Source organism: Musca vetustissima, unplaced genomic scaffold (genome assembly GCF_032173495.1).
Source record: "Musca vetustissima isolate MV318-11 ecotype Yass unplaced genomic scaffold, APGP_CSIRO_Mvet_v1 utg7804, whole genome shotgun sequence".
Lineage (NCBI taxonomy): Eukaryota > Metazoa > Arthropoda > Insecta > Diptera > Muscidae > Musca > Musca vetustissima.
In genome coordinates, this window is record NW_026887929.1 from 214,867 (window position 1) to 286,955 (window position 72,089).

General features: G+C 32.5%; 1 protein-coding gene across 1 annotated transcript; it reads right to left on the bottom strand.

Moving 5' to 3' along the window:
- Nucleotides 1-26,122: 26,122 nt before the first annotated feature.
- Nucleotides 26,123-50,597, bottom strand: LOC133335739 (calmodulin). The gene is made up of 4 exons (XM_061544040.1): nucleotides 50,271-50,597; nucleotides 38,734-38,908; nucleotides 30,840-31,082; nucleotides 26,123-26,357 (listed from the first exon to the last, which is right to left on the bottom strand). Exons 1-4 carry the CDS (start codon nucleotides 50,271-50,273, stop codon nucleotides 26,329-26,331), a joined length of 450 nt encoding a protein of 149 aa, XP_061400024.1. The 5' UTR covers nucleotides 50,274-50,597; the 3' UTR covers nucleotides 26,123-26,328.
- Between the last annotated feature and the right edge of the window lie 21,492 nt (nucleotides 50,598-72,089).

Here is a 72,089-nt window from a genome sequence, read left to right on the forward strand (position 1 = left end):
TTATATATTGAATTTCGATCTGTGATTTCGACTATATAGACCTTATATACAGATTTCGCTTGTTCGGAAACTTATAGTGAAATTTGGCAAGGAATATTTTTTCATTAACACCTCTGCCCTAAAATAAAGACCGGTGGGAGATTTTGGCACTGCATTGATATTACCTCCAAATGTACTAGAGAGCGTAAATGTGCGCTGTAACCACCCTGTAATTGTTAGCAAAGGCATGAACCACCGTAGTAATGCTGATGAAGTAAATCGTTGAGTGCTAGCGCAGACACGAACTATACATTAGAATATCGAAAATGTGAACTGCGCAACCTAGATGCAATTATTCGAACTAATGTATTTGTTTCTTTACTCGTTCCCATATTTGCCCTACTAGAACTGTAAACGCTACAGAATTATAGTTTTTTAAATAAAAAACGTAGAGTTAATTTCTTTTCTATGGAAAAATTATTAGACTCTTCGGTCGGAGTTTTTTTATAAATAAAATTATTAGATGCATAAGCCAAAATATGAACTACATGTAATTTGTGGTAAAGATCCTTTTTAATCTCTGAATCTGAAATATATTTCATGGGATCTCAACGATGAGGTGGACGATATAAATATGACAACATTTGAAGAGAGTTAGTAGGGAAACAAAAGAATAATGTAAATCGTAATTTCCTTTAAATTTAATATATTAATTTCGATACACTCTTATATTATTTTCATATAGAATTTTGAAATCTCCTCCATCAGATACGTGATCTTTATGGTTGATCTTTATGGCTCTTAAATTCCTTTTATTCTTTAGATTTTAATATTGTTAATTTTCATTAATTTTATTTATTGTATAGTATTCATATTAATCCACCCTAACTTTCAACTTATATATATATATATATATAAACACATCACCATATCTTAAATCACCAACGATCCTCTTGATTAATTGATAAAACAGACTAAAATCTCTTACAAAAAATAAAATAATTATCTCTAAACATATTTTTATGTCATTTTATGCCACACGAAGAGAGTGAAGAGAAGAAAAATACAAGACAAATAAATACTTGAGAAAAAATCAACAAGTTTTTTTCTTTGCTGTTTTCTTGGCGCTTGATTGGCTAGTTTATTTTTTTTGTTTGTTTGTCATCTAAATTACGATGTGTAAATAGCGGAACGTGAGCGGGTCGTTCCCACAGCCAAACATTTGAAGGTGGTGTATTTTAGTTTGTTGTTGTAGTCAATGTATTGTTTTGGCCTGGCAAATTTGTATGGATATTTTGGCATACAAACTAACCGTAAGGTATTAGACAATGGTTGTGCGAATTGTCGGGGTGATTTATGGTTTTTGTTGATTTCATTAGACTTAATGTCACATAACAATGTGCACACAGACAAACACAAACAAAAGAAATTATTTAACAGCAGCAAGAAAGTGTTAAGAATTTTATAATAGAAAATAATTTTTTAATTGTTGTTTCTTATCTAGAAGAAGAAATTAATGGACAATGGTGGGGATTTTCAAAGAAACAAAAAAATGGGACGAAAATAATTCTTTTATTTAAATAAATTTATTGTTCCAAGAGAGGAGATGCTCAAATCGCACCAGAGACCTAGTCACTATTCCCCTACGTTTTCGTTATTTTGTGAATTTTAGCTCATTTTCCTCAACAAAGTAGCTGTAATTTGGCATTTCAGAGGCCATTTTTGCACACACTTTTCCATAAAGGTCTAAAGGTCTGTTTGGCCATATTAAAGTCCCAACCCTTCTTCGGTATTTTGAATGTTTTAGCCACATTTTTTTTCCAACGAAGTTCCTGTAATATACCCTCAACATATTCAGAAAAAAATAAAAGTTCTCTCATTTTTTCTATAGAAAAAAATTCGAGCTGAGGAGGAGTTTCCAATTTGTCAGAAATCAGCACTAGGAAAATCAATAAAAAAGGCAGTTAGGAGTTACTAGATGTCATATCGTTCCACTTTACCGTAGTGTAGACATTCACAAAATGTGATAAATGTGCCACGCAGTAACCACCCTGTGATCGTTAGCGATGACACGAACCAAACCCCCGAACTATATAGAACAGTAATGTCAATACAATAAATGTTGATAATTGATAGCACAGATACGAACCATACACTGAAATTTCGATAAACTATCATATGATTTGTGCCATCTATATGCAGATATCCGATTGTTTTTGACGAGTTCACATATTTACCCTACTAGAACCGCAGAAGTAATATATTTTTTAATAAGAAAACGTAGATACATTTTTTTCTAGTAAAAAACTACCTGACCTTTTGATCAAGGGGGTTAGTCTTTCTGTGCACAAAAAAAAAATACTTGACCTTTTGGTCAAGGGGGGTTTTTATAAATAAATTTATTAGGGATATAATTCAGTCTTTCTTTTCTTTTTTGTAAACAATTTTAAAGCCTCGTATCTCTGGCTTCCCGTTGGGTCTTTTTTTTAGAAAAAAATTCTCAAGTTTTAGTGTCTCAAAATTTATTTTATTAAAACACAAGGGCGTCGGAATGTTTTTCTGTGGAAAAAGGTAGAGACTCAAGGGTCTCGGGATGTTTTTCTAAGAAAAAAGATCAAAACTCCCGGGTATCTAATTGTTTTCTATAAAAGAAGGTGAGACCCAAGGATCTTGGAGTTTTTTATAATAATTGTTCGTTGCTAGCACATACACGATCCGTACATAGTAATATCGATAAGGTATAAAGTGAAATGCGCCATCTACATGTGAATATCCGAACTATTGCGAGTTCCCATATTTACCCTACTAGAACTGTAGAAACTACAGAGTCAACGATTTTGTTTATTTTTAATAAGAAAACGTATATGCCGACTTTTTCTAGTGGGACAACTAACTGACCCTCCCGTCTAGGGTTTTTTCATGAAAATCATATTATTAGAGACGAACAACATTCTTTCTGTGAAAAGAAATATTAAATCAGATTTTTCAGATTTTTATAAACAAATTTACAGGCTATTTGGTCAGTATTTTAGAGTGAGAAAATAATCTGTGCCACTCAGTTGGGACTTTCTATTTTTAGAAACAAATTCTCAGATCTTCAATTGAGTGATTTTGCAGTCATGTATTCAAGATTTAAGTATATACTTAATCTATAGAGCCTCGGAATGTTTTTATATGGAAAAATGTAGAGTCTCAATGGTCTCAGATTTTTTTCTGTAGAAAAAATATAAACTCAAGGTTCTTAGAATTAGTAGAGACTGAAGGGTCTTAGAATTTGTTCCTATAAAAAAATAAAGACCCCAAGCTTCTATGAATATGGTTCTAATGGCAAAAGTAGAGAACCCAAACGGGTTTTTTTCTATAACAATAAGTAAACACCCAAGGGTCTCTGAATTTTTTTTTCTACTGAAAAACAGTATAGATTCAGAATTTTTCTATAGAAAAATAGTAGAGACACACGACTCACGGATTTTTTTCAATAGGAAATTTTTTCTCTAGAAACACAGTAGAGGCCAAGTTTATCGGATTTTTTTCCTATAGAAAAAGAGCAGAGATCCAAGGGTATTGGAATTTTTTCTATAGAAAAAAAGTAGCGACCCAAAGGTCTCGGAATTTTGTCTTAGAAAAAAATTCTAAAGAGAAATAATAGAGACCTAAGGGTCTAGGAATTTCTTCCTGTAGAATAAAAGTCTCGGTCTCGGAATTTTTTTCAGTAGAAAAAAAGTAGAGACTTAATGGTCCCGGAATTTTTTTATAGAAAATGTAGAGACCTAAGGGTCTCGGAATTGTTTTCTATAGAAAAAAGTATAGACACAAGGGGCACTATTTTTTCAAAACAAAGTGGGGGTCTCAGTATGTTCCTCGGAATTTTTGTATAAAAAAGTTTGAGAATTTTTTCTCAGAAAAAATTTAAAATAAAATGGAATTTGTTTTACCAGTAAATTGATTTGTTTTTCTTTCAATTTCCTATTTTATCAACATCAGCCCACTGTGCTCTTTTGTCTTACTAAACAAGAGATCTAACAAATTGCCGATAGCTCTATTGAACTGCAATATCAACACATTGTAAACATTTGTCATTGTTTATTGTGTGTGCGTCTGGGTCTCCTCTCCCCACTCTCCCGATGAGTGAGAGTATGATAACAATAGTAACAGTAGTTCTAGTTTTTGTTTGTTTGCTAGTTGTTGCTTTTTTTTTGTGATGAGAAGAACTGTTTTTCTTGTTGTCAAAAGAGCTGTAAATGGGCGCCGGCAATGTTTGGTGTGGTGTTTGTGTGTTTGATTGTTCTACAACACACAAATCAGAGTGTTGATGAGACACAAAGAGTAACATTTGCGAAAAAAAAAACAATAACAAACACAAAGAGAACTTAATTTTGATTTGTTTTAATGAGTGAATGCCCAAGATTTTTTTGTTTTTATTTTAAATATATTTGTTGCATTTTTATTTGGGTGTGTTTATTTTTGTTTTCTATTTTATTGTTGCTGTTGTTGTTGTTGCTATATTTGTTTTGCCTAGACAATTCTGACGACAAAGCCCTTGACCTTGGATGTGCAACAACATTTGGACCATAGCATTTTAAGACATCAAGCCATGTGCCTGACTGCTTGCCTGCCTTGGCCATACGTGAACATTTTAACGTTAGTTTGGTGTATGTGTGTGTGCGTGAATAGAATAATAACAAAGTGTTTAAAAATAGATTTTGAACAGATGACGATGATGCGTTCGGAATTTGTTTTTTTTTTCTTTTTATTTTTACATAGAAAAGTGTTGCTTTACTTTCATATCCTTATTGGACACAAACAAAAAATGGGGGGAAAACTACGAAACCTCAGGTGCACCTCCTTTTGTGGAAATCTTTTTTTTTTTATTTTCATGCCATGTGAGGGAGTGGGTGTGTGTGTTTGTGGTGAGTGTATGCGTGTGTGTATATATACACAAAAAATAAAAACAAAACACAAGTTCACCGGTTTAGAACAGCTGTTATTCATTTGAATTTTTTATTCGTTTTTTTTCGTTTTTCACTTCACACCCCCTTTCCCACGAGGCCTCACTTTTCATACATACAGAGTAGTAGTAATTCATGTAGTTTTACGTTTTATAACCGTTCGTTCGGAGGGCAACAAATAGTTGTCGTGAAAACGCGTGTTGTGATTTTTCTTTTTTTTTTTTGCTGAATTAACAATTTGTTTTGATAGACACTTAATTTATGACTCTTTTTTTTTTTTGCTTTAAATTATTTATATGTTTTTTATTTATATTTTTTATGGCAAAATAGGCTATTAACCGCTTTTCGTCGTAAATATATATATATATATATATATACTTTTTTTATGTACATACATACATACAAATAAATATATTTTTTTATTATTTCTTTTTTGTTTTTGCTTTTTTATTTAATTTAATGTCAATGTTTTCTACTGTTCGTTCGGTCGATCGATCGCGCGTTATATCTTATTTTTGTCTGCGGTTTGTACATGTAGACCTCTAAAATTTAACTGAACCGATTTGTATTTCGAGATTTTCTATGACTATCGTGAGAAAACATTTCTAAAGAGAAATTCGGAAGACCACAAAAGAAAATTTTTGTCAACCGCATTGAAAAATGACAAATTTGTTGTTGTTATTATTTTCATCGTACTGATCAGAGATGGAACAATTTGGAGGTTGGGTACTTTTTTTTGTAAGACAATTAAATATTGCCAAATTTTTACATTTAAAATTTTAATAAAAAATAGTATGTAATTCACAAAGTAAATACAGCTAATTCTTTGTATAGAAAAAGTGAAAATTAATACATCAACTTAATTCAACAATTTTTTTTGAAATACCCAATTCACCAAAGTTTGTTAGTATAAAACTTTAATGAAAAAAATTATTTCATTGAAAATATTAGACACAATTCAGCGTTGTTTTTACAGAAAAAAACTTTATTTAACGAAGTTCCTTAGTAAGAAAATTCAATTCAGCAAAGGTTCTTCGCCAATTCAGCGATTTGTTTCTATATTAAAACTGAATTCAGTCATGTTTTTGTTTAAGAAATGTAATTCAGTTAAGTTTTCCTTTATAAATATACAGTTTCAAAATATTTTTGGTTTCTTGTGACGTATATGTGGAAAAATAATTTTTATTCAATATCGTTCATACGCCATGACGTACTTCACATTGTGAAGAAATTGCTTGGTACTCATTATAAAATAGTAATGCCTCTCTCATATTTTATTTTTCTTCGACTACTCTACTCCAGAAAAATACTCCATACAAAAAGTTATAAATTTCGAATTAAAAAAAATAATGCTGGATCTCAGTATCTGTGTACGTCATAATATAAAAAATGTCCTCTCTTTCTCTTAATTAACCTCAATCCCATTTATTTATAAAATGACAACATCCCATCCCTGTTGAGGACACACTTAAAAGCAAGCAAAAAACACAACAAACCAAACCAATTAGTTGACGAAAGTGAATTGAACTCTTTTCTTTTTTGCTGTCTCAATGAATATCAATTGCAAAGCAACTCTGCTCTCAATACAATCGAAAGAATAAAGAGTTACCTTCTCTTTTATTTTGTTTCGCACTTGACCCTAATTAAGAGTTTGTTTACTTTTGAGCAGCGACACTCGGTTGTTGTTGTTAATCATCACATGGCGGCAATTATCTGTGTGTGTGCTTCTCGCACAGTCACAATCTCGTTTGCTCTTTCTCTCTCACTCTTCATTGCACAAACCCACAATCCTTTTTTAGCGTAACTAAATATAGCATTTAATGATGTTGTAGTCATCTCAAGTGAGTGAGTGGGTGTAGCGGTGAATGTGTGTACATGTGTATGTGTGTGTCATGTTGTAGCAGGAATGAAACCGTATCACTGTTGTTTTTGTGAGGTTTATTTTTTTTCTCCTTTTTACCTCAATTCAGCTCCCATTGTTTAAAGCTTCGTTTAGAGAGATAGTTGTATGGGGTGCACGGTATGCATATTGGTTTATTTTAAATGCATCTATGTATGTTAACATGTGTGTGAGAGTGTGGGTATGTATATGCGTGTGTGTGAACACGTAATTGTAGCTATCACACACACAATGTTTTTTCAATTCGTTGAACAGACTAACAACGTTACCACCTGGTTGCTGATTTCTACCAGCCACATCCTTTTTTCTGGTTGCTGCTGTGGAATGAAATTTAGCGAATAGAGAATATGGTGACTTAGCCGGGGAACCAAAATAAGTAGGGGTGCAAAGTACAGTGGCCCAAAGGTAAAATATAAATCATTTTTTAGGGCGAAAAATAATAAAATAACCATTTTATTTTGTTAAAGGATTTAGGAAGTTTTTTTTTCAAATTCAGCAAAATTGTAATATGTGAAATACCAATTCAGCAAAGATTTTTTCTTCTGAAAACATCAAGTTTGCAAAGTCTATGGGAATTCAGCAAAGGTTTTTTTTTTGAAAACCTCAGTTCAGCAAAGTTTTTCCAAAATGAAATCACTTCGTTCATCTATAGTAAAACTAAATTCACCTACTTGTAAATGAAAATCTCTTAGCTAAGTTTTTCTTTATATGATCCCAATTCAGCAATATTTTCAATAGAACAATTTAAATTCTTTGACATTTGTACATTCTTTTCTTTTGGTAGTCTATGCCGTATGAGCGATGTTATTTCAATCTTTTAATTATGTATACGACACACAAGTCCCGAAACGGGTGATAACTTCATACAAGTTTGATTAAATTTAAATAACATTTGTTTTAATGGATTTTTTCTTTCTTCTTCGGCAAACAAAACCCCAAAATGACAGCTATTGCAAATGACAACATGAGAAGTATCTGGCAAACAAACAGCAACAATAGCATTGATCCACAAACACACACACACAGACCAACATTAGACGACAACAGATTGTATGACAAACATGTCATTTATCGTTTATTGTTTTTGCATGTAGAGCACTCTTATACACACACAGATATACATATGAGTGTGTGAGTGGTGTATTTGCAGTATTTGTTAAATATAATAAAATAACGATTCCATTTCCACGATTTTCACACACAGCCGCACACACACGACCACGTTATTATTTGCAAATAAAATTGGTGGCAATTGCTGTTACATGGAAGGCAACTAAGTGGAATGCATCCGCAACATACCACACGCTGAATGCCACACGCTCACATATGGTTACCATTTTTGAAAACAACATGGCCCCCGAAAAAAACTACATTTTGCAAATATTGTTTTTAAGTGTTTTTGTTGTTGTTGGAGAATATTTGCACACACACACACACATTTAAACGCGGAGACAGGAAATATGTGAACATGCCAGCAGACTAACACCATTGCACATTGTTGCTGTTGGAAGCCGCTGTTTTTCATGTTCGTACTTCTCTAATGGCTTTACAACATATTTGTGTGCGTATGTGTGTGTGTGCTACATATGACACTTGTTTTGCACAGAAACACAAACATATTAGGCGATAGCAAGGAGGGATAAAGAATTTTAAAATATTTAAATAAAAATCTTGCTGAATACAATTTTGATTATGAGGAAAAAATGTAGCTGAACAGAGTTTATCTGTTGCAGAACTTTGCTGAATTAAGAAAATTGTTGCTTAATTGACATTTTTCTATAGAAAAAATATAGCTGAATGGCGTTTTTCTGTAAAAGAACGAATTTTACTGATTAGAGACTTTATACCGAAAAGCTTTGCTGAATTAAAAATTTCTATAGAAAACGATGCTGAATTGGGTTTTTATATAGAAAAACTTTGCTGAATTGAGTTTTATATGGAAAAACATAGCTGAATAAAATTTTTCTTATAAGAAAATTATCTGAATCCTGTTCCTCTATTGCAAAGAACAAGGAAAAACTTAGCTGAATTGAATTTTCTTACGAAAAACATAGCTGAATTGTCTTTAACTATAAAAAAATGTACTTAATTGTGTGTTCTCTATAAAAAACCTTGCTTTATTATTATTATTGAAAAACATCCTGCTGAATTGTATTTTCCTGTAAAAAACATTACTTTATTGAGATTTTCTATAGAAAAAAATTATCTGTTTTTTCACAAGAAATTATCGTAAATGATTTTGATATGGTAAAACACAGCTGAATTGATTTTTTTTTTTTTGGACAAATCGTAGCTGAATTTTATTTTGATAACCCTTGCTAAGAAAACATTAGCTGAATTGAATTTTATATGGCGGAACATAGCAGAATTCAGTTTTTCTGAAGAAAACGTAGCTGAATTGTTTGATATGGAGAAAAATATTGAATAAATGTTTTTTTAAGGAAAAAACTTTGCTGAATTCTATTTTGTATCTGAATTGTATTATTCTACTGAAAAACAATTGCTAAATTGTGTTTCATATGAAGAAACATAACTAAATACAATTGTTTTCAGAAAAAAAAAAAACGTAGCTGAATTGTATTATTCTATTGAAAAATTTCGATTAACTGTATTTTTTAATGAAAAAAGTAGCTGAATTGTATTGCTGAATTGTGTTATTCAATGTAAAAATTGTGTTGTTCGATTAAAAACCATGCTGAATCTGTTTTTTGTAAGAAAACATTAGCTTTTTGAGTTTTATATGGCGAAACATAGATGAATTGATTTTTCCTTAAGAAAAAACGTAGCTGTGTTTTTATAAAGTAATAAAAACACCTTGCTGAATTGTGTTTTTCAATAAATTAATTAGCTGAATTGTAATATTCTGAAAATTTTGAACAAAATCTTTATATGGGAAAAATAAGTTTTTCTGAAGAAAAAAACGTAGCTGAATTGTATTGTTCTATTGAAGTCGATAAATGGAGTTTTGTGTTTTATATGAAGACACATAACTAAATTAAATTTATTCTTGTGAAAAAACGTAGCTGAATTGTATTATACGTACAAAAAATTCTTCTAAAATTGTGTTTTTTATAAAAATATTTTGAAGAATGAAATTTTTCTATGGAACACATTTCCCGGATTCGATTTTTTTATAGAAAACTTTTGCTGAATGTCGATTTTCTCAGCTGAATTCACTTGAAAACATTTGCTGAATAATCTGTCACCATTAACACCTTGAAAAATAATGTTCTCCTTCCCCCAAAATGGAAATAATTAAAAGAAAAACAAAAGACAATGTCATGTTTGCCACACCAAGCCATGCATACAGCCGACGACTTTGTCTATTTAAAAACCATAAAAACTTCCGCAACCAAAAAAAAGAAAAATATTAAAAACCACCGTATAGAGGACATATGGACACATATCCGCATCCTAGCCAAGATGCCGCTGTGTTAAATGTTGGCTTCGTTACAGCCAAACAGTTTTGTCTACACAAAAGAAAGCGAGTCGACATTCGTTCTCATTTGCTTGACAGTTTTTTGGCACTCGCATAAAAAGTGTTTTTTTTTATGATAAACCCTAAACGGAATGATGAACTTGAAGAGGATTGGTAAATGTGAGTGAGTGTGTGTGTGAGTAAATTACGCCAATGATGATTTTTCACAATGTGGTTGTGATTGCTGCTTGTTTCTTTAATATTGCAAACACACACTCAGCCAGAGAGATATTCTTGATGATGAAGAAGAAATAAATTAAAGTGTTGGAGATTGGCAGAGAGAGAAGTTGAGAAAGAGAGAGGTGTTTTACTCATATGATGACTTCAAAAGTACTGCAATGCGTATACGTTATATTTATTCAACGGCAAATGCCGCTGTCTGTCGGTCGGCTACGTCTACAATCAACGATAGTAATCAAACGCCAATCATAAGTGGCACCATAAGCACGCACATTCATGCCTAGTGGCCATATCAAAATGTAATAAATCACCCATAAGGAAATTACAAACAAATATGCATACTTACATACAGACACACACACACATAACATAGATGTGTGGAAATTGTGTGATTCCGCAACTAACCTTTTTTATTGCCATTCGACCCTGCAGTCTTGCCGGCAACAGTTGTTGGAGTTTTCGAAGACTTCGATTGTGGCGGCTGCAGCGATGACATGGGTATGGCCAAACAATTGCCACCCAGCTCAACATCTTGGGCATCGAACAGCGGACACGGGGCATAGGCCACTTTCATACCCCGGCCCGGTGAGGGGCTGACACGAGCATAACGCCCCGGCGGATTAAGGCTCACGCGATCACTCATTTGTTACACTTAACTTAATTGCTTACACTAAACGTTTTCGTATCGCGACACACACACGCACGCACAGACATACATACAGGTATGTTCGAGTACATGGATAAATACTTGTAACACTAAATGCCGGACAACTTAACAGCGGCCGGACGATTAACAGATTGATTCGTAGGTTTGTTTGTTCGATTTTTCGGGGTTTTGGTTTAAGGCAATTGAAGTTACACACACACACCCTTACCACCCAACTAATTGAGGTTAATTGACATTCACTTCGTGTGGTTTTTTACTTCCACTTTTCTTTTTTCTCTGACCTGCCAATCACCACACACATCAAATGCTTGGGATGCAGGACAGTGGCATTTTTTCGGACTCAAGTTGCTATTTCAATTATTCATTGGGATGTTCATAACTTGCCATTTTCCATTTTCATTTCTTTTTTGTTGGATTTTTCTTTGTTTTTTTCTTCTTTTTACGGTTTCACTTCACTTCACCACTTGATTCGGTAAACAAGCTTTGAAGGGTAATGGCGGTAAACCTTCTTTTAAATTGATTTCTTTGTGGTTTCATTTCGTCTACCGTTTTCTACATTGAGAGGGAGGGTGGGGGAGGTTATTCATCTTTATTTTAATTTCGCATTAAAGAAAACAAAAACAGCAACAACAACCATAGCTGCTGAGGAGCTATTTTTGGATTCTTTAGAATTACCATAAAAATATATACACACACAAGCACAAACATATATATGAATATATTATCAGAAATAAGCCATTGAACATGAACTAGGTTCGGTAAGGTCGGAGGTCCTTCTTCTCCCACCAGAAAAATATCACAAAAGTTTCTATGGAAACCTTTTGAAGTTTTGCTTAATAATAGTTACTTTATACATCTTTTCAATAGAAACTTAGCTGAATAAGTATTTTTTAGTAGAAAAAACTTTGCTGAATGTATAGGATATTTATTCTTTATTAACGATTGTTTTATAGAAGTTAAAGAAATTGATATTTCCGTTAGGGAAAACTGTGGAAAATTTGTTCATTTGACGAATCATGATTGATACGCTATGAAAATTTTGCTGAATTAATTTTGTAATGGGATCATTTAGCTGAATAGACATTTTCTATTGAGCTGAATTTGCATTTTCAGTAGGAAAAGCTTTGCTGAATTGAATTTTTGTGCAGAAATAGTTAGCTGAATTGGGATTTGCTGTAGAAAAAATATTTTTCAGTAGAGAAAGCCAAGAACATAAACATTTTCAATAGACAAAATTTGCTGAATTGACTTTATATGTAAGAAAAATTTGCTGAATATCCATTTTCCATAAAAAATTTAACTGAATTGACATCTTAAGTAGAAAAATAATAGTTTAATTAAATATTTTAAAAAAAAGTTAGCTGAATTCCATTTTCTCCAGAAAAAGCGAACTGAATTGGCATTTTCTGTAGCAAAACATTTAATTTTTGTGCAAAATGTGTTAGCTGAATTGGGGGTTTTCTGTAAAAAAATTGCTGAATTGATTTTTTCTTTGCTGAATTGATTATTTCTTTGCTGAATTGACTTTATACGTAAAAAACTTCATTAAAAAAAAGTTGAATTAAGTATATTCAAAAATTTTATTTGAATTGAATATTCCACAGAAAATTTGAACTTATTTTTATGCCGAATGGTAGAATTAATTGCCAAATTTAATTTATATATAAATTAATTTTTTTCAAAAAGGGACATAGCTGAATTGATTTTTTAACAGAAATAATGGACTCAATTGACATTTTATGTACCATTTTTTATGTACCTTTTTATGTGCCAAAACATTCGCTGAATTTAATTTTTTGCAGCTGAATTAACATTTTATGTAGAAAAAATGCTGAATCATTTATTTCTATGGCAGCTGAATCGAGTTTTTGCTATAAAAAAAGTTTGCTGAATTGACATTATGTACAAAAGAAAATATTTGAGTTGACTTTTTCCAAAAACAATGTTTGCCAAATTTACTTCTACAACATAAAATATAAGCTGAATTGGCATTTTATAGACAAATATGCTGAATTAATTTGTATGTACAAAAAGCTGATAATTTTATGCTATAGAATAAACTTGCTGAATTACCTTTAGAAAAATATTACAATTTTGAATTTTCATACAAATGTTTGCTGAATTGATTTTCTCCACAGAAGTCGGAAGTTTTTGTAGAAGTATGTTGCTGAATTGATTTTTTATATAAGAAGTTAGCTGAATTAGCACTTTCTGGGAAAAAAGTTTAGCAGAATGGAATTAGAAAAGTTAGCTGAATTGAAAAGATGAGTGGATTCGGTAATTCCTGCTTGCTGAATTGGGTTTTTATATATCTAAAGTAAGCTGAATTTACGTTTATGTAAAAATTCCCTTTTAATGAAAAAAAAATGTTAGCTGAATTGATTGATTTTATGTAGAAAATATTAGGCGAAATGGTTTTTTACAGATTATCTTTTCTAAATTGACTTATTCAATACAAAATCAATTTGCTGAATTACTTTTAATACAAAATTAGCTGAATTGACTATTACATTGAATCACCATTAAAAGTTTTCTGAATTGTAATATCTATGGATTATTTTAAAAGAAAAGATTAGCTGAATTGATGTTTTTCTATATAAATCGAAATGCTGGTATAATTATTTCTATAGAAAATCTGTTGAATTTTCTCATAGACAATTCATTCATAAAATTATTCTTTATTCAGTACGCCTTTAAAACCTCAAATTGTCTATAATCAAGCCTTTCTACTTTAGCTCATTTGTAAAATTCTCATATAAAATACACCATATCCCTCCCTCTGCTCTAAATGATGACTAACTGTCAAAATACTCATCAAAAGACTGACAAATTAAAAAGTGACATCTTAAAAAAAATACATGTACCTTCATACGATCTTATCTTGGTATCATAAATAAATCGAACACTATCACATCTAAAAGATATAACGGTATTTTGACAAAATCCCCCGTTTGTAGTTGGACAAGAGAACGAAAAAAAACAGCCAAAGACTTTTCCACTGCCCCAGAAAAATAAATATTTTTTCAATTAAATAATAGTTACTTGCCATATATTTCATTGGGTTTGAATTTTGTTGGACGCTTGGGTTTAGGTTTGCAATGACAAAAACAACAACAGCAGAACATTTTGATTTAAAAATTGAAAATTAAAACAATTTGAAAGAACTGTTTAAATAATTTTTCACTGCGCGAACTAAAAGACAAGGCACGATCAACTGATTGTGAAGATCGGTGTAAAGCGATGGAGTGAAAACACAGCCAGAGTTGCATTGGCTTATGTCAGCTGGTTCAGAGATGGGAGTTTTTAATTGATTTTCCATTGACGATTGGTTAAATTGAAAATGAAAGGGAAGTTATGGGTTATGGGGTTTTAATAATATTCTCAATATACATTGTCAATTTATTGAACTTTATTAAATAAATGAAGTATTTATTTTCCTGAATCCAATTATTTAAAATTAAATTATATATTATTTCTTTTTCAAAAATAAATAAATAAATAAAAAGTGCAACAAACAAGTCAAACAAATACCCTAAACAGAGGTGGAAAAGCCACACATGTGGCCATCTTTAAGAACTCCATCTTCTGCAGCTGGCTTCAGCCAATGAAATGAAAATAAAAACCAGAGAACCTCCAGTAAAAACAGCATAGACCGAAGAATAGGCTATGAAAAATATAGAAGAACACAACAAACACCATAACAAAAATAACCTCAGACAATATTAATAAAAATGAAAATAACAACAACAAAAACAACATTAAGATAGGTTGAGAGTGAATAGCTTGGTGTTGTGAATGGCTTGGTGTTGGTTGGTAGGTAGGTTGTTTGGATAGCGGAAATGTAACAGAGGAAAAAAACATCACAAGGACATGTTCGTCAATAATATGTGATGTTTGTGTGTGTGTGTGCGGTACGCGGCTTAGGTTTGAGTTTTTTTTCCTGTGCTTCGCACACAATCACATATATACTATAAAATGAATGGCATATCTTTCAAAACATTATAGACAGCTCTATTAAACATGACGTTTCCAAATAAAATGATCAAAAACCATATTCGGTTTTAAGTTCGGAAATTAAAGGTCTCTTAAACTCCTTCTCAGCTTATCAGCTAATTAAATACATAATATATTCCATTAATAATATCCAGCACAAAATATGCAAGGATGTGTGTGTTTATCTGTATGAGAATACCTAGTATTCAATGGCTTATTCCATCCAGTCTATTTTAACCCCATTAATTGTTGACATTTTCATGCTGGCTGCTTGCTTGCGTACCATTTTGAATTCTTCTTTTTCGCATTGGGTGAACACTTTCACTTTTAGATGAAAAAAAAACACTTCGTTATTTTTTCTCCAGTACCACCATTGTTGACTTTTTCCCCCGACAAAAGACACAGATTCTACTCCATTTTTTTTCTTTCTTTGTATTCTTGTTAACGTGGTCTTGCTGCTAGCTTTATTATTATTTTTCTTCGTATTTTTTATTTATTTTTTTCCACATTTCCACATAGGAGCCAGCCAGTGAGACAGCTAAAACCCGTCGTCATATACTCTACATCACATCTACTTGAAATCTGTTTTTCTATTTGTTTTGTTGTTATTGTTGCTGTTATGTTGTGGCACGTTCACTTCAAGCACGCACACATTACCCGGCTGTCCGACACGTAACGAACTTTTTCGTTCAAAATCCAGCCTACAACTGAAACAAAATATTATAGGCGGCTTTTTTTGGTGCTATGAGGAAGCTGATTGTTTTGTTTTGTTAGGATATATTTTGCGCTCTCTCGACGACTTCACAACTTCAGGTAGATGAGTGGGAAAATAACAAAACAACAACAAGTGAAAGCTTTGAAAGCTTCAGGGGGTTGCCATTAATGATTTCAAAAATATAAATATAAGGGACTTACTTATAGAACAGCTAAAGGGCATTATTTCAAAAGATCCAAAGGTCTAAGAGAAGGACTAAAGTTCTTCGGAAAAGGACTGAAGTTATTCATCCTCAAAGAAAAGCTTAAGGGTCCTTCTTCAGAGAAGGTCTGAAGGTGTTCTTTATTTAAGATCTGAAGATATTCTTCATAGAAAATATTGTAGGTATTATTCTTCATAGGAGCCCTTACACGCCATTTACTTTACATATTTTTGCCATATGAACTAGAATAAAGAAAATCGGTGAAGATCTTCCTTACTTTCCAACTTGGTTTGTGGAAAAAATAGGCGATTTTCCAAAAAATATTCTTTCAAAGATCCGCCATTTTGTTAGTTTTTGAGCGAAGTCAATAATCCTAGTTCATACTAGAGCCAGACATGTACTATGTCTAACACCCTTGGAATTTCCGGATTCCGATGTTCCACTGAGGGGTTATCATGTCCGCCATCAAAAATAAGGACTTTTCTTTAATCACCAAAAACAACAACCAAATGTTGTAAATTATTTTTCTTCTCTTTTAAATCGTTAATTATATGTGTGTAAAGATAGACCCCTTAACATGCATTGGTATTCATTTACCAGGCCAATAAAACTCTTGAAAATTTAAAATCGGGAATGGGGGAGGTCACCTTAAGGCATTATTCTTTATAGAGGATTTGAAGGTATAGCCATTCCGAAAAGAGTCGAAGATCTTTTTCATATCAAAGCTGAAGATTTTCTTCATAGTGGAGCAGAAAATATTATTCATAGCGAGTCCGACCAAATTCTGATATTGCCCATTTTTGCTTGTACGAAATATATTAAACTGGCAACACTTAAAATATCGTAGTAAATTAAAAGCAACAGCTTCAATAAAAATGTGTAAAAGCTTGCAATTTATTGTTTACAAGGCTTTACAAATCTATCACGGGTCCAGAAGCTATAACGGTTATGAACAACAAAAATATATTTCCTAAAAGTAGAACTAAAAAGCTTTATATAGATGTCGCTGCCAACCAGTGATGCCGTATATATTTTATATATATTTGAGAATTAAGGACCCCAACAATTATATTAAACGGCATTAACATTCAAATGTTTTGCGGTTTGATATATGTAAAGGAATTGACAATTTAAATCTATTGGATTTCACAAATCCGGTACAATGTAAACGTACTATTAGAATCACACATTAATTTTTATAAAACAAATGTTAAACGACATGTACATTAGAGACGGTTTAACTTTATTTTATGAAGATATATTTGATATTTATGCAATGGACAATTTAAATCCACTGTGTTTAAAAAAAAATCCAGTACAGTGTAAATGTACTATTAATGTAATTATTTTATTTTTAATTTTTCATTGGATTATTAATTTCATTGAATATTAATTAAAATCCAGGAGCAGAACCTTTATAAATATTTAACATACATATCGATTTTCCAAATTATAATAGTTAACTTCCAAAAAGATTGCAATTAGGATTCCCCTTTTTAAAAATTTAACGACTCTTATTTTTATATTCCCAAAAAATACTCTCTCTCTCTTCTTAAGAATGCTCTCTTTATTTTTTTATGTGATTTATTTTCATATTTTTCATGTTTATTTTAGTGTTTATTATTATAATTATTACTCAATTTTAAATGCTTCATTAAAAAAACGACATGTCAACAATAGCGTTGGTAATACCATTATAGACAAACGAATGGTATTGCCATGCCAAAGCATTGGTATTACACCCAATGCGAATAGCCATTTAAGTAGTTGGCAACACTTAATTCATGGGGAGTGTGGTAGCACTGACAGTTAAAACAATTTCATTGTACGCTATCAGGGAAGAAAATAAATTAAATAACAAATTAATGGCAAAATAAATTTAATTAGAAAAATAATATAAAAAATCAAATACAATACTTGGAGAGAATGTGAAACAATGAGCACAAAATGTAATTTAATAAAAAATATTAGTCAACAATTTAAATAGCTTTTTAAACATTCACATAATGCTAATTTCTAGTCATATAACATAAATTTATATTTGTATTACCAATATGTAATAAAACTTAAGAATTCCCGCGAACCATTGATGCAAAATTTTTTACAATCGGCTAAGTTTTCGCTGAGTTATTTGCATTTGATTTCATCGAAGTTGGACTGACTACATACTGATTGTGTTTGACCTAAAAGTATGCTATAATTTTCTTTACAAACCAGCCAGTGTGAAGGAAGAAAATTTGCCGTTTTTAAAAAAATGCATTTTTATGTAGTTTTTTTTATTTTCAGGTAACAGGCGAACAGAACCGAACAGTTGGGTGTATTTCGGAACATGGTTGAATTCAAATGTAAATAACTCAGCGACTGCTTAATCGATTTACATAAATTTTGCACGAATGGTTCGAGGGAATTCTAAAGTTTTATTCCACCTTTACAGTACAGCTATAAAAACTATGTTATTATCAACATTTTACTGAAAGTTATATCATGCGAACGGACTATCCAATTTGAACTAAACTTTGCACAATCTAATATTTTTGCAAAGGGTCAAAATTTTAAATTTTTATAAATTAAATGGTCATCGTATTATTTTTATCAATCTTAGATTAAGTCTGAATATGGGACGCATCAGTACTTCTTCGGGTACCTCTCCCACAAAGTGTAATAATTTTAGATTTTTATTAATTACAATATTAATGAAATGTCCGATTTAACCCAAACTATGCACTTCGTCGTATTTTTACCAACATTAAATTAAGTTAGAATATGGGACCCATCGGTCCATTCCTTCTGGTACCTCTCCCGCGAAGGGGCAAGTACCATTCATCTCCAAAATTACCTTTTTTGACGGAATATTTGAACGAAATTGCCTGTTTCTAACCTCGACCATAATTTTTAAGATAGGTGCATGTTTTTTATTACAATTCCGCTCATTTTTTGAGTCCAAAGGTCATTTTTCACCAAAGTGACAATAACAGTCCTTTCGGTTTATGAAGAACTGCAATCAATGTGTTTAGCTTTTTATTACCTCTTTGAAAGATTTCTTTTTTACTTTACTTTTAACTCCCACCATTGGAAACCCATCCCTTTTCAAATAATAACAAGATTTTTGGTTGTTGTTTTTTTAATTATTTAAATTTTATTTATTTATTTATTTTGTTGTTGTTATATTTCCTTTGGGTTTTCATGTGTTTCATTTTTAAATAGAATAGAGACATGTTTGTTGGTTTTGTTGTTGTTATTATTATTCATATATATTAAATTATTTATTTCATTTTAAATTGATTATACAAATTAACATGGAAAATCAAATTAGTTTTATTATTTATTGTTCTTTATTTCAATTACATATTTCAAATTAATAATTTTTATTTCATTGTTTTCGTTTAAGGAGAGAAAGAGTGGAAAATGAGTAGGATCAGTTGTTGAGTCAATTATATTTAAATTACACATCAATAATAATAAAATGTGGATAATTAAGGTTTATAAAGATGGAAGGTTTTGGGAACTCAGAGATCACAAAGAGCTTCAATTGCGGTCATCTTCCAGTTGACAAATATTTATGGTAATTTATCTAAATAGGTCTAACATGTATCTTCCACTTGAGATTTATTTCCTTATAATTCAAGTGGAAGACACTTTAGATGCGCTTGGAAATCTTTTTTCAGCTCGGTTTATGGATCAACAGTTCTGTCAAAGTCATGTCAAATAACTTTGATATCCCCAAATACCTTCCATCCTTTCTAAATTTATTTAAGGGGTTGTTTCAAAAAATGTCGTAATAATTTTCAATTTGTTTGTAGTTTGATTTTTTGATTCCATTTAAAATATAAATATTAGTTGTTGTTTTAATTTTTATATAATTGATAAATTATATTAAATTTTTATATGTTTTTGTTGTTGTTATTTTCGTAAAGCTTTGTTTTTTATATAAATAATGTTATTTATTTTTTTGTTTGTTGTTGTCTTAAATCTATAAAAAATAAGTATATTTTTTCGTTTTCGGTTTTTTTTATATAAATTACGATAAGGAAGAAGAGACGAAAACATGTGGCTGCCTCATTACAATCAATCAATGAAATTTTTTTAATTTTCTTTCACAGTTTCTATATATAATTAACACGATTATATAAGTTATTTAGAGATGAGGGGTAAAAAACATAATAGAAATGGGTCATTAAATAAGATCACTTAATATTATTGGGACTTACAGCGTTCAAAAAAATATATTTTTTGCCTTGCTCAACAGTCTTTCAATTTGATGCAGACACTGCAAGGTTTAAGTATTTTAGCCTAGAAAATTTAATAATACCAATGATCTTAGATGATGACCTACAAACTCCTATATTGGTTTTCCTCCATTGTTTATGTATGTATATATTTTTATTTATTTTATTTTGTTTCTTATTTTTTCTTGTAAAGTTAAGTTCATTTGGTTGCCATTTTTCATTGTGGGATATTAAAAGTTAGAAAAAATGTATTTTGAAAGATGGAAGGTCAATGTATAAACATCATAAACATGCCACCAAAAAAGGGCCTTGGATCCTAAGCATAGGACCCAAGATTTTTTCCGAAATTCTCTTTTTCTTTCCGAGACATGTTGAAAATGTTCTGAAAGTGATTTCGTAGTTCTTTTCAATTTTACTCCATAACGGAAATTATGATGCCTACCATTAACCTTCACACCTCTAAAAGTTAATAATAAATATAAAATATCGATAGTTTTTATTTGGAGTGTGGGGAAAAACTGAACAGAAGAGTTTAGGTTAATTTGTTTTCGTTTTAATTCTAGTTTCCATTTTTGTTGTTTGTGAAATCTAATTTAGTTTTACAACATCAATTTGTTTGTGCATTTTTTGGTATTATAATTTAAAAATAATTTTAATAGTTTATAATTTATATTGTATTATATTTCTTCAATTTATATATAGGAAGAGTAAATATCATTTGTTCGCAGCATTATACAGACATTTTTTGTTGTTCTTGTTATTAACAGCAAATAAATACCCTCAGGCAAATGTTTGGTTCTTAAAATTTAGATACAGTTAACAAAAGAGTAGTTATTGGGATTAATAATTAAATATAAATATTAGCGAATCACATATAACATTAAACAATTATAAATTCTCCATAGAGAATACATTTTTTTTCACAACTCAGAATGAAATTTTAATCTATTAATTTCATATGTGATCGGCAAATATCTTTACAAATTGGACAAAAAACAATATTTGACATATACATTTACCAGCTATAACTTTTATAAGTTAAACAATGATCCATTTTATACAATCTGGCATACATATGAGTTGTTTTCCATATTAAGAGTTATATTCTGATTATAAACATTTCTTGAGACATTACACCATTTTAAAGTCTACAAAAGACATCTTTTTGTGTCATTTTTCTTCAAGCAATGCCATCCTCTCTTACATTCATTCTTAGCTTACGTTTCTTTAAGTCTACAAAGAAAAAAGAAAATAAATTAATAAAATTATAAAATATTTGAATAAAATACGACAAATACAAACCACTCAATAGCAGTCAGCCCCAAATGTTTTTCCAGATTTATTTGTTGTTACTTGCAATATTCGTCTATAGTCCGATTACATTTTTCTAAATAAATAAAAACAAATACAGACCTAAAAATAGATGACTCAAACATCTAGACCAAGATCTCCAATTTAACCGATGTGTCCCTGCATAATAGGAATTATTTTTCCATGGTTAAATGATTTGTTAATAAACGAGAATTTGAAATTGCATACAATTTTAAAACCTTGAATATATTAAGAGTCCCTTAAACACATTGGTCAAAATCCCCAAATTAGAAATTTATCCGAAGAACTCCTGCATGTTAGGGATATTTCATAGATTTTTTTAAATATTTTTTTTTTCAAGCTATATATAAAGCGTATATTTTTAAAATAATTTTTCAAGCCCTATAAAAGGTTCGTGGATCTTTTAAATATTTTTTTCTAGACCTATATAAGGCTTGGATTTTTAAATTCATTAATATTTCCATTCTTATAATTCAAGATTCGATTTTTTTTATATTCTATGACTATTCCGATCCTGTATTTGTTAAAATATGTTTAGAAACTAATTTCAGGCTTGGTGATGACTTGTGACTTTTCTAGCGCTGAATGTTCAGATCATCGTCAAGTAGCGTCCCATAAATCCTATAAGCAAAAGCCATTAAAAACAGCTGTTCTTGTAAGGATGTCTAGGTCAAGGTCCTTGCAAAAATAACCCTTTAAAAAGGTACATTTTCCATTATCATTTTCTCCATTTCTGTGAGGTGATTAAAGATCTTCTAGTCCATAAAAATAGTCGATGACAACGAGAACAGGGGCATTTGAAACAATAAGCCGAATAATGTGAAGCTATCCTCCAGAAAAGCCGTAAGGCCTTCCCAGTAAAACCTCAAGTCACTCGCAAAGGAAACTTCTAAACATCCTTTTAACAGGCATAAGATGTACCGGCTTCGAAAAGCCCAAGCGATTCTGAAAATCAATCCAAGATGTTCGTGGAGAACCTGCTGCTACCTTTTCGGTAAAACCGTATAAACCACTCGTAAAGGAAACCTTCAAAAATATAGTTACTAAATTCTTAATCTTGGAAAATAAACATCGATGAATTACAGACTCTTCTATGAAGTAGATTTGTGACATGTAATTTTACTAAATTCATAATGTCAATACCAATAGTACCACCACCTTTTGAACCGTTACAGTAGTATCTGATAAGCATATACATAGATCTATTTATGTCCATCCAATTTTATCCATTAATACATTACCTCTTCGCGGAAACAAATTACCATAAATATTGGTCGAGTCAAATGTTCAAATATATATCAGGCAGATCTCAAATTAATTTTCTTAGTTGGAAACATATTTAATAGTTGTTCCGCAGAATAAACAACAAACAAAAACCTCCCTCACTGCCAACATTTTTTTAACAATTTTTTGACAACATATAATCCCAAAGATTTGGAATTTTTGTCAATTACAATGTTTTCCTCCTGTGAAGAAGATTCCTTACAAAATTTAGAAAAAAATATATATTTTTTAATTTCTTTATAGTTTTCATTTATTTATTCATTTATTTTAGTATTTATAGTAAAGCCAATTCAATTAATATTTTTTTCTTTTCATGACAATATATAAATACAACATTAATTTTAAAAAATGTGTGTCATATTTTGTTTATTTTTTATAAAGCTTAGTTATTCGAAAAAAATATGTAATACAAAAATTCTTCTTTTGGAAAAGAAAACAATTTTTGAGTGAGGGAGGTGGTGTTTGTTGTTGTGGAGAGAGTTTCTTTATGCCTTATGTAGTTGTTGTGAAATTACGACCTACGGAAGTAAATGATATGACTGACCATTTACCACAAAAAATTGAAATAATTTTTTTTTCTTAAATTGGAAAAATTCGCTTTAGCTAATAGAATGAAAAAACCTTTGTTATATTTCTTACCCATTTTTTCTTCTTTTATTCATATATATAGAAGTTTCATGTGATATATGCATATTTTTTTTTTTTTTGTTTTCTCATTAAACAAAAAGTTGTAGAAAAAAAGAAGTCACAGAAAAAAATTGTTTTTTTTTGTTTGTTTATTTAAATCTTCAAATACTCGCACAAACTTATTTCAAAACCGAGCTAATTGTCTAAGGTTAATTAGGCGTGTTACTTTGCGCACACAACAACACGCCCATACATACAACCGCCAATAAACATTGTTCGTGTATTGGGTGTATCGTTCATCATCAAATTAACATTAGTCACATTAGCATCGTTGGAAAAAAAGCAACATCCATCATTCATTTTTTCATTTCAATTATTATTAAATATTTTGTTGTTGTTTTTGTTCTTGTTTGTTTGTTATATATATTTGATGTTTTTATATATATATTATATAATTGTTGTTGTTGTTCTTTGTTGAAACATGATTATAAGCAAAGAATTAAGAGATAGAGAGAAGAAAAGCCTATGGGGAAAATTGTACAAAAAGGAGTATGGCGAGAACGACTGAAGGAATATTGAGAAAGGTGGAGGAGAAGGAGTGGGGTGGTCTATTCTAGTGTGTATTTGGTTACATACCACACCAACACCGTTTATATTTGTTCTGACATCTCCCACAATATTTCCAAAGTTACACTAACCAACACCGTGCCGCCGCCCCGCTCTCCCTCCTGTGCCATATACTTTTGTAAAGTTTTTTTACAATTCCAAGAGACCCTTAATCCTGTACTTTTTTCCTGGCTTTTCGGGAGATAGAGAATTACAAATTTGCAATTGGAGGGGGGAGGTGGGGGGAAGTAAATGCCCCCACACCTCTCTCCTGCTTAAACTCCACACAAATTTGTATTTCACTTTTGCTAAGGGAATATTAAATTAAATCCTTTCTGCCCTCCCGCCCCCTTAAGCTTCTTTTACTTTTTTTCCTAATTCCATCATCTATTTCTAGCTTATAAACAGTCATGTTTGCTGTTGTTTTGGATTCTTTTGTCTGCCTTAAATTTGTGGTTGTTCTTGTTGTTTTAAGAGTTTTGCTTAAGAAAGTGTGAGTGATAAAGAAGAGCGTTTTTTTCTTTTCATTTTTTGTTGTTGTTGTTTAAGTTTTAAAGTTCCATTTGTTTTAAAGTTTAAAAATTAAATTGTTTTTCGGTTGTTAAGTATCTGAATTCAAAATATGTTTTAAGTGTGTGTGTGTGGTTTTTTATATTTATTTTCTTCTTTTTGTTTAACTAACTTACTATCAACAGGGACTGCAAGTGTGTGTGTAAATGTTGTTGTTGTGTGTACGTGAAAAATTTCTTAAGGGAAAACTAACTAAAACTTAATGCCATATATAAACACAGAGACATCCATCTCTATACGCCAAGCCACCATGGATGACACCACCAACACAACACCTACGCCGCTAGGCAGCCAACCTAGAATGGGAAAACTTTTGCCAACCCCTAGGGCCATCAGCCAGGGCATATTTGAAGTATTGATCAAGTTCAAGCATTTTTTTGTTCATTCTTAATACTCTTGGCATCCTTTTCTTTATTATTTCCCTTCTCCATTCCTTCCCAACAAGTTTTAGTTAATTCTTCTTCTTTTCGTTTTTTGTGGTTGTGATTTTTTTCTTGAAGAAATCTTTTTTTTAAGTGGCTGACTGCTTTGCTGGTATATTTAAATCTGTTTTTTTTTCTTTTTGTTGTTGTTGTTTTTTTACCTTAAAATTATCATTTGTTTTTATTTAAAAACTACAACTTCTTTTCTTTGTTAACCAATAATTGTATAGAAAAAGGTCTTTTTTGTTGTTGGTTTCATGTTTTTTTTTTCTTTTTTTTCAAGGGTATAGAGAAACAGGGGATGAGGCGGCACAGCAAGTATAGCGGGCCGTTTTGGAAAAAAGGCAATAAAATTAATAGTAATTATAAGTAGTAATTAATTAATTAATAGTTAATCATATTTATAATAATTTGTAATAATAAAAAAGTTTATATTTTCAATAGCTATTCTTCTTCTTATTTTCTGTTGTTGTTTGTTAAGTTCCCTTCTTCATCATTATGCTGCCTTTCTACTATATTTGTTATTTCCCAAATCCTGTATCTAAAAAAACAAAAACTTGAATGGGTTTTTGTTGTTGTTGTTGTTTGTCCTTCTGCTGTTACTGTTTTGGAATTTTTTTTTTACTTCTCTGTTTTCAAAATGAGCCTTAAATATTCTGCTGTAGAGTACTGTTTGTGTTGTTGTTGTTGGTTGTAATATATTTTCGCTTCGTATTTTCTTGGTTTTGCATAAATTGTTTTCTTCTCTGTTTGTATGTTTGTTGTTGTTGTTTTGGTTTAATAATATTAAAGTTTGATTTTGTTTTTTTTTTGTTTTGTTTTATTATATTATAATATATTTCTGTTTTTTAATTATATTTATATTTAAATGTTGTTGTTGTTGTTTCTCCTTAAATTTTTTGTTTTCATTCAGAAATTTTCAAGTTGATTTTCATCATTTTTTTGTTTATTTTTTTTTAAATATTTTTTATTATTATTTTAAGTTGTTGTTGTTGAGGGGTGTTATAGTAAAATTTAATTTAATTTATTTTTTTAAGATTTGTTTTATAGTTGTTGTTTATATATATATTTTCATTTTGTTGTTGTTGTTTTATATCCATAGCAATAGCGATGGCGCGGTGTTGGGGCGCACAGCAGCTACAGTCTTCGTCAACATCTTAAAAACATAGAAAAGCTTAAAAAGAAGTAATTTAGCTGCTCACTTCGATGTCATCATAGTCACGAATTCTGCAAAAATAAAGAAGAAGAAACATTAGAATTTGAAATCCACAAAAATAATGCAAACAAATGATCAATAATTTAAAATAAATAAAACATCAATCCTTTTGTTTTCCTAACACCAACCAACCAAGCTCATCCTCCTCTCCTCTACCTCTTTCCCCAATTTTCTTTTCTATGTCAATAAAATGTGATTTTATTGAATCAACAGCAGCACCACAAAAATCACGAGACAATTAGATCAATACAAAGATTGGAGATGAGTATGAGAGAGGGGGCGGTGGTGGATAGTTCTTAAAACTGTGTCGTAGTTGTAAAAATAATTTTTTTTTTGCACGAAAACCCACAAATCAAAGAATATGCCGGCACAGTCAACAACAACTACAACACATTTTATTGTTCATTGTTTTCAAAAATAGATTTTTGATTCAATCACAATCATGTAAAACAAATAATCAGGGAGGGGGATATCTCAACAATAGGAAGAAGATAAAAGGAATTGAATAAAATTCGAGCGGAACCAAAACAAGATCAACAGTAACATAGGTCAGAAGAACTATTTGTCACATTAACTACTAATTTGAAATAAGTTTCCTTCTCTCTTTCTCGATTATTTCGAATCATTAGGAGGAGATGAAATAATTTGAAAACTTTCTTCTAATCGTAAAAGGATCATAAATTAGGAATTAGAAAGTTGTTAGGAAATCCACTTTGAGGGAAACCTAAAAGCAAATGGAAAATATTTTAAAAAAATATGTTCCATAGGGAGAACTAGGGAACTATACAAGCAGGAAGTTTGTAGTGCTAAAAAGTATTTAATATCTTTCTGATGAAATTATACTTCTACAGTCGAATTCACATATAACAACAGCCAAGGGATCGGCGAAATTGGTCGCCTTCAAAAATATTATATAAAGATCAGATCTTTTTCTGGAAATTTTGGATATCGTCATTATAACAGATATGTCTTTCATTATTGTCTCGTCATGAACGGTTTTGTCATTATTTCCCCCTTCTTCTAATTCAATCACCTCCCTGTTTTGGGATGCACACACAAAATTATGCCCAAATCGATTTGTAATAAACTCGAATGAATGAATTTGCATTTGGTAGATATTATATTTTGTGGGCAAACCTCTCTGCCTGCCTGGCCAGCCAACCGATCAACCTCCTGCATTCATGTCTGTCTACTAGTACACTACAACGCTCTGACCAATTGTCAATTATTAAATTTAAACAGTTTATAAAAAATTAGCTGTGAGAAAAATACGCTATCATCATTTAAACTATGATATTTCCCCATTCAATCAACCCTCCCTCCTCTCGTCACCACTTTTGCAAAAACATATGAGCGACCAAAGCTGCCGAACAACAAAGACAAGAAAAAGATGGGTGAGGGCAGGCAGGCAATGATTCTGGCCTCACGCCAATAGTTGGCGGAATCAAATTATACAAATATCTATTAGGTAGGTAGAATTTTGGTGGGCAGTAGTAGTAGAGCAATCAAGTCAGTCAGCCAGCCAGTCACAATATCAATGGTAGTATGTTGGGCCGAAGTCATTATAATTTACACACAATACCACACACACATAAAATATGTTTATAAATATAACCAAATCATGAACTAGAAGTAAAATATTAGGAAAAACAAAAATTGTTGTGAACAAAATGTAAACAAAAGTGGTCAAAAGAAGATTGCATTTCTTTCCCGCCTTCCTTCAAATGAAAAAAAAAAAAAACAAATATTATTGAAATAAAAAAATACACAGAAACCCCCTTAATAATCATATGCCTGGTATATGATAATACAAGAGACGGAACAAGAGGCATTGGATTTATTTGGAAAAGCCGGTTGAATATTGAAGCAAGCTGTGTTTCTTTCCAATTTCGGTGACCACGTCCGTACAACTTTTGTACCGAAATCGGAACGAATTCAGCATTAGAATCGGCAATTTTTTTCAGAGATTCGGATAGAATTCGGAAAAATGTTTGCTGGGAAGGTAGATAAAAAGGAATACAACTTTTTCCACATTCAAACTTGTTGCTTCTTGGCTTAGTTACTTGGCGACACATATTCGTATTTATATCATACATTATGGACTTTCTATCATAAGATATTAAAATTATTGTTATCTTAAAAAAAGTTAAATTAAGTTAATTAAAAAAATCGGATTTAAAAAATTGTACTGACGTCACATCAAAAGAACCCATATTTTTTTATCTAAAAAAAGAAAATTAAATACCCATCGCCATTTATGATTACTTTTAAAGCTATTTTCGTTGTTGTTTTTGTTTGTTCTACTTTCTTTTATCTCATTTGGAAGAAGAAGAAACAAATTTGTGAAGTCAAATTAAAAAAAAAAACAACATATTTGCTTTATAAAAGGTGTTTGCATTTTAATGTGTTCTTTTTTATCTAAATGTGGTGGTGATTTCACACCTTTCGACACACACACACGGAGTACAGAGTACACAGCAGTACGTACACACCACACACAAAATTAAATAAACAAACCGACCGACCGACCGCTCAAAACCTTGATCCAAAGGAATTTCTTTTGTTATTCTAAAATATATATTTATTTTTTGCGTTTATTTCGTTCGTATACCCAAATAAAAAAAAATAATGTAAATATAGAACGAAATATGGAATAAAATTAAAAAAGAAGTAATTAAAAGTGGTGACAAAGATTGTGAAAATAAATGAATACCAGGGGGTTTAATTTCTGGGCCCTTTTAATTTGTTTTCTATTCCAATTATTTTTAGTGGCCTTCTGAGTTGTTTGTATTTTGAATTACAAACATATTTCTTTTTTTGTTTGTAAATATTATTTCTTTTCATTTGTAATAATAAGAAGCTACTACTATCATCATTATCCCATCATATTGTTCTGTGTCTCCTTCATTCCTCATCCCAAAACATTGTGTGCTTCCCTTATAATCGCATGAAATAATTGCAATTAAATGCAATATTTGCATAAATAATGAACTAAATAAAAACAAATGATTAATAATTTAATATTGTTTTCAAGAGTAGCAAAACCGGATGAGGAAAAGGAGATGGTGGTGTACACCACACCACCTCTTCTATACTCACAATTTATGAGATGATCAAGTGAATGACAGTCATTATATTCTCTAGCAAATGAATATTTATGCTCTTTCATTTTTTTGTCTGATTCTCTGATAACTTGTGTGTGTGTGGCGGCGGTGGGGCACTATGGTACCGCCGCGCTACTAGTCACTCACTCATGCCGCCACCGCCACCACACCACCATGAATGTGGTGTTGTGCCCCCAATTTTAGCAGGTGTTTGCATTCAATGCTTAAAAATAGCTCATGTGCGGTGTTTTATTTTTTTCTTCTATCTGCTAATTCCTCGTCTCTTAGCCGTCCGTCCGTCTGTCGCTATGTGAATAAAGCGCTATGTGTTTGGATATCTGTTGGTATGATTGTTTGTTTTTGTTGGTGTTGTTGTTGTTGGTAGTAAAACAAAAACAAATATCAAGACATTTTTAACATACCCCAAGAATGAGGAAAATTAGCTAAAATATAAAAAAAGTAGTGGACCAACCAACAGAAGAAAATCCAATTCAATATTTAAATGTGTTCACATGTTTTTGCGTGACCAAAGAACATGAGAGCACACACAAATAATATTAGGTGTACAAGGAAAGGCAATGATAGTAATTGTAATTGAAATTTTGTGTAAAATAGAAAAAAAAAGAAACAAATTTAAAAAGGGGACAACAACGAAATATTTTTTTTTATCAAAATATTTCACATAAATCTGGGCATAGGACTGTGTTTTATTTAATGAACGATTTTCCAGTCCATGAAGATATAAAGAACATCTAGAGAGGAAAACAGTCAAATGGTCCACAGGACTGAGTTTTTCTGAAACTTTTTTCTGAGTCCTGACATTTTGTTGTCAAAAACCTCAATCTTTTTATTTCCGAATTTAATAACAGTTGGACCTTAGATGTCAATAATGACTGCATTTATGCCACAATTTGGCATGACCAAAACCATTGTAAATGTTATAGATGTTATAAAATTTCCCATAACAAGGCGGGGAAAAAATATGTAAATTGTCATAGAATTAAAACAAAAGTAATTTCACGCCAAAAATTATCGTATTAGAAATACAGCACCGCGAAGTAAATTCTACACAAAATAATATTACAGCAAAATAAAAAAGTGATCTAATCAATATGACTAATCACAAGTATTTCAATGTAAAGCTGGCTGGCAGGCAAACAAAATGCAGTGCACACACACACAGTGTTTCAAAACCACATTTAAATGACTAATATCACTTGTGATTAGTATTAGCAACACGTAAAAAAATATTATTCTCTCTTTATGGTGGTGTTTGTTGTGGTATTGTTGTTTTTGCTATTTGGCACATGACAATTAACACCCCCACTTGAAATGAAAACAAAATTAAAAATTTATTTTAATACAGTGAACTAATTTGTTTACACCTACCTTCGTAATTGACTTGACCATCACCATCGATATCAGCTTCTCGAATCATCTCATCGACTTCTTCGTCTGTTAACTTTTCACCCAAATTTGTCATGACATGACGCAATTCAGCCGCTGAAATGAAGCCGTTACCGTCTTTATCGAATACTCTGAAGGCTTCTCGGATTTCTTCTTCACTATCGGTGTCCTTCATTTTACGGGCCATCATTGTCAAGAATTCAGGGAAATCAATTGTGCCGTTGCCTGGAAAAAACAAATACAAATAATTAGAAAAAAATCAATTAGAAAAACTCATACATAAACAAATTAGAGTCATGTTTACTTTTTTTTCGCGGAGGAGGTTCACAAACAAATCAATTAAATTTTTGAAAAAAAAATCCGTTTTTATTCAAATTGTTGTTATTTAATTTCAAAAAAAAACTTTCCTTCCTTCCGTAAAATTTATGATTATGAAATGGACAATATTCTGGGTGTGTTCATGGACGATTTTTGGGGGCAGAGTATTGCAAATTTTGAACGATACACATTTCCATTTCACTTCCTCTTTTTGGTTGTTTTTTGCAAATATAAGGAGCAGCATATTTGTTGTTGGAATATAACAACAAATCCCATCATCGAGCCAAACCTTTGTTTTACATATCAACTTCCGCCGTTGCTGATTCCATCAATTTGCAATTTTGCAAATCTAATTTACATGACATCCCATGAAGATAAGACAAATTGTGCCGTACCCACCAGCAGTTCTTATGGAAATTGATGGAAAATTAAACAAAAAAAAAAAAAAATATTCTGATGCGCTCCAGAACAAATGGTAATTGGTGTTTCGAATTTGATTTACCTGAATTCACTGTTTTTTAAGAAAATCAAAAAAAATCTAAATTCTCTGAGGGATTTTTCCAAGAAGGGATAGCCCCTTCCCTTAGATGGAATTTTTTCTCTAAAAAAACCGGAAATGCAATGGAAAAATCTGTGTTCAGTCACAGATACAAATTTTTCTCTAGGAAAAAAATCGAAGGGAGAAATCTGACTTCAGTAACTGAGACAAAAGTAATTCTTAGGGGCTAAGGTTTCTTTTCGATAAATAATCAACGTTTAGGGCCTTAGAACAGAGGTTGGGCAATTTTGTAACCCAGTGACTGCTAATTTATGTCTAAAAACTATTATTGGACAGACGTTATTTTTCTATTACAAAATCAATCGTCATATATGAACACTGGAATTTTTAGAGGCGGATCTAAATATTCCTTTGTTAGAGATTTTTTCTACGGTAAAACTTTTGTCCTCAGAGGACAGATTGATTTTTTTTGAAATCAGTCAGTTGATTTGGGGATTTCCGTAGATTTTTTAGACAGTACTCGTAGTGGTAGTGATATTTATAAATAAAAATTGTCATCAGGATCCATCATAAATAATGGATTTTGCATTGTTTCTCTAGTAAAAGAATAAAAATTGTATAGAAATCTGTCCTATAGTAAATAAAAATACTCTAATTCGATTATATATATAGAAAAATAAAATGTGGATTTGAGATAATTAATTTGAAATTAAGCAGACAGGCATACCGGCAGAACTGATAAAAGCATAACATAATTTTCAACATTTTATTTGATATTTGACAGCTCACACGCACACACAGACAGTGAATTCTTTTCTGCAAAAAATTCACGAGTTTCCTTCTATTTCTCTTCTATAGAGATTAGGCATAATTTATCATGTTCTTTAGAATTAGTTTAATTTATTTAGGCAACTCTTTGCCCCAACCCCATGCTTCCACATGATTTTGCAAAAAAAAAAAAAAAAATTAAATTAACATGTTTTCGTTGTTGTTATTATTAATACAACAACAAAAAATCAGAAAGTAACAATGAGAAATGGGTGGGCGTAGGAAAGAGCAAGGGTGTGGGGGAACGCCATGCCGAAAACAGAAGAAATGTTTTTTAAATATGTATCATTGGTTTTAATGGGGGGTCTGTGGGTCGTCTTAATGTGGCGGAATCGGTTTTTTGCCGGCGTTTCATTTGGGAGGCTTGTGGTGGGTGGCAACGTGCAGAAAAATAGTAATGATGGAAATTAATCGTCTATTAAGTTTGTTGTTAAGATACGCTCTTTTGTGCCAAAATATCTACCCCGAGCTACAACAACAACAAAATAATACATGCTGGGTTTTGATAATGATATTTGCTTTATACAATTTTTTGTCTATCTGTGTCTGCATGGCTGAGTGACTTGCTTCTTCTTCGGGATAGCCAGTCATTGTTTTGTGTGGGAGGAGAAGGCTGTGATTTTTTTTCTAGAATTGTTGATACTTTTTTTATTTATAGTAATATTATTATCCCTCTTTTTTTATAAGAAATAATTGTGAAAAAAATAAGAAAAAAAGCGTTAGAAAAATATCCTTGAAGGAAAATTTGTGTTTCTAATGAGACATTTTAATTTTAGAATGATTAACTCGAACAAACCTTGGGATTTTGGTGTACCATTTACCCCAAATCGGACGAAAATATATATTGAAGCCATATGTAAATCTGAACCGATTACCATAAAACATAAAACTTAACACACTTCATTCTAGGCTTAATTTAGAACGCTGTGCAAAATTTCGTGTCAATCGAACAAACGTTGGGTATTTGAGCCACTGATTTAGATGAAATCGTTCGAAAATATATATGGGAGGTATATCTAAATCTGAGCCGATTTGAAAAAAGCCTTAATACACATCACTCTGGACTCAATTCAGAACGCTCTGCAAATTTTCATCTCAATCGAACAAACTTTGGGTATTTGTTCCACCCATATTTAGATGAAATCGTTCGAAAATATAGATGGGACCTCAGAAGGTGTCTTTATATTTATTCTCAGAAGTAACTATGGGTCTACATGGTTTCCTTTTGCATGTTACAAACAAATGCACAGAGACATAATACCCTGCTGTACCAAAGAGTGGTGGTGGTGAAGGGTAAAAATATTATTTTAAGACAATTTTAAAATTATCTCTATATCAAATGGTATTTCCTATTGGTTTAACACAAACGACCTACACGTATAACCTCTGCCACCCACCTCATCATTATTGATCCTCACTCACCATAATTGACCCACACACCAGCTACACCTCCACAAAAACCCCATCCATGTTTTTTTTTTTTATTTCCAATCTGTTTTGTTTTTATTTTTCATTTCAATTTTTTTCCTGTTTTTTTGTTCTTCATTAATGAATATTTAACGTATTATATTTTTTTATTTGCAAATATTTATAAAGACATATTTATACATATAAAGAGAGTGAGGGAATTTACTATTACTGGTAGTACCAACAACAACAACAACAACAACAACAACAATATGTGTTCATAATAAAAATAAAAACACAAAATTTATAACCAAAATGAAAGTGTTGACAGTGGCAACGGCACATTGGTTTTGCCAATTGTCTTTGGGGCTTGACTGACTGCTGCTCTTGAACAATATTTTTATTCGAATATTGAATACAATCAGAAGTGAAAGTATTGAAGGGAAGAGTAGTCGTCAAACACAGACTGACGACAGACATTCTCGAAAAATGAAAACAAAATAATTTGGTATGATTTTTTTTAGTATTCAGCAGACATAAAATATGGTTGGCGGGCAATGCAAAATCGACTGGAAAGCCATAACGCTTAAGGTGAGGGAAAGGGGTTGAAAGAGCAACAAAATACAAACCTACATGTCTTGTGTGTAGGTATGCCTGTACGGCCAAAAAATATAACACAACCAGCCATGCCATCATATCCCATACTTTTTAAATTTTAATGACTTTTTTGTTGAGTAAAATATTTGAAATATTTATTTCCCCTCCCTCAATTCACCTCCTTACCCTACTCATCACAATGTTTGAATTCTGTAGTGTGTTTGCGAGAGTGGTATTCTGTTGTTGGCGGGTTTTCTGCTGCCATTGTTATTTGTCTATTAAGTGTTAAATATCAATTAGTTGGAATTTCCCCCGATATTAAAAAAGAGAAGACGAAAAGTGAAAACACATGATGCACATCAGGCGATCCATATAGCAAGCCAGTCAGTCAGACACATTTTCATTGACTTTGTTTCAATTTTTATGGCAAATTTATTTGTGTCTTTTTGTGTCCTTCAACCTCTATTTGGGACTTTTATTGGTGGCCAACTACACTTTGAAGCTGTAAATATAGAGGAAAAGACTATTCAAAAACTTTTTTGCAATTTTTATAAAAAAGGATATTAAATTAATGAAAACCCTGTCAACACATAACCTATAGATTCTAATGTATGTAACTAGGACCGGTCCCATATTGGAGCTTGGCTTGCAATACGATTATAATTCAAAATGCTGGATTTTAGAAAAATCGAATGCCTTAACTTACATCTGAAATTTACAAATTCTGTGTGGTGGCCATAGTAACTATCATGGAGGAATTAACCACCACACACTATGCTCCCACCACATGTACTGAATGATTAATGACTCTTTATTGTTCCGCCGCACGGCCTACATTTCAAAAAGTACATAAATGACGTTTGTACACGCTTTTACTTCCATTTAACAAAAATAAAAAAAAATGTTTTTAAAATATATGTTTTTCCTCATAAAAAATAATACAAAGAGAGCGTACAATACGAATACCTGGCGGTAGCGGTGAGTGGGTAATTAAATGGACGTTGACCCCAATGATGATGGCGTTTCGTACTACATACATTAAAAATAGAACAATTATAATACGGAATATACAACATACATAGAGAGTATGTTAAATATAAAAAATAGTATATTATATTCTTGGAAAACTTAGGTGGGAAAATATACAAATTGAATAATAAATTAAATAATAAAAATAGGGGCAGGATGTTACTACCCACCACCAACATTAATGGGAGTTAAGCGATTTAATCCGTCTGAAAAGGAATTCACACAAACATTCATAGAGTAAGTGAATATCAAAATATATCTCCTAACACAATATACGTAACACCAAAACATATTTTAGAATAAAAATTACGAATAAGAAGAACTGCATATTTTTGAGGAGTATGTCAGAAGGTTAGCCACATAACATACATACATATTAAATTACATTAATTTGGAAATGTTTGGAATAAATAGTTCAGAAAGAAAGAATAAGAAGCTAACAAGAAGTTCCGAAAAACATGACAAATGGGTGGTTTGATTGAGCAATCGATTGCTAGATCTGTAGATTGAGATCTTCGTCTAGCTAATTCGTCTGCTTTTTCATTACCCACATGATGTCAGAGTGTCCTGGTACCCAACACAGCCGATATAGCTGTGAGTGTTTCCAAAACTGATCTACACTCGAGAACGACCTCAGATTTGATATTACAGTATTTGATTGCTTTAAGAACAGCCTGACTATCCACAAAGATAGTCACCGGCTCATCCGGTTCTCTGCATCAAGACTTTTTATCAATTCCGCTGCCTTCCAAATAGCGAAGATTTCAGCTTGGAAAACACTAAAGTTGCTATACAGCTTGAGGTATTCGCTGAGCCAGTTCCTAACAATTTTACCTCCACTTTCCATGGAAATTCCAATTTTTAGGTTATATCTCTTCAGAGATTAAAAATCTACACATTTTCGAAAAAATGTATTTGCCATAAATCTTAGTAAAGTTGAAAATATATAATCCAATGGCCAAAAAATATATGTTTAATAACACATATTTACTGCCAACAATTAAAAAAAGAGATAAGAAGAAAAACATATCAAATAAAAAAACACCTGCAGAAATAACGATAAGGATAGGCGGCTGGCTGGCAGCAGTTGATAATTTTTATGATAATTTTTATTTACAATAAATACCAATGAGAATTTAAATTGCATAGATTAAAGTATATACAAAAACATATTGGTATTTATTTATTTATTAAAATGTAAATTAGGGCTTATCAAACTGGAGTTTTTTTAGGAAAATGAGGACAAAGTTCAATTTTTCTAATACAAAGTTTGGAAAATAAAAAAATTGCAAACTGAAGTTTCCATCGCCATGAAATTCTTTTTCTTCCACAGAAAATACAATTTAAAATTCATCCATTAAACCCTTTTTTGAAAAGTACACACAAAAATTTCACAACTCCTTGTGGGAGAGCAAAAAGAGTTAGCCGTGGGGATATTATGAAATCTTGGTCATGTCCTGCGCATGTTTGCTAACACAGTTCTGTTTCGGGTTTTCAGAGATTTATGCAGAGACCAACAACAACAATTATGACGACTCCCTTTTTTAAATTTGCCTTGTCAAATCTACTGATGATAACTGTCGGAGAAGAAAAGCTGCAAAATCATGCTTTGCTCAGCAAAAATCCAGGGTAAACATCTTGATATTTTTTTGGACAATATGTAGGTATACTAGCAGTTTCCAACAAACATTTTGTGTGTGTATTATAACAAAATGAAAGAAAAAAACCCAGGGAGCTATTATTCTCCTAAGGAAACAGTGGTCACATTATAATCAAAAAAATAAAAGACAGAGGAAGAAAAATATATCCTACACCCACATGAAAAAAAGACATACAACTACAAAGTTTAGAGTAGAGGAAAATTTGGAAAAGAATACACCATTTTTTTTTTTTCGACAAAACTCCATACACCCACCACTCCACTGCTTTTCATTCTAATTTGGTGGTGTCTATCTCATTTCATGTTCTCCATATCAAAGAACAAATATTTAATGAAAATTCCCATAGGCGACAGGCGGCACAATGGGAACTGTTCTAATGTATGTCTGTCTGGTCTGCCTGCCTGGTGCTGATGATGACACATGTGGTGCTTTTTTTATGGTGAATGCCCACAAAAGTGTGGAAAGAACTGGCGGACGGACTGACGGGGGTGGTTCCGTTTCATTTTTTTTCTTTTTCTCAGAGGATTTTAACCTTTCCAAAAATAAAGCCGTCACGCATAGCTACCAAAATATAGCATTTTAATGGCGAGACTATTTGCTTGGTTTGGCTATTTGTGTGTTGCCAAAAAATATGCAGCAGTGGAAAATTATACACTAGCAGTGTTTCACCACCCCCTACCTCCCCCCTTGCTGCATCATAAAATTGACACTTTTTTGTGGGGTGTGCTTAAAAAAATGTAATATTTGCAAAAATTAGAAAAAACACACAATTTTTAAAATAAAAATGGTGTTTTTATTTTCACTATTTTTAGTTGTCGAGTTTTATGAATAAAAATTCTATAAAAAGATGCTTAGTGGTGGCGAACCAATGGAAAACAATTCTTAAATCGTGTGGATGCAAAAAAATAGCAGAAGTGGAGGATACTTTCAAACAGAAATTTTATTTTTGAAAACCGGCAAGAGGAAATGCCCAAATTAAAAAAATGCTACTTGAAGTATTTATAGGCGAGCTGAAGGGCGTCTCTATAGACGAGCTGAAGGGCGTCTCTATAGACGAGCTGAAGGGCGTCTCTATAGACGAGCTGAAGGGCGTCTCTATAGACGAGCTGAAGGGCGTCTCTATAGACGAGCTGAAGGGCGTCTCTATAGACGAGCTGAAGGGCGTCTCTATAGACGAGCTTTTTTTAAGAATTGAAGCCAAACCGGGAACTTTCAATCCCTACATTCAAGCCCTTCTTGACATATGGTGATAAAATATTCAAAATACGTCAGAAACCAGTCATATAAATTATATGGGGGTTTTATCAAAACTTAAATTTAATAAAACTTGGAGGACTAAAAAACATTTGTATAAAATGTGGGTCATCCTTTTGCACCGTTCTTTAGAAGGGATTTATATAAGATCCCAAGTTCCATATTAAAATACCCTGTTTCCCATGGATTACATAGGAGGTCCTAAGGATCAAATTCTCTTCTTTTGATTTGTTTGTGAACCATTAAAGAGAAAATGAATCGATATTCTCCAAAAACAACTTACCATCAGCATCGACTTCATTGATCATGTCCTGTAATTCAGCTTCTGTGGGATTTTGACCAAGTGATCGCATGACTGTGCCCAATTCCTTTGTTGTGATGGTGCCATCACCATCTTTATCGAATAGTGAGAATGCTTCTTTGAATTCAGCGATTTGTTCTTCTGTTAGTTGATCGGCCTAAAAAATAAAAAAAGAAAATAAAAACACGATTAGTAACAAAGACACACACAATTAGCAGTTAAACAGACAAACTAATCAAAAAACACAAGGCAAGATTTACCATTTTAGTTCACACCCTTATTCAATTACGGAGTGGAGCCCACAAAAATCTAATAAGCGAACAAAAAATGTGGCCACAAAAATGTCAACCACAAATGTTACAAAAAAAATATGGACAATGAAAGCTGATATGTGTTTTTATGGCTGGCTTTGTTTGGAGGTTGTAAGGTCCAGTGGTGCCCGGGTTTTTGGGTTATTGTGGAATTTGCGTATGTTATTTTATCTTTTAAAATTGTTTTTTTTTTTTTTGCTATTTTTATGTCAAAATTCGAATTTGAATTGTAAAGCATATGCTAAATGATTTGTTTGTTTCTCAACTTAAAATGGTAGGGAGGTGGTCGTACAAAGTAACTTTGGACAACCTTCTCCTACTCTGCCCTGTAAAATATACAATTACGAGCGGAATGGAAATTCATGGCGCAAATAAATGCGCAATCGAATGCCAGTCGTCGTCAGTCATCTATATCTTCTTCTAGGTGTTAATTTCAAAATAACATCACACATTTTTTCCAACCGCTTTCGTTGCTGCTGCTGTTGTTGTTGTTGCTGTGTTTGTACTTTATTCTAAACGTTTAAGGTAATATCTGGGTGGCTGGCTGTGTTGACGTCAGTAGTAGTAAGTCAGGCAGTCATTCATTCAGTTAGGCAGGCAGTCAAGTCTGTCACAACATTCAAACCAGTAGATTGGAGAATAGATGGAATGGCGATGATGATGATATTTACATATAAATGGCATGTGTGAAATATACATTCAACAAAATTGTTTGCTTAGGGCAACAACAGCAAAACTAAAAAAAGTGGGAGAACAAATAAAAATGTGTGAAAACCCATATATGTGGAACCGTCGTCATTTAGAAACACATACATACAACACACACACATAAATGGAGCAACAATAGCGCTAACTAACGATCGTACAGAGAAATGACTTCATATATAGCAAGTAAATATTTCAAGAATGGAGCTTCGATGGGGCGGTTAATTTTGTTTTTATTTGAACAACTGTATAACCAACACAAAACTATTCCCCAAATGACATTTTGAATTTCCCTTTTTGTAAAACAAAAACGAAGAGAGAGTGAGAGATGATCAATCCTCAAAAAAATTCCATGGAATTGAAATTGTCTTTTCCGATTAATTTTTAGCCGCCTTTTCTGACTAAATAGTTATCGAGCACCATCAATCATAGCTTACCTACAAACACAAATGATTATGTTTATGTAGACCACACACCAATCTTCGATTTTGGTAGGTGTTAATTGTTTATTTTATTATCCCCCACTAACCTGAAGAGACAAACTCATTGTTAATGGGGTTTTTAGGTAAGGTTTTTTTTTTGTACTTTTTTGGATTTGTTAATTATGATGGACTAGGGGAGAACCACCCACCATTCATTATTATGGCTCAGTTAAGTGTCAAACATACTACACATGGAGATAACAACTAAATAAATAATAATAATAAATTAAATAAATAACAAAAAAAAACTAAGTCGGATGATAGCTTCATAGATGAAGGGCAGAAAATTTTTATGGATCACCGTAGGTCCGCTCAAATGGGTTATTTTAGGCCGTCTAAAGAGATCTTTACAGATCACGTTTATATAGAGGAGCAAAATGCAGCCTTTAGAAACGAAAAGAGTCTCTATAGATGAGCTGAAGGCAGTCTCTATAGATTCTGAATGCAGTCATTAATGACGAGCTGAACGGATTTTTTTAGGCTAGGTGAATGGATTCTTTGTAGACGTGCTTAAAGCACTTATTGACAAGCTGAAAATAATGTAGACGAGCTGATGGGAGTCTCTATGGAAGAGCTGAAGGGTGTATTTATGGAGTTGAAAGGAGTTTTTGTAGGCGAGCTGAAGGGAGTCTTTTATAGGCGAGATGAAGGGAGTCTTTTATAGGCGAGTTGTAGAGTCTATTTTTATACGAGTTGAAGGGAGTTGAACAGTTAGTCTTTCAAGACTCCCATCCTGTGATCTATAAATACTTCCTAGAGTTTTTCTACAACTCTACAGCTTAAATTTAAGACGAGCTGAAGGCAGTCTTTTTATAGACGAGCTGAAGACATTTGGTATGGATATTGATAGACGAGCTGAAGAGAGTTTTTTTCAACAACTGATGTCTAAGAGCTCAGAGCAGGGACATGAATTCTAGATACCTCTGCTCAATTTATGGTAAATTTTTCTAAAATAAACTAGGAAATACCTTTTTTGGGGTCATAAAAGTGGCATGCTACAGATTTTGGTAGTATTTAAAGCTTGGCAGATTCGGTATTTGGGAAAGATGAGATCGTAATGGTTTCTCGGATAGTTCTAAGTATGTTTAGAATATTCGGTCTCAAACGTTTTTATAGTTTTTAAAACGAATAATTGCTGAAAATCTGTTTGATGCGCGTCATACATCGAATTCTGACATTTATAGGGTGGACATCGATTTTTGGACACTTTTTAAAAAGGAGTGGACCTATTTTTCTTGTTGAATTGGTTTTTGACATCGGAGAAATTCATGTCTTATGACTACAACCTAATTAGTCCCTATTCCATAGTCGCTATCTCGGTTCCTTTCTCTTTGCCACACCAAGGTCATTGCGAACAAAAAATTCCAGTAACCACAACTGATTCATTAAAATTTTCTAGAATTATTTCAAAACAATTAAATTTGAAATGTAGCTTAACCACCAACCACTCCAATTGTTTGTAGCGTGAAACAAAAAATGAATCAGATGATAAAAAAAGTAGCCAACAAATCTGTAAAGGTAGTGGTGGTTGGTGGTGATGGTTGGAAATTTAAGTTGAAAACTAATTTCATGCTTTTATTATTTAGATTGTGTTTCACATGAAACCCAATGAGCATCATCATCAGCATCTGTATCGCTGCTCTGTCATCTAAGCATAGCCGAAAACATGCCAAAAACAGGCAAATAAACACAAAGCAATGTGAAAAGAAAGGAAAACCAACAAAAAGTTAAAATAAATAAATGAAAACAAAAACAAATCTCAACAAAAAAAAATAAAACAAATACTCGGTGGTATCAGTCATTCAATCTTTCAATAATCACAGAGGCCATGCCAGTCAGCCAAGCGGCCAGCGATACAACACACACCACATATTATACTCCCCAATCTTGGCTATGCCACTGTCTGCTTGCAGCAGCAGTCACAGCAGCATTTGAACAACATTTTTGTTTTATAGAAAACCACACAAAAAACACCAACAACAACAGAGAATCATCATGATTCATAAAAATAATGTTAATGAGCAAACAACAATGGTTGCCCTTTCTGCCCCAAATGGCCGGCCCGGCCCCCTCTATCTTTGAAAATAAAATATGCGACCAACGAACAAAAAAAAAAACAATAATAGATCATTTGTTTCAGATGATAACGCAGCAGCAGTAGCCACCCAACGACCAGGCCAGGTCGATCTACCATTGGGGGGATAATACAATCGGCTGATGTGTTGCTGTTGTTGTTTGCCACCAACCAAACCCAAATAGAAAAAGTGTTTAAAAGTCAAGTTGATTCATTAACTTAGAATGAATACGGCGATGGCGGCAACTATTGGGCTATCGAAAAGGGTATCGGGGAAGAGAATGTGATGGCGGGGGGGGTGTAAGTTCGAAAAATCATATGCATTTTTATTATTTGTTGTGGTTGTTTTTTTTTTAATTTAAAAACAATATTACGAGAGAGTGATCAACATTCACCAACAAAAAAAGGAAAATGCATCATAGAACTTGCTTGAGTGTAATGAGATTTGTGTTTGATTTTTTTCTCTAGTTAATATCAATATCCAATTCTGAAAAGCTGGAAATAATCTGGAAATGTTAAACTCGAAATATATTAGGTTTCGGTAATAGAAAAAAAAATAAATATAAACCCAAATAGCTTCATAAAATGATTTAGCCTTTGTTATAATTAAAAGTCCACATAAAAACTTAAAGGACCCCTTTTCAAGATCCTTCCCACTTAAGAAGAAAATAATTTCCAGAACCCCTTTTACCAGCCTGGATATTTTCTTTTTTAATGACTATGCGAAAACATAGATTTCAATACTGCAGATTCCATAAAGAAATCCATAAGAGTTTAAGATCATGAACATTTTGAGTCCCAGTCCTTTAAAAAAGCCCTTGAAACATCAAGAAATTGTAGGTGAAAATTTTGATGGAGGAAATCATCTGAAACCCAATTTGAAATAACAAATCTAATGATTACAATTTTCCTTTTTTTAGATATTTTCAAAACGAAAAGAATCCTTTTATGAAATTTCGTTCTAATATTTTCACATTTAAAAAGGGAGCCGTAAGAGGTTAAGATCATAAGCATTTTGAGACCCAGTTCTTTCAAGATGCCTTTGAAAAGTCTTCAAGAAAGTGTAGGTTAAAAAAAATTACGGAAGTCATCTGAAACCCAATTTCAAATACCAAAAACGATTTTTACAGTTTCACTTGTTTAAAATATTTTAAAACATATCGAATTCCGTTTTAAATAATCCGTTCTAATATTTCTACATTTACTAAAAGAATCCATAAGAGATATGGAACAAACCATGACCATTTTGAGACCTAGTCCTTTTTTCTATATATATATATATAAAGTCTTCTAAAACCCCAAATTTCTCTATGGAATATTTGGCATTTATTTCATCCTCATGTAGTTGACATAATTGAAGTAAATCAAATATCAGAACGTATCATGACTAAAGCAATGAAGAATGTCTGTTTTAAAATTAAAAGAAAAAACAACAACAAATTATCTTATCTCATTTTCCCATGGCTATAATAACTAATAAGCAATAATCGAAAAAGTGAGAGAGAGGAAAAAATACAAATGTGTGAAAAATCTAATCTAGAGGAGGCGCTATATAAGAAGAAGAAGCAACTAATAACGGTAAGGGGAATTTTCCCCGCTTAATTCTAAACTTTCATGATAAAATGCCATTTCTTGTTCATTGTTGTTGTTTTTGCAAAGAAACTCAATTAAAATAAGCACAGTTGAAAAAAACCCCTTGAAAAATCAAATTGTTATCTTGATTGAATTATGGAGCTTTCCGTGAATGGTTTAATAATAATGAGAGGTGGGGTGGGGGACACACCAATAAACCGCTAATCGTTTTGTTATATAATTTCCAATTTCCTTGATTTTTTTTAGGCTATTTACAACTATCACATAACAATAGCCTTAGGTCATAAAAAATGCCATGGAAATAACAACAAAAATGGAAATCTAAGCAAAGGAATTCGCAGGGGGAATATGGAGGAGGTAGTTGAGATTTAGCGGCATATTTGCTTGGCTTTGCTTGTCGTTCCGCCTAAAAGTCATTTGCCCTTATATGGACACTTTATTGATTGCCTGTTGTGGAGGATTATAAATTTCCAACTTATCGCGCCGCCAGCTCTTCGCTTCGTTTATAATGCAGCAGAGTAGAGTGTTGTTGAATTTGCTTATGGTTTTTTTTTGGCAAGCTAAATAAAATAAAGATTGTGTTATATATTTGTTGTTATTGTCATTATTTGGAATATATATGTATGTAGATAACAAACACTTAATGCAATATACTCAAGAGCTGGCTGGCTGGCTAATTCACATAATTGGCTATTGTTATAAAGCCATAGGGCGGGCAACGAAATAAGTTCTGCTGCCGATATGATAATGGATTTAGAGATTACACCACACGGTATTATCAAAATTTTCGCCTAAATAGACTTTGTAGTGTTGGCCGACCAATAATAGTTTTCACGTGATTGATTAGGGTGCTTACTAGGTAAATGGGAGCAATTTAAAGAAGGTTTCAAGTCAGGAACAGAAATATTCGTTTCTTTTCGCAATTATTAGAATGTATAAATAAAAAAATTACCCGAATGAAGAATATCTTTAATGCATAAGATGGATGGGTAAACATTAATATATATATATATATATATATATATTCCACTTCTCGAGATAAAGGTAAACATTTTCCGAATTCCAATATTCTCCAACACCACCTTCCATAGGAACATACAGACATATATTTCATTTCCTTGTACATTTGTAGCAAAGTGCAGAAAATAGTAATTATTAATAACAATAATTACAGTTGTTATAATTATTATTTTTCCCTCGATAAAATAAATGTTAAAGTAATTAAATTGAAATGAAATGAAGAAGAAGAACAACAAGAAAAAAATGACACGATGATAACGACGACGACGAAAGCGAAATATTATTATTAATAAAAAAATAATAATAATATGGTGGTGATATCGTAAGAAATTAAAAAAGAAATTGTGAGTCATATAAAATAAAAAAGAAATAGGAACGGACGAACAGACAGACGACGACAAGATATTGCACACACAATTTCGCACTTGTCACTGAAGCAACAACAATGTTGTAGCTGCAGAAAATTGTTATCAGCAGGCTGGGCTATATTATTATGTTTTTCTTTTTTCAATTTTTTTATTATGATGATGAAAAAGACTCCACATTGGATTCAATGTTGTGAAAAAAAATAAATACAAAATTGAAATTGGGACAGGAAATGTTGGAAAGTGTCATGTGTACTTGAAGTAATTGCTAAAGAGGGTTCTGTTATTTTCAGTAGTTTTTGAATTAAAAGAAAAAATTACACAGGAAGTTTAAAAACCTCGGTTTAAAGAAACGGAAAAAATACTTCGGTTTTGTTATTTTTTAATGATATGGGGTCTTCAGTGGCTATTGAATTGAAAAAAATCCACAGGAAGTTAAAAAATCGGTTCAAAGAAACGGAAAAAATACTTGAGTTTAATTAAATATCCCCTACACTACACATCAAATGTGTCTTACATATCAATAGGTGGTGTATTATATCCACAATTTCCTTTGACCTGTTGGACGACCGACCACGACGACGACGTGTCACATATTCATGAATTATAAATTACTCTCACAATTTATTGCCGTTTTTTAATAATACCATACATGTGAAAACGTGACCACATAGCCTGACGACTGTATTTGGCCCATTACACACATTTTATATTTTTTATTGGCTTAAAACAACAGCAACAACAAAAAGGTAACTGTTGCAACCGCAATAGGGGTGACCAATCACCACGCAGCAGAAAAAAATCGAATCAGGGAAAGAGAAAGAGAAAAGCAAAAAATTGTTACGATATTGGATTTTTAATTAGAAACGTGGTTGGTTGTGTGTGGTAATAAAATTGGTAATTTTCTTGTCCGAACGACAAACAATGTCATATTGTCCTTTTTTTGAATGTCAATATTAATTTTTCAACACAAGCGAGAGATGAGAAAAAAAAAAACAGAAAATTAAAGAAATTAAATTTGACTTTTTATTAAAAGAATTTTGAAAATGAGAATCAAAGAAGAGTTTAAAATGGGAATTTGGTTAAAAAAATACCTAATGGGGTTTAAAACGAAAGATTTTTGTTCCGTAACCTGCAACAATCTACTATTAATCGATGTGTTTTTATTTTTTAGGATTTTTCTTTTAATTTTTTGTTAAAAATTGATTAATTTTTTGATTATTTTTTTTTTTAATATTTTATCTATCGAAAATTATTTTCTTTATTATAACTTTTCAAACATAATAAAACGCTATACAATTTATCAGTGATTGCTGGGGCGGCATATATATTGTTTCTAATTTAATTAAGTAGAAAAAAACCGAAACCGAAATTGAAATTTTTTGCTTATCATATCTCTCTCGACGCTTTTTTGCTGCTCTTCTTCTTTTTTTTTTTTTTGTATATTTTTTAATTTTATTTTCTGAAGCACATGGCAAACAACAAATAAGTTTGCTGTTGATGTTGTTGCTCTTATTTCCAAACAATACACCCAGGCCTTATGTTAATTAAATATAACAAAAAATATACATACATACACACATACATATGTATATAGAAAAACAAAAACAATCGCAATAATAAACAAATAAATTAGCAATTCTGCGAAAATAACAATAAATTTTATTATCGGAGAAAAAAATCAAAAACAATAATACAACATTAACCCTGAATTCGGGAGGAGGTGAATATGTTTCTCTAATGATCAATGGCAAGGAGGCAATTTATTTTTATTTTAATGGATAACAAAATATATATGTCAGTGTGTGTGTGCGTTTTTTTTTTAATATTATAGAGAGAAATTGATGATAATAATGTAGAGGTACACAAAAATTGAAGGGTTATTCTCTTCGAAAATTTAAACAATAGCCATTTATTTACTTAGTTTTTCAATCTTGTGGCCAGTCAGAAGTAACAACAGCGGAATTTTTTAACAAAAATTTTATAAAATGAGAACATCATTTGCTATGGGATCCAATATTAAGGGCACAAATTGAAAAGTATATATATTTGAGAATCCTTGCTATTAATTCGCCTCTAAAAAAGAAAAACTATAATCATTTTATTACTGCAATATTATAAAAATTTAATTTTTCTAAAACTTTTGTAGCAATAACATGGATACATATTTAAATTTTTAATTTCCTATTCACATGTTTATTTTAAAGATAAACAACCTGGGCCATGCATCTATAGATCAATTAATTAAAAAAAATCTATATTGTCCTTAAAATATGTCATTTGTTAATCTCACCATGTGAACTAGACTTAATCTCAAAACACTAAAAACACTCTTTACAACAAAGAAGGGAATATTTTGTTATTAAAACACTTGTATTTCGAGTCTCGAGCTATAATTCCATCAAACTATATATCCTTGGCCTTAAATCCTCATTTTTATGAATTACACACATTCTTGGCGAGAGATCACACAGTATGAACAAGGCTTAAAGTCTTTGACATACAGACAATCACTGGCAACTTTTTTTGCAATAAAAAGGTAATATAAAAAGGTTTAAAACCCCTATAAACAACAAATATTTATCCTTTGTTTTTTTAATACTCTCTCTACTTTTTAAAATAAATATGTCTAATTGGCAAAAACACACTTTTATATCAATTTAAAAAAAAAATTAATCCCCCAAACGCTACATCCTATGTCTTCAAATCTTAAATTTCTCGTAAAATTTCAGACTCCCTGCAGAGATCACACAGTGTGAACAAGACTTAAGCTGTTTTGACAGACACACACAACACAAATGACACTCTCTCACAATTATTTGCCATTAAAAATAATTCACTTTTTCCATTAAAAGGACTTTTCTAAACACTAAAACTTTATTTAAGGATACACATCACTCCTTGGAACCTATAAAATATGCAAAAAATGAAATTAAATCGCATTAATAACAAAAAAACTTGACTCTCTCGGCAGATTACTCCTCTCAGCAACACTACATCATCAGCATCCATCATCATCACACACTATTGTAAATGGTCATTTTGTATTAAAGCTGACAAATGTTAATTCACAATAACGGCTTAGAAAGAACGAAAGGCAAGAAAGAAACCCTACAAAGTTAAACATATTTTAATATTTAGCATGTTTTCTTTTTTTCTATCATTGTTGTGCTAATTTGTTGTTGTTGCTGCTGTTAACAATTATTGCCTTGTCCGCCAGCCAGCCCATGAATAAGGCCGAAAAAACACCTATTTTTTTCATTTACTAAATAATAATGAAATGCAAAGAAGACGAAACAAGAAACCTCCACAAAAAAACCAAAGGAAATAAAACGCCGCTGAAATCTCAATAAAGATAAAATATACTACACGAAAACAAATAAATAAAGCAGCAAAAAAGTGCGAAAGAAAACAAAAGACCACAGACGAAACACCATAGCAAAAAGGGAAGCAAAACAACTGCAGTGCGGTTATTGGCATTTCTCTTTTGATGTGTGCTACGAAACGGTTAAAACAAAAGGTAATATACAAAACGAAAAAATTAAACAGTGGTGGTGGTAATGGTGGATGGATGATGGAGGAGAAATCCCCACACTACACAGAGAGTGAGAGAGAGAGCCGACGAACACATTTTGGCAAGAATGAATAGAGAACGAAACACAGCATGTTGTGTTGTCGTCGTGGGGCTGCTGTTGCAAAGCAGAACACACAAAAAGTGGTTGTTTTTGATTTATAACAACAAACCAATGGCCAGCCATATGCAAAGGTGATACACACCAATAGAAAAAAAAGAAATGTAAAAAAGATAACAACGAAAGAGAGACAAATTTCTTTTGCAAAAAATAAAAAAACAAATGTAAGCCAAACGGTTCATGAACTAAACAACTACACACACTCTACTCTGTGTGAACCGTTTCGCTCGTTCGCTCCCCTTATATGAATGGTGGAGTAAAGCAAATGTGTGCTGATTAGTTGTGCTCCCCCCAACAAAAAGACAGAGCATAGTAGAGAAATATTTGCAAGGCACACACATGCACACGCACACCAAACACACTTTTTTCTGCTGTCATGAAACGACGACGAAATTCTTGTGCCTTTTTTGCTTGAAATAACCTCATTTTTTGCATTTCACATTTCCAAAAAACGAATTGAAAAAAGTTCCCAAAAGCCAACAACAAATACTAGCCAAACAGAAAAGTATGTGTGGTTTTATACCAAGCCAGTTGAGATATTCTCTCTTGAGAGAGAGAGTTGCGCTATTTTTAATTTTGTAACAAGCGTACTTTTTGTTCACAAAAGGTACGAATTGACATAAACGTACCAAAACAAAAATTATATTTTTTATTTTTCGTGAATACATTTAAGCTTAAATTATAACATATATTATTTATGCAAACAACTGGTATAAATATTGGCCAATATTTCTCGATAATTATGATTTATTATCATTTGAAGTATAATTTTGTTTGTACTTTTTTGTTCCTACCTGTGGCAATGTTTTCCAACACGACTCTCAACACCGATCCCGATCCCGGCAAATATAAAACCACGCTAACCAAGCCAGTTATATTTCCTTGAGGAGAGTGAGTAACCACCGACCAAGCATAAACACCATACTCGATGAGCTGGATAATGTTTGACGATGATGATGACGACGACAATAGATGACAGCAAAAAAATTTTTTGTTGTATATGGAACTACTCCACCCTTTTTTCAAAACTTTAACGGAAATTTCGAATGGTTAAAACGATTAAAAAAACCATTTGCAAACACTTTGTTAGCACCAGAAAAAAACCGAACGATCACATATTTCGAAATGTTATAAATCTTGCCTTGTTTTTTGTTCACGGTTTCTAGATGTTTTTTCTTTTTGGCCACACAATTTTTTTGTTTACGCCAAAATTTTTCTTTTATTTTTTTTTTCGTTTCGAATTTGTTAACTTTATTTTATTTTTTTGTGTTACTCACCATTTTAAATGTGTTTTTGTTTTGTTGTGGGGTTTTTAAGTTAAATTAAAGCTGTTTGTTGTGAGGAGTAGTTGGAAATCCGCCGGTCTGGAATTTCGAACTACTATCGACTGAAGTAGATTTGGATGTGTGTGAAGAAAATGCTTCCGTTATAAGTCTTACGGCCTTAAGTTCTCTCCGGTTACACTCACACTGAGACGATGTGTGACGACGACGAGTACGACAACTACTACTGACTGACGACGATTGTTGCTGCTGTTGCTTGGCGACGTACGCGTCTCTGCTTACGACGTTTCTTTTTCGGGGGTATTTCTTTTACAACAAATTTTTGTCGACGACGAAATTTCGTTTTTGTGTATTGTGGAGAGAGTGAGGGTCAAAAAAACACTGAAAGAAGAAATGCGTTTTGCCATGAATTTCTGCTGTTTTCTTTTTTTGTTCTGTTGTTCGTTCTTTTTGTACCAAAAAAATGAAACAAAACTAAATTCTCACTGCTGCTGTCTATAGTTCTCTCCCCACAATCAGTATTCTCATTTTTTCTCCTCTTTAAGGGAGAGAGCCAACTAAAGACAAAACTACAATACTCTCGCGGAGAAGGCTACGCAATTGTGAATTGTGCAAAAAAAACGGTTTGAAGAGAGTCTCAGAAATGAAACAACAAAACAAGATGAGAGGAGATAAAGGAGAAATTGGTAAAACTACAACAGATTCTCTCAATATAATTCACCATACAGCAGCAGCAAACAGGAGCAGCACACAACGCACACACACATTTTACCCTAGAAAATAAGCAAAGCTTACAACAGGAAAATGGAAAAAATGAAGAATTAAATTCCCAAATTTATTTTAAGGAAACAAATAACCTTAACACAGAAATTATTTTTCACATGATTAAGCCAATTTCGGCATGCTGATGCAGAAAATACCTCAATTCATTTTCTAGGTAATTTGCTTTGTATGGTAAATGCGTGTGTGTCTGTTGTAAAAACAAAATCTGCTGGCTCCGTTCGGTAGATAATACATTTTGTTTAATTTCTTGTTGTTGTTTTTGTATTCTCTTATCTTGCAAATTTTTTATATATTTTTTCTGTTTGGACACGACAAAATTTTTTTTATTTTGCTGTTTTTGTTTGTTTTTTTATTTATCGTGGGCGATGTTTAATGATTTTTTTTCTGATTAAATTTTTATTTTTTTTATTCTTCCAAAGTTTGTTTGCTTCTTGTAGAGGAGTAGTAGTAGTTAGAGCAGGCAGCATAACTTAACAAAAAAAAATCAACTAAATACGAATATTCTAACAATGATGGATGGAGAATTTGCTTGGATATATACCCGTAGTAATTTTTTTGATTTCAAAGTTAGCAAATTTTTGTTTAATTTATTATTTTTTTTTCTATATGTGTTTGCAACTTTTTTTTCTTTTGCTTTATATATGTATATAATTTTTTTCTTGTATTCAATTCTTATTAGAATCTTCAACTCAACAACGTTTGGGGAACTCGCACGGTCAACAACTCAATTGCAACTGAGCTGAATCTTGTTCGACTCTTTCGTGTTTAGCTTTGCTGTCTGTTTTTTATATTTTTTATTTCTGTCTGTGTTCTTCGTTCTATCATTTATTCCTCGTTGTCATCGTCGCCGTTGATGTATCATTTCGTTGTACTTTCGTGCCTCCACCTCCTTTTTGTGTGGCTGTTTTATGTTTTCTCTGTAAACGGTTTGCCACAAACAGAAGGAGAGAGAACGACTGTGTGAATGAGTGTGCTTCGGTTTTTTTGGGGCGCGTATATTTCTGTTTCCTTTTTCATTGTGGTTTTTCTGCACAAAAACAAAACGAATTTCTCCTTCAAGAAGAAAAAGAAGAAGACATCACAGCAGCAACAAATCTCATGTAAGGAAAAACCGTTTCGCATAAATGTGTGCATTGTATTACTACGAGAGGGAGAGAGAGTCTCTCCTTGTCATTGCTGCCTGCTGTGTCAAATAATTTTAAATATGCAGCAGTGGTGAAATAATAAGGAAGGAGAAATCATGTAAATTGTGCAGCCCCTCTGCCACGCATAAAAAGAGAGTTGTAATATGAAAGATGGATCAAGTTTAGAGGAATTAAATCCTTAAATGATATTTAATATTATATTTGGAAAAAAATGCGGCAGTTCACCAAAGTACCTATGACTTTGAGTTTTTTCAATATAAAATAAATTCCGCAGTTTTTATAGGATCGATCGCTGAGGATCGTTTTTTTTTTTGAACGATTGAAAAAAAAATTTTTTAATTGTTTTTTTCATCCAAGACTTTTATAAATTCAAAAAAGTATTTTTTCAAAAAACAGGACATGTGAATTATACAAAAAATCCAAGACTTTTCAGAAAATATTTAAAAGAAAAATCCACTTGTGGTAAGATATTCAAAAATTATTTTTAAAAATATCCAAGACATGTGGAATTTTCAAAAAAATATTTTTAAAATATGAACACGTCGTGAAAAAATTCATGTCTTTTGAAATTTGAAATCGTTGAAATGTTTAACAAATATTTATTTAAAAATAATAATTTTTAATAAAACTCGGTCGGTTGTTGAAAAAATTGTTTCAAAAAATTCACGAACTGTTATCTAATGGAAAAATTATTTTTTAAAAGTCTTCTTAATAAAAAATCTTCAAATTGATTAAAATAATTAAGAGGGATTCTGGGCCGTATACATAGTGACACCACTCATACGCTCTTTGGTACCCCAAAGAAAAAGTTATCACAAAAATCCTCAATACAATATTTTCTATAGCAAAAATTCCAATGTCTTCAGAGGTTCACTAAATTTCTCAGCTCTCTGCAAAGTATAAAAAATTTCCCATTTTTTTTGAGAATAGATTATCTTTTTGAACAAATTCCACAGTCTTCTAAGGATAGAAATTTCTATAAAAATATCATTTTATTTCAAAATTTACTCAGTTTGTTTAGGATTGTATTAGACATGGGTTTTATAAAAATATATCCTTTGTGATCGTTTGTACTTTAGTTCACTATGATTTAAAATATATATAGCATTTTGAGCATAGATTTTCCCACTGAAAAAAATCCTCAGCCTTCCATACAAAATCCTAGTTTCAAAAAAGGCTTCGATATATATTTTTTTAATTTTATAAATATATAAATAAAGATCAATTCCATTTTTACTGATAAGAAAAAATTAACAATCTACAAAAAAAAACACGATGACTCAATTAACCGCATTGATAAAAAATAATTTGACACATCCCACAATATAAGTTTCTTATTTATAAAATATTTAAAACCACTGACGAATCGACACGACTTTTTTTGATAAAAATACTATTTGCATTTGATAAATGTTATCATATTTTAATAATAAATACATTTCTACACTAACAAAAATACCATTTGTTTCAATTAAAAATATCGTTGATACCTCTTTCAATAACAAATCTCAATCTTAACGGACTCTTTGTGTTCTCACATTTGAATGAGAGAAAACCTCCCCTAATTATGTTCATGACGAACAACAACAGCAAATAAAAACACAATCGAACAGAACAGAAAAATGTGTATGGCAAATATGCCATTTCTCCGTATTGTCTTTCTGCATTTCTGCACAAAACCAACAATAATAATAATAACGAAGCTCTGCTTAGGGCACACACGAACACACACACACATCTACATACAAAAGCCAGAGCCACAAATATTTTTCTTATGCAGCAGCAGCATACATATGAAACATGGAAAAAGAAACGGTACAACCGAACAGATATTCGTGTGTTGTTGTTTTTGCCATTTGGAATAGAGACAATTTGTGCAAGAATATATATCAAATATATGGTGAAATGAAATGTATGTATGGAAGTGTGTGTGTGTGTGATGTTCTTGGGAGATATAGCAGATAGATAGAAGGAAAGATAGTATCCTCATGCATCATTCATTCAGGGCTATTTGACAGTATATTTGATCAACACAACACTGAGTTCTCATATAGGTATTGTCAATGACAATAAAATAATGACCGTTATACTCTCTCATCGATGTGCTTTGATGTACTCTCGTCGTCGTCATCATCATCTCCCAGAGTACATCATAATTTCAAATGGAGTTGTGCTTTGTTGAGTAAAGAAGGAACATACACACACACACAAACATATGGGTAACTGTAGTTTTGTTATAAAACTCCCCATCCTCTCATAACACAGCAACCCTTGCTTAACCACCCACAATCAAGCATTTCATTCAGCAATGCGAAATTACAAAACTTAAACATCTCTGAGTGGCGCCCTCTGCCACCGCCTACGTCGTTGCTGCTGTTGCTGCAGTGCGAGTATTCCCAATTGCTGTTTATGAGGACAAAAGGGAAACAACAACAACTCATTAACTACTTTAGTTGTTACTTTCTAATGGTAAGTACTGAGTACTCTTTTTGTATTCATCATCTACTTCTTCTTCAGTCATTATTATTATGATGGTTGTTGTTGCTGCTGCTGCCGTTGGCATTGTCGTTATACTTTATTGGTATTGTTTTTGTTTTTCGCCCATTTCAAGTAGTTTTGTCATAATTAAATTTATAGGTTTTATTATTGATGCCAATATTTGTGTGTGTGTGTAGGTGTGTGGGTTCACCCTCCAGACTGTATTTATGTATGAAGAAGGATTCTATATTTATTTTATTTGATTTTTTTGCTGTGTCTTTGATTAGCTTTGAGAATAAAGGGTGCCATAGATGGTTGGCTGGCAGGCAGCAGTCCAATGTTTGATTGTTTTTTATCAATTCGAAAAAATAGTGCTTCGTGCTTGAATTTCAATGATAACAACATTATCGCTAATAATAAAAGTACATATGGCTAATAATAATAACAATCGAACGGGAATAATAAGTGTGTAGCCCAAAACAGGCAGGTGAAAAATTAGAGCAGAGAAGTTAATTTATAAAAAAATATTGTATGGAGAAAAAAATTAAAAAATCCACAAATGACAATTTTTTTCTTTAGAAAAAATTTTCTTAGGTACTTCTGAGGACTATTTTTCTATAGAAAAAATTTCTCAGGTTCCTTTGAGGACTATTTTCTATAGAAAAAAATTCCTCAGGTCCATCTGAGGACTACTTTTCTACAGAAAAAAATTCCTCGGGTCTCTCTGAAGACTACTTTTCTACTATCAGGTCCCTTTGAGGACTATTTTTCTATAGAAAAAAATTCCTCAGGTCCCTCAGAGGACTATTTTTCTATAGAAAAAAAATTCCTCAGGTCCCTCAGAGGACTATTTTCCAATTAAAAAAAAAATCTTCAGGTTCCTTTGAGGACTATTTTCTATAGAAAAAATCCTCAGGTCCCTCTGAGGACTATTTTCCTATAGAAAAAAATTCCTGAGGTCCCTCTGAGGACTATTTTTCTATAGAAAAAAATCCTCAGTTCCCTCTGAGGCCCATATTTCTATTGAAACAATTCCTCAGGTTCCTCAGAGGACTATTTTCCTATAGAAAAGAAATTCTTCAGGCCCCTCTGAGGACTAGAAAAATCCTTATATCCAGAAAAGGTTATTTCCAATAAAAAAATCATTTGCTCTTTTCTCGAAATTTCCAAACATATCCTTTAAATAATTAACATGAAATGAATTCCGTACATTGACATTGGTCGTTGAGATTAGAGAATATGTTTTGTTTTTTTGGGGGGTAACAAACAATTTACCTATCAATCTACGTCAGAATGTTGCCTAGGCAACATTACAGACCGCATAACTATCACATGCCTCGACAAGTTCCATTCGTCCCCGCTCCCTCCCTCTATTCCATAGCTTCTAAGTATTTGCTTTCAACGGAAATAGAAGATGATGGTGATACCACCACGTGTCCTAATTAAATGCCAAGTAAAAATTATTTTTTTATGTCGTAATTGTTGGTGTTGTTTTTTGGAAATGGAATTTGTTGTAATGTTAGAACTGCGAAACAATAAACTGTCTTGCAAAATTGGTATTTACCAAGAAATTTGTTATTTGGTTCGTGTTGTTGTTGTTGCTGCTGCTGTTATTTCTGTGGAAATGCCTGAATTGTTGTCTGTCATGAAAATTGCCAGGGGCAACGACGGCGACGATTATTTTGTACGCATTTTCTGTCGCATGGAAAAGTCCTTGCTAATAAATAACAATCATGCATATGGTGAGGGTAGCAGGGAACTAGGGGAACCTGTTTGTTTCTTCTGGCTTATGGAGTAGCAACACGTACAACTTACATATGCCAGCCTGCATGTGTACTTTGGTGTGTGGCAAGTCATTAATAACGATGATGAAAGTTCTATATAAAACGCTCACGCAAAATTGTTATCAGTTGGAAATCTTTGAAACAAAAAATGGAAAATAAAAACCACTGCAGTGTGTGTTGCATTGCATGTTGGTCCCATACCCGCTGCTAGAAACGCATTCGATATGGGCAATGCCATGAAATGTCTTTCTCAGGGGTCCTAAGGAAGACTTTTTCTATAGTAAAATATTAAAGGGGTCCTGAGGAGATTTTTTTCTATAGAAAAAACAATCCTAAGATGCCTGACGTATTTTTTTTTTTAAGAAAAATAGTCCTCAGAAGGACCTGAGGATTTTTCTATAAAAAAATAGTCCTCAGAAAACCAGAGGATTTTTATTCCATAGAAAAATAGTACTCAGAGGTCCAGAGCAATTTTTTTCTTTATAAAAAAGGAGTCAGAAGACCAGAGGAATTTTTTTCTTTAGAAAAAAACATTTTTTTTACTGAGGAAATGTTTATATAGAAAAAAAGTCCTCAGAGGACCTGAGAAATTTGTTTCTATAGAAAAATAGTCCTCAGAGAACCTGAGGATTTTTTTCTATAGAAAAATAGTCTTGAGTGGTCCTGATTATTTTTTTTCTATAGAAAAATAGACCTCAGATGACCTGAGGAATTGTTTTTCTATAGAAAAATAGTCCTCAGAGGATCTGAGGAATTGTTTTTCTATAGAAAAATAGAGGAACTTAGGCTTTTTTAAAGAATTTTTTCTATAGAAAAGTAGTCCTCAGAGGACCTGAGGATTTTTTTTTAGAAAAATAGTCCTCAGAGGATATGAGATTTTTTTTCTATAGAAAAAAATTCTTTTTTCAGGGAATCCGTTCCTCGGGACCATTTGGAGGTTTTCTGTATAAAAAATATGCTCAGGGTCCTGAAAAGGGGAACTTTTTTCTGTAACAAAATCCTCAGGATCATTAGGCTTTTTTAAAGAAAAACTTTTTTTCTATAAAAGATTAATTCTCAGAGGACCTGAGGATTTTTTTCTATAGACAAAAATTCTCAATGGTCTCTCTTTTCTATTGAAAAGAATTCCACAAGACCTTTTTTCTATAGAAAAAAAATTTCTATAGAAAAGAGAAAAAAAAATTTCTATAGAAAAGAGCCTGTTGGATAGAAAAAACATTCTTTAAAAATCCACGCCTATTTTTTATCCTTGAAAAAATATTCTTTAAAAACCAGTTCTTTCTTTAATCTTTGAAAATATAATCTTTAAAAATCCACGCCTATTGGAGGCCCTAGAAAAAACATTCTTTAAAAATCTCCTGTTGGAAGACCCTAGAAAAAAATTCTTTAGGAACTTTTTCCATAAAAAATTCTCAGGAATATTCTTTAATAATCCATGCCTGATGGAGACCCTGGAAAAATATTCTTTAAAAATCCATGCCTGTTTTGAAGGCCTTGAAAAAATATTCTTTAAAAAATTAACGTTTTCTACAAGACCCTGGTTTGTCTGGACCCTGAAAATATTTTTCAAAATGATCCTGCGAAAAATTTACTCTGGACTTTCTCACATCCCCTGGTTTTTTTATATGGATGTACGTATGCCTGTGTGCATAAAATCATTTTACGCATTCATAGCTGTCATATCAACAGCAACAACAACAACACCAATAACAACAAGTCCTTTGAATAATTGTTAACAACAACGGAAAAAACAACAAAGCCTCCTTTTGATTCCGAAAAAGTCCTTGAAATGAAAGCAGACAATAATGGCTGGCATGTGAATGGCAAATATTGTTCTGCACATTAGCTATTCAATTGGGTGCATCTGCATGTGTGTGTGTGTGTGCGAGAGTGTGTTGCCACTGGCATGACTAGCAGCCAGGCTGACAGCCAACGAACGGGTTCGTTCATGTAATCCAACTTAATGACACTTTGCATTTCATCACTACTGGAGGTGGTTACGGTGATGGTGGTGGTAGTGGCCCAAACGGAATCGTAGACCCAAACAAACAGTCGGTGTTAATCCAATAATAAATGTAAACGTTTGCAGTACAAGTGATTGCTGCTGCTACTATGGGTGCTGATGTTGTTGTTGTCGTTGTGATTGCTGGTGCAGTTTACAGCAACAACAACAAAACTACTGACAAGGACTAACATTAACACTGACACCCAATTGCAATATTGAACTGTTTACATAGACAGAAAGGGGCACAGCAACACAGACACACACTCACAGGCTCACCACACGGATATATGTAGATGAGACCATGTTATAGGAGAAAGAGGTTCGCAGGGGGCTAGCTACATTATGATTCAGCCCAGCTGATTCAGTGCTAAAAATTGGGGTTCATGGAGACTCCCATGGGTGCAGAACATTTTTACCGCATTGTCATATATCGGGTGACAACTAAAACAATAATAATAGACCTCTGGCCGACACTACGACAACGACAATGGGCAACAATGAGAACAACAATAACAACACCACCAACAATCCGACAAACGTTGAGGGCAACGAAAATTGCTCAGAAAAGAACTTTGGAAAATTTGTCGCAACATGTCGCATTTTTGTTAGCCGCATTTCTTTGTCGTTTGTTCCCGCTGCTACGCCATTGCGAGAGTGGTGGGGAGCTATTGTTGTTGCTGCTGTTAGCCTTTGTAATTTTGTCTTCGCATAAGGAAGGCATATAAATATTGTTAGCTGACTGCTTGACTGCTGCTGTCGTGGTACCACACCAGAGTATCATGTCCATTGTCAACGGCATCGGCATGTCGTAACCAATCAATGTAAGGAAGAAGACGACCCCCTTCTTCCGAAACACGCATTCACATACCCATTATGATACCAAACACACAGACATAAAGCACAGCAAGTGGCATTTCCATGTCATACCATTGCCATCATCCGACCAAAAAGGGCCAACAAAAAAGAAAAAAAATTACACACATCACCGTTTATTCTAAGTTATGATAAAACATTGTTTAGCGCAGAAAATAAACAAAAAAAAAGCGGAATGGAAGAACCAAGCCAAGACAGGCGATAATAATGAAAAATTCAAATCAAATCATCTAGCCTAGAGTTTGAAGCAGTGCACTGCACTACTACTCTGCTCTGGGAGGGGAGATGTGAAGTAGAGATGGGAGAGGGGTATGGTTGGCTCATATATGTACTCCCTGATCCTTCGTTCGGTTGCGGCACTGGTCGCCAAATCAAATGGTGACGAACCGACGACAACAACAGCAATGCGGTATTTTAAGGCTATGTTTAAGACCTCAGCAAGGGTTCAGGGGTGGCAGAGCTCGACTGGGGATGAATTATTTCGTTTTAAATGTTATATGAAAGATCTTCAGAAAATCAGATACATATAAGGAAGCTATAAAGGGATTTCAAGTAACAATATGACCTAAAGAAGGCCTTCAGTTTATTAGATGTTCTTAATAGGTCTTCCACCAAGACCTTCAGAAAAAATATATGTTACATTAAAAGCCTCACTGAGGCTAAAAAATATTCTTTAAAAATATCTGGCTTTCCTTGACCCTGGTAAAAATATTCTTTTAAAATTTTCCGCTTTTATAGGCCCCTTGGAAAATATTCTTAAAAAACTGCACACACAAGCTTTTTCAGACTTCTTACATATTCACACGCCTCCCTAGATTCACACGCCTCTCTGGAGAAATATATTCTTTAAAAATCTACACTTGTTTAGAAATCGGAAAATATAGCCTATTGGAGACTTTGAAAAAATATTCTTTTAATAATCCACGCCTATTGGAGACTTTGAAAAAATATTCTTTTAATAATCCACGCCTATTGGAGACTTTGAAAAAATATTCTTTTAATAATCCACGCCTATTGGAGACTTTGAAAAAATAAGAAAAAATATTCTTTTAATAATCCACGCCTATTGGAGACTTTGAAAAAATAAGAAAAAATATTCTTTTAATAATCCACGCCTATTGGAGACTTTGTCTTAAGAAAAAAATCCACGCCTATTGAAAAAAATTTCTTTAATAATCCACGCCTATTGGAGACTTTGAAAAAATAAGAAAAAAATTCTTTATAAAATCCACGCCTATTGGTCTTAAGAAATTTCTTTATAAAACCACGCCTATTGGTCTTAAGAAATTTCTTTATAAAATCCACGCCTATTGGTCTTAAGAAATTTCTTTAAAAATCCACGCCTATTGGTCTTAAGAAATTTATTTATATAATCCACGCCTATTGGTCTTAAGAAATTTCTTTATAAAATCCACGCCTATTGGTCTTAAGAAATTTCTTTATAAAATCCACGCCTATTGGTCTTAAGAAATTTCTTTATAAAATCCACGCCTATTGGTCTTAAGAAATTTCTTTATAAAATCCACGCCTGTTGGTAAGAAATTAAAATCCACGCCTATTTAAGAAATTTCTTTATAAAATCCACGCCTATTGGTCTTAAGAAATTTCTTTATAAAATCCACGCCTATTGGTCTTAAGAAATTTCTTTATAAAATCCACGCCTATTGGTCTTAAGAAATTTCTTTATAAAATCCACGCCTATTGGTCTTAAGAAATTTCTTTATAAAATCCACGCCTATTGGTCTTAAGAAATTTCTTTATAAAATCCACGCCTATTGGTCTTAAGAAATTTCTTTATAAAATCCACGCCTATTGGTCTTAAGAAATTTCTTTATAAAATCCACGCCTATTGGTCTTAAGAAATTTCTTTATAAAATCCACGCCTATTGGTCTTAAGAAATTTCTTTATAAAATCCACGCCTATTGGTCTTAAGAAATTTCTTTATAAAATCCACGCCTATTGGTCTTAAGAAATTTCTTTATAAAATCCACGCCTATTGGTCTTAAGAAATTTCTTTATAAAATCCACGCCTATTGGTCTTAAGAAATTTCTTTATAAAATCCACGCCTATTGGTCTTAAGAAATTTCTTTATAAAATCCACGCCTATTGGTCTTAAGAAATTTCTTTATAAAATCCACGCCTATTGGTCTTAAGAAATTTCTTTATAAAATCCACGCCTATTGGTCTTAAGAAATTTCTTTATAAAATCCACGCCTATTGGTCTTAAGAAATTTCTTTATAAAATCCACGCCTATTGGTCTTAAGAAATTTCTTTATAAAATCCACGCCTATTGGTCTTAAGAAATTTCTTTATAAAATCCACGCCTATTGGTCTTAAGAAATTTATTTATAAAATCCACGCCTATTGGTCTTAAGAAATTTCTTTATAAAATCCACGCCTATTGGTCTTAAGAAATTTCTTTATAAAATCCACGCCTATTGGTTTTAAGAAATTTCTTTATAAAATCCACGCCTATTGGTCTTAAGAAATTTCTTTATAAAATCCACGCCTATTGGTCTTAAGAAATTTCTTTATAAAATCCACGCCTATTGGTCTTAAGAAATTTCTTTATAAAATCCACGCCTATTGGTCTTAAGAAATTTCTTTATAAAATCCACGCCTATTGGTCTTAAGAAATTTCTTTATAAAATCCACGCCTATTGGTCTTAAGAAATTTCTTTATAAAATCCACGCCTATTGGTCTTAAGAAATTTCTTTATAAAATCCACGCCTATTGGTCTTAAGAAATTTCTTTATAAAATCCACGCCTATTGGTCTTAAGAAATTTCTTTATAAAATCCACGCCTATTGGTCTTAAGAAATTTCTTTATAAAATCCACGCCTATTGGTCTTAAGAAATTTCTTTATAAAATCCACGCCTATTGGTCTTAAGAAATTTCTTTATAAAATCCACGCCTATTGGTCTTAAGAAATTTCTTTATAAAATCCACGCCTATTGGTCTTAAGAAATTTCTTTATAAAATCCACGCCTATTGGTCTTAAGAAATTTCTTTATAAAATCCACGCCTATTGGTCTTAAGAAATTTCTTTATAAAATCCACGCCTATTTGTCTTAAGAAATTTCTTTATAAAATCCACGCCTATTGGTCTTAAGAAATTTCTTTATAAAATCCACGCCTATTGGTCTTAAGAAATTTCTTTATAAAATCCACGCCTATTGGTCTTAAGAAATTTCTTTATAAAATCCACGCCTATTGGTCTTAAGAAATTTCTTTATAAAATCCACGCCTATTGGTCTTAAGAAATTTCTTTATAAAATCCACGCCTATTGGTCTTAAGAAATTTCTTTATAAAATCCACGCCTATTGGTCTTAAGAAATTTCTTTATAAAATCCACGCCTATTGGTCTTAAGAAATTTCTTTATAAAATCCACGCCTATTGGTCTTAAGAAATTTCTTTATAAAATCCACGCCTATTGGTCTTAAGAAATTTCTTTATAAAATCCACGCCTATTGGTCTTAAAATCCACGCCTAAAGAAATTTCTTTATAAAATCCACGCCTATTGGTCTTAAGAAATTTCTTTATAAAATCCACGCCTATTGGTCTTAAGAAATTTCTTTATAAAATCCACGCCTATTGGTCTTAAGAAATTTCTTTATAAAATCCACGCCTATTGGTCTTAAGAAATTTCTTTATAAAATCCACGCCTATTGGTCTTAAGAAATTTCTTTATAAAATCCACGCCTATTGGTCTTAAGAAATTTCTTTATAAAATCCACGCCTATTGGTCTTAAGAAATTTCTTTTTAAAATCCACGCCTATTGGTCTTAAGAAATTTCTTTATAAAATCCACGCCTATTGGTCTTAAGAAATTTCTTTATAAAATCCACGCCTATTGGTCTTAAGAAATTTCTTTAAAAAATCCACGCCTATTGGTCTTAAGAAATTTCTTTATAAAATCCACGCCTATTGGTCTTAAGAAATTTCTTTATAAAATCCACGCCTATTGGTCTTAAGAAATTTCTTTATAAAATCCACGCCTATTGGTCTTAAGAAATTTCTTTATAAAATCCACGCCTATTGGTCTTAAGAAATTTCTTTATAAAATACACGCCTATTGGTCTTAAGAAATTTCTTTATAAAATCCACGCCTATTGGTCTTAAGAAATTTCTTTTAATAATCCATAAAGTACATTAACATTTTGCCAATGTGTGGTGAGGTTCTGCTCTGTTCGCTTCATTCGATACCATGAATGTCCACAATTGATAAAAACGTTTATCATTTATTCATTATTGTTGTTGTTGGCATGATATGCTGTTGATGATGGGATGACGATGACAAAGCGTCATGCTATTACTTGCTCTGTCCCATTTGCACTGGAGCTGAAATATTTTTTTACAATTTCTTAATAGTCATGGCGAGAAAAAACATTCAAAATCTCAGCATAAGTATCTTGCTAAGGATCATAATTGCTGGTCTTAATAGAGATTTAAGGCAATTATCCTTATCATCATCATTTAAATGGTACAGAAACCATAACACACAGTCACTTCTTCGTCTTTTTGTCTTTATTGGCAGTCTAAGAAGCCAAACAAAAACATGGAAATGAATTTATTTATAAAAGCACTTTAGCAATATATGGAGATCATCTTAGATGGGAATATCAGCCCGATATTAGGGTGTGTCGAAGTTAGGGAGGAGAAAAAGAAATAATCAGGAGTCACAATTTCTAATATGTCAAACATACTGGTTAGAAAACGGAAATTTTAAAGGAAAAATTGAGAATTTTCTAAACATCTAAAGAGCACATCTAGTAGCAGAGCACATCTGGCAAGAAAAGAAGTTCAAGGTTCTCTAATTACAAAAGATCCCTACACTTCTTCTATAGAATCCTTTTTGTTAGAGGGTTTCAGTTACTGGAAGACCATATTGACCATACATATGGAAGACCATAAATATATTGATCTTAGGAGTTTCTCTAGAGGTTAAAAGAAGTTGTAATCTCTTCTATAGCACTCTTTAAATAAAATATCCGTCTGGAGGTGTTCCGCAAATGCGAAACATTATAAATATCTTCTTCAGGCAGAAGACCAATGCATTTCATAGGCTTTCTAGATGCCTTCAACAACTAAAAAACTCATATAGTTAACCCTCAGGTAGAGTATCTTCTACTATAGTAAAAGTATGACCCCAAGATTATTTGGAGGTCTTTCGAAGACTTTCTATAGAAAAAAAATAACCTTAAGGACTTGAGGAACTCTGTAGGACAATAAGAAGCATTATAATACATATATGATCCGCTGCTATATATAGAAGACTTTATAAATATAGAAAATCTAATCTAGGTCTTCTAAAAGTGTACTCTTTAGAAATACCCTGTAAAGGTCACTTATCACCACTATTCATCAATAGGTATTGTCCTGATTATAGAGACTTTATAAAGTCATATTTTAATGAGATGAGCTAATATAAGGTATAAGATCTGTCGTATATGTATAAAACCTTCTAGTGAGCCTCAAGCCCTTCTAATTGTGTATGACCTTCTGATATCGGCAGAATTTCTTCAATAGCTTTTCTCTAGATAATAGAAATCCACGCCTCTTTAAAAATGCCACGCCTGTTGTAGGCTCCGAAAAAATCTTCCAATATTGGAGACCTTAAAAAATATTCCTTAAGAAATCAACGCCTGAAAAAATGTTCTTTAAGAAATCCACGCATATTGGAGATCCTGAAAAATATTCCTTAAGAAATCAACGTCTATTAGAGATCCTGATCCACGCCTATTGGAGATCGCGAAAAAATCTTCCAATATTGGAAAATATTCCATAATGGGCGTTGATTGCCCATTGGAGACCCTGAAAAATATTCTTTAAGAAAGCCACGTCTATTGGAGATCCTGAACAAATTTTCTTTAAAAAATCCACGCCTATTGGAGATACTGGAAAAAATATTCTTTAAGAAATCAACGCCTATTGGAGATCCTGAAAAAATATTCTTTAAAAAATCCACGCCTATTGGAGATCCTGAAAAAATATTCTTTAAAAAATCCACGTCTATTGGAGACCCGGAAATATATTCTTTAAGAAATCCACGTCTATTGGAGACCATAAAAAAATATTCTTTACGGAATTCACGTCTATTGGTGATCCTGAAAACATTTTCTTTAAAAAATCCACGCCTATTGGAGATCGTAAAAAAATATTCTTTAAATCCACGCTAATATAAACTTCCGCCCTGTATTGTATATCCTAAAAAAATATACTTTTAATGAGTTATGCCTCCTTATAGACCCTGAAAAAGAATCTTTAAACAAATTCGCTTGCCTATATCATGAAAATATATTCTTTAAAAATCAACGCATGTCTAGACCCTAAAAAAATGTTTTTGGAAAATCTACTCTTGTCTGGAGCTTCACGATTTTTTTTTAAATCCACGTCTCATAAATATCCTTTAAAATATCCAACTATATGACCATGAAAAATTTATTTTAAATCCATAAATCCCTGAAAAATCAGTTTCATAGAGGGCTGAAAATATTTAATAGCATGAAAAACACCCTAAATAATAATATTCTCTTAAATCCTTGCCTTCTATAAGCAATGAAGAAATATTCTCTTAAATCCTCACCTTCTATGAGACCATGAAAAAATATTCTCTTAAATCAACGACTCCTTTAAGACCCAAAAAAATAATTCTTTTAAATCCACGACTCCTATAATGCCCTGAAAAATTATTAAAAAAATCACGCCTTATGGACCTTGAGTAAAATATTCTTTTAATTATCTACGCCTCGGTGGTCTTTTGAAAAATACTCCTTTCATAATCCAGGCCTCCTACAAAACCCTGAAAAATATTATTTTTCCAAACCACGCCTCGGTGGTCTCAAAAACAAAAAAAGAAATCCTTTAATAATGCCGGCCTCCTACAAGACCCCGAAAAAGTATTCGTTTTATAAACCACGCTTTGGTGGTGGTCCCTAAAAATACTCTTTGAATAATCCTGGCCTCCTATGATACTCTGAAAAATAATCCTTTATTAATCCACGCCTTGGTGTTCCTTGAAGAATATTCTGATAACAATCCGCTCCTCGATGGTTAAAATAAAAACGTTTTTATTAATCCATGCCTGGGTGGCCCTAACAAATATTTTTTTTTAGAATCCACGTCTTGTTGGTCCTTGAAAAAATAATCTTTGAATAATCCTGGCCTCTTATAAGACCCTGAAAATCTATTCCTTTAACAATCCATACCCCGATTGCCCATACATATATTTTTGTAATAATAATTTTATTTTTTTAAAAAATATTCTTTTAATAATCCCAGCCTCAGAGGCCTACATGGTCCTAAAAATATATTTTTAATTATCCCCGTCTCTTTGGTTCTTGAAAGTTTTTTATTTTTAAAATCCACGCCTATAAGACCACCAATAAAATATTTTCCCCATGTCTGTTAGACCCTAATACACCCCAATTTTATACGCATTTTTCCAATATAAAAAAGCCCCAACACCCAAATATATGTACATACACATGTACGACATCTACAACCAATTTACATTGCTAACATAACTACAACAGCAGAAGCAAGCCAGCCAGCAGCAACAACAACAACAATAATATGTGCATTAAGTAAAATATTCAACATTTTAAGTAACCTCAAACACTGAACAGCAACAACAACACGAAGAACAGCAACAAGGAAAAAAGCCTTTTAATCTTGATAAGATGTTAAGCGAAAAAACGGCAGTGCCTGTTTTACGTAGAGGTGGTATTGGTGGTGGAGGGGTGAGTGTGTGAGTGTGAGTGAGTGGTGTGCCATAGTTGTGACAGCAAGGGCAACAAACACATTGCCAGGATGAAAAGGAGCAGAGTATGAAAACAAAACAACATTACATTGATGATGAAGAGAACACAGCAGGAGTTATGACTTTGTATGTTTGTGTGTGTGTGTGTGCTTGAATGGATGTGTCTATGTTTGTGTGTGCGTGTTCATTTTTATGACTTTTATGGCAGCAAAAAAAAACGAAACTAAAACCATGACTGGCACTAAGTCTACTGTTGCTGCAAAATAGAGGTTGGGGGCTTTTAAAGGGGTCGGGGGGAATTTCGGTGGTTGGGGCCGGGGGTTTAGGGAATATCACAATTGCTTGTTGGTAGCTGCTGCTTCCACTGCCTGTTCTGCTGTCATTGCCACACAGTGTTGCTACAACTGTGTCGCATTATGACAATTGCTAAGAATTGTGGTGAAAAATATACATTGCACAATGACGACGATGATGATGAGTAAGTATCCCAGTGAGAGAGAGAAGCAATGTCAGAATGAGAGAGTGAGTGTGTAACAACGGAAGAGAATGAGAGTAAGCAATTTTAATCGACAAACTAGAACACAGTGGCCTTTTAAGAACTACAAAATACAACCTGCCATTATGTTGCCTTGGCTAACACTTTAACCGTTTATGGCCAAACACATGCACACACCAACACACACACTAATACATACATTTGGAAAAATATACCCAAAAAAAAAAAAATGTTTTAACCCAAAAACTAAAGTGGAAAACAAAAATCCCTGAGCATTATTTTAATGCTACAACAAATGGTAGCGTTTTGCCCTCACCACTTTCTGGGAGAGATGGGGACTGGGGGGAGACTTAAAAGCCAGGCCAAACACAGGGTGGGTAATGATAATAATTGTTGATAAAAATTTACTCACGTTAAGGCTAAAACAAACCCGAAAAATAACAAAGAAAGGAACGAAAGCAGAAAAGGGTGGCTATTTGTTACTGCCTTGCCTTTTTGGTGTTGTTGTTTGTGTGTGTGTGTGTGTGGGAGAAGGGGAGAGAGTGCGTATTTCCACCAGCAACAAGTAAAAATCCAAGAAATACCAAACCAAAGCAAAAAACAACAAAAGAAAAAGACCCAAATACGAGGACAAGCAGATAATGCGGTGGTTTTTTCGTTCACACAAACACACTTACACACAGCCAACTACGCATACACACAGCTAGACATCTGTGTGTGTGTCTGTGTTGGTGTTACAAATGTGACTCTTGTCCATGATACCAATGGCGAATAGCCAGACAAAGCGCAATGCGTGGAAATGCTGCAGTGGAATACAGAAATTCATGCCTATGTTCGGGCCTCCTCCGCGTCCCCAACCCCTCCTATTCTTCCCTCTGCCTCTCTCTTAACAGGAAACAAAAGAAAATCCACGAAATAAAAAATAAAAAAACCGTTCTGAGAATCATGTCTGGTTGAATGGTTCGAATGTTTGCATGGCTGACTGACTGGCTGGCAGCCTGGAAAAATATGAGGAAAAAGAAAAAAAATGTTGCAGGATTTTTCATTACAAAAACAGCAACAACAATATGTTACTTTATTACAAGTGTCCTTACTGCAGAGTTACACCAGAAAAACGTTGAGATGCCAATTGGTGGGTCTTTGAGAAGAAATTCTTTCATGATTGAATATATATTGGGCATTTTTGTGAAGAGATATAACTTTTGGTCTTCCGAAAAAATATTCTTTTAATAATCCACTCCTATTGGAGACCTCGAAAAATATTCTTTTAATAATCCACTCCTATTGGAGACCTCGAAAAATATTCTTTTTATAATTCATATTCTAAAAAAATACTCTTGAGGATCATCCTAGTCAATATGCGGTGAAGGGAAGGCCTCCAGATCTCTTCTATGATAATATTAGATCCAGCTTTGACTATATTTATGTTTATTAAAGGATGATAGCATTCCTTTCTTCTGAACGAAGCCACCGAACTTCGGATTTCCTACACGAGAATAGAAGGCCTTCAGATCTCCGCTATGAGAATAGAAGATCTTTCTTTGAAGATGTTTAGATTTATTAAAGGAGGATGGCTTTGGGTCTTTAAGAAGCAATAGATCATCGACTCCAGTCTCTAGATCCTCCTCTATGAGAAGAGTCTGCTGTGAAGATGTGTCGATTTATTAAAGGAGGGAGGTATTCGGGATTTCTGTAAGATGCAATAGTCTTAAGGGTTTCCTTTGCGAGTAGAGAAGGTGAAGAATAAGAAATAAATGAGTTGGGAACCATTTAGCCCTCTATGAGAATAAATAGATCTCCTAGTCTTTTCGGGAAATCAAAGACCCGCATGCTAATTATGATGTTAAGATGAACGTATGGTATTGTGTATAAGAGAAAATACTGGGAAGATTCTCAGACTGGGAAGACTTCTGGAGGAGAAAACAGGTCTCCTCGTTTTCTATGAAAATGGAAAGATTTGGTGGGAAGATCTTTAAGTCTATTAAGAGTAAGTAAGGCCTTCTGGTCTTATAAAGGATGTAAGATACCCGTACAAACAAATTTGCCTTCTACGAGATTCAATAAATCTCCTATTCTGAGAAGTCTTGGCCTCCGGGCCGTCTAGGAGAATAATTACATTTTTTGGACTTCTATAAGAATAAATATTGGGAAATCAGACTGGAAAGTCTTCTAGAGGAAAAGACAGATCCCATAGTTTTCGATGAGAATGACAAGACTTTGTGGGTAGTGCTTTGGCTCTATTAAATACTAAAGCCTTCTTTTTTTCTGTAGGATCTAAGAGAACCTGAATAGGAAACAATTTGGAAATCAATAGATCTCCTAGTATTTTATGCGAAGCAAAGACCCTCAGATCGTCTATGAGAATAATGTGGAATATTTGTATTCTTTGTCTGTTAGATGTATCCGACCTTCAGGTTTCATATAACAAAATGAGCCTTGAGCAGTGTATGAAAATACACAGATCTTCTAGTCGACAATGGGAATGGAAAATAGAATAAGGAGAAAACCTGCTGGCCTGAAAAAAGAGATTTGGTGACATTTTGATTTCCTATGAGCAGGATATATTCGGCCTTTTATGAGAAAAATTAAGCGAAAGGGACTTGGCGACTTTCAAATGGCCTGTGAGGTTATCTTTGGTATTTTATGAGAAAAATTAGATTGAAGTCCTGCTGGTCTTCTGTAAGATGAAGAAGTCATTCCGAAGGGACTAGAAGAGTTTCTGATTTACTTTCCCCCTTAAAGGGGGAAAATACGGTCTTCTTTTAAGGATCTCAGTGTGAATTTTTTGAAAACATATTTTTTAAGAAGCTCTCTATTTCTTATTTCAGGACTTCTATGTGTACCTCTAGGAAAATATACATTGAAGGATCTCTAAATACCGATTTCTCGGAAAAATATTTTTGTAAAGGTTCTCAAAGTGTGGAGTTCTTAGAAAAATATTTTTCAAGGACCTCTATTAGTGGATTTCTTGGAAAAATAATTTTGTAAGACTATTTTTTTCAAGGATCTGTAAGTGTGGACTTTTCGGAAACATATTTTTTGAAGGATTTCATGAAATTTTTAAAGTATTTTTTAGTCTGAATTTCTTGGAAAAATATTTGTCCAAAGTCCTCCATGTGCGGATTTTATAGCAAATATATTTTTTTAAGGACTTCTAAATATGGAATTTTTACGAAAATTTTTTTAAGACATATGAGTGTGAATTTTTGTTTTCATATCTTGTAAGGAGTTAATATTTCTTACCGATGATCCGAATCCTATCTGATCTTCTGTAATATGTAGAAAGCTCTGGTCTCCAAATGAACGAGACTTTGAGGGGGAATCTTTGGACTTTCATGAAAAGAAACAGATATTCTAGTCTTATATCCGACAATTTCAGACCATATATGATAACAGTTTTGTACAGCTTCTTTATAGATGTCCTACTCTTTATTCTTCAAGAAGCATTTGTGATATCTTCTATGAAATTGGTTTCCTATGATTATTCTATGAATATACGTATTTTTTTTTTAGAATAGGTTTCAATGTGCGAAAAAAAACCCATGTGGCCTTCTATGAAAATATTCTCTCTCAATTCTCCAGAAGGTCTTACTGCTTGATCTCTCTCATATAGGAAATTAATGGTTCCTATGCTTAAAATAAGCCACCTAAATTCCCCAAAAATCGACCACGTTGTCATCTCTGTTAGCTGGCTGGCTAACAAAAATATGCCACACAGAGAGAACCCGAACAGAAAACCAAAAGAGAGAACCTCCGCAAAAGGCCTTAACCGAAAAAATAGCATAAAAATGACGCATAGTACGTAGTAGCCTAAAAGCAGACTACACACCAAATTGTGCAAATGTAGCTGTGGTTGTATATGTGACCATGTGCCTATGTATGTATCTGTGTGTGGCTACAGATAAAGACAAAAACGAAAGTGATAAACGCAATATTGCAGACCATCATAACATTTAGAAGGATGAATGATTATTGCGAACAGCGAACGAGCCGAAGCTACAAAGCCAACAAAAAGTTGTTTTTTACGCCAATACAGAGAGAGAGAGAGAGAGAGAGAGAAACTGTGGTTGTTTAACGTGGAACTGTTTGGCGAGTTGGACTGTTGCTGGCTGGCTGGGATGGCACTGGTTCTGGTGCTGTTGCCTTGGGTGCCTTGTTATTGTTGCTGTTGTTGTTGGTATATTATGATTTGCAGGGGTTTCGTTAAGTTTTTCTACGTACATTTTTATGCTTTCGTTTTAACCGACCTTCGTTCGAGCATGTCAGGTGGTGCTGCAGAACCGAACACAACATTAACAATACCAGCAGAAGCAGCAACGGCAGTGGCAGCAGAAATAAAACGAAGCCAAACCAAAAAACTTGTATGCAGTACCATTGATGGTCGTCGTCTCTTGGGGGGTGGTTGTACTAATACCAAAAGAGTTTGTGCGCTTGTTCGTGTAAGGAAAAATGTACCGCAGAAAAACGGTTCTGTTCATT

Coding starts and splice junctions, on each gene's coding strand:
- LOC133335739 (XM_061544040.1), bottom strand. Junction 31,083..38,733: donor CAATGAAGTCGATGCTGATG/GTAAGTTGTTTT, acceptor TGTTTTTTCCAG/GCAACGGCACAATTGATTTC. Junction 26,358..30,839: donor TGGTCAAGTCAATTACGAAG/GTAGGTGTAAAC, acceptor TTATTTTTGCAG/AATTCGTGACTATGATGACA.